The sequence below is a fragment of the Falco rusticolus genome, chromosome 6 (genome assembly GCF_015220075.1).
Source record: "Falco rusticolus isolate bFalRus1 chromosome 6, bFalRus1.pri, whole genome shotgun sequence".
In the NCBI taxonomy this organism is placed as follows: Eukaryota; Metazoa; Chordata; class Aves; order Falconiformes; family Falconidae; genus Falco; species Falco rusticolus.
Window position 1 is genome coordinate 32,023,396 of NC_051192.1, and position 72,089 is coordinate 32,095,484.

General features: G+C 37.2%; 1 protein-coding gene across 1 annotated transcript; it reads right to left on the minus strand.

The window, feature by feature from the left end:
• Positions 1-7,953: 7,953 nt before the first annotated feature.
• TRDN (triadin) lies at positions 7,954-54,340 on the minus strand. Its single transcript, XM_037391775.1, has 4 exons — positions 53,934-54,340; positions 23,065-23,274; positions 9,858-9,995; positions 7,954-8,003 (listed from the first exon to the last, which is right to left on the minus strand). Exons 1-4 carry the CDS (start codon positions 53,953-53,955, stop codon positions 7,954-7,956), a joined length of 420 nt encoding a protein of 139 aa, XP_037247672.1. The 5' UTR covers positions 53,956-54,340.
• Positions 54,341-72,089: the final 17,749 nt, after the last annotated feature.

A 72,089-nucleotide genomic window follows, 5' to 3' on the forward strand; every position in this document is an offset into this window, starting at 1 on the left:
TAGAAATATGCTGACTGGTTTTTTTTCATTCCCAGACTGCAGTTCTGTACCTTTGTTCTGAAATGCAAAAGGAACATTAATTGCACTTTGATTAAAAAAAAATCAAACCAACCAAAACCAAAAAAAAAAAACCACAAAACCCCCTAACTCAAAACAATCAGAGGTAGAGCCATGTGATCAAAACCAATTTTTCCTTCTGTGGAAAGTAAAATTGTCTTGACATGTTTCTTTTTATGGATTCCAGCCTGCAAAGATGTTGTTGGACCAGTTTCAAATGATGTTTTTAATAATCAATTTTATCAAAGTCTGCATTTAATTGAATGTAATTTTATGCAGAAAAAATGCAGATGAAACTTGTAGACCTCTAAGTAGAGCAAAATGATATATACAAGAATACATAAAATTGTTAATCTTGATTAGCATCAAAGGAATCTTTTCCCATATAAATCTATTCAATTGTTTGGATTTTTTTTTATAAAGGAGAAAAAAATAGAAAAAAAATCACAAGACTAACCACAGTTGTTCTACTCAGCTTTAAAAAAACTCAGTTCTGCAGATTCTACCTTAATGTATTAGTCTGCAAATATATATTCCTAGAAATCCAGTCACTTCTACATCAAATTGATTTTTCTTAGGGGTCTGGCATGCAAAAGAGAGATACTGTTTCTGGGGGTCATGAGCATGGAGTTCCTTTCTGCTACGTCCTCTCCCTGGCCGGCAGTAGCTTTGATGGGATCTGAGCTCTCTCAGAAACATGCAGGACCCCTAGTTTTAGTGTTGTGGGTTTAATGGGGTTTCAGAAGAGCAGCCCACTCCCCAGGTCAGGCATTTACTCTGCCTCAGGCACAGCAGGTTCCTAGCCAGGGGGGGCATCTGCCCAGCACTCCCCTCTTCCTTTAGAGTTAGAACCTCCCCAGTGCTCCATTGCAGGGGCACAAATGAAAATTTCCAGGAAGGCAATATGGACAGCTTCATTTAAGGTTTCCCCTGATTTAAAAGAATACCTTAAACAGCTGTAAACCTCTGTGCTGCTGTACTTCTGCTGAGGATTCCTACCAGCCTTGTGGCTCAAAAAGTTCTCTCTGTATCTTTTAAAAAATAGCTGGCAAGTTTGGATTAAAATGTTTGAACTCAAGCTGAAACCCAATCACTAGTCTTCAATATACTATAATTGAACATCTCTGTTGCCTAGTAGTATACAGTTTTGTTTCATCTGTTTCATCTGTTTCATATAGAAAATATTTTCTTTCCATTATAAAATGCTATTTTATAGTGGATATGCTATCACTGTATTGATCAGACTAAGTAAAACAAGATGAGATTGTTAAAAGAACATTAATAACAGAAATGGATACCACAAAAATGCAAAATGCAAAAAATACATATCTGGAAAAGCAGTTTAACATCTGAGAATTGAACCAATCAATGTTTTTCATCTTTAACACAGGGTGTATTTTACACAAAGATATGCAAAATGCTTTGTAGTAAAGTGTAGCCTAGGGAGACAGTGAAAGCCTTTTAGAGAGATCCGTAATAGCAACTCATACACAGAAAAGTGAACATTACCATATGGAACATAAAAGAAACTGAATTTGGAAGGTATTACCAGTACAAATAGATATATACTTCAGGGATGGATGGAACTGCATAATTAATTTCTAAGACACACATATACCAACCACACCAGCAACTGAGTTTTCAGGTTGCATCTATGGTATTCTGAATTTATTTTCTCAAGACCATTTCCAATTTTTTGGTTGAACATCATTTTCTGAACATGAATATTACCTCCAGAAAACCTACTTTATTTTTCCAGGTTTGTTACTGTATAACAAAAGAACTTCTAAATGATAAAAAGATGATGTTCTAATTTCAGTATTCTGCCCAGAAATAAAGTTAGTTGTCATGTTAGCTAGCAATGTAGTTTTTTTCAGGTATTTATGTGGCATAAACTCTAGTAATAACAAATGATTATTTATATATAACTTACAGTTATTTTAAACTTTAGAAGACTTTTTAACTAAAGAACTTTAAGTCTAAGAATCTTAATAAATTACCTGCTGGCATTTTAAACATCCTAATGTACTGTGGTAGTCATCAGCTACCCTATAAGGGTGCACTTGTCTCTTAGGTTCTGTGTCATTTCTGCCAGTCCCATGCTACATCTGAGATACCTTGTGGTATCTCAAATGGCACTAATCAGCTAAGTTAATTAATCTGAATCCTGCTCAATATGTTTCTAGTGTGGGAAAAGGTTGTTGCTTGAAGATTAATTAGTTAAAAGTAAAACTTCCTAACATATACACTACTTCTTCAAGATAACATATGAGTGGGACTAATTGCTATTTAACTAATCATGTGGGAATTTGGGGAAAAAAAGTCTCTTTGTCAAAACCTTGCTAAAAAACTGACCTGGTTCCAGCAATTTACTGCCATGGTGGTTTTGCTTGCTAACATTAATGTACATACTCCGTAGCCTTGGGCTCCTAGAAAGCAGTAGGTGGATTAGAGCCATGCAAGAAATGTGTCCCTGTTCAGTTCATTGACACCATGACTCGGGAAGTCCCTGACTGGGCCAAATGTCTGGAGTGTGGAGAAATGTTTTGGGAAATTATCGCTATATTTTCAAAAGTTCTGGCACCCTTCCTCAGGCATTTGCACGGGTCATTCTTGGGCAGCAATAAGGACTTCTGTCCCACCCACTGGGTTGTCTGGACTTTTAGTCTGATCATACATAACTATTGTTACGTACTTAACAGATAAACACAGTCAGACACATATTATAAATTGCAGATCTAAAACCTTATGTTTTTCCCTACCCTGTCTGAATACCCAAAAGAGTTCTTTTTAGGCTTATATACGCCATAATATCAAAACCACTTTAAATCCAAATTAGCAAATCCCCTACCAGTCTTCTCCAAGCTGGTTGTTCCTACCTCTCCCCTTTCCCAGGCAAAACTGTTGTAGTCATTTGCTTGATCACTATTATAAAGAGATGTAGGAAATTATCTGGTCTGAGAAACTTTCCTTTTGCAAGTATTTTGTTTGTTGTTAGCACAGGTTAATACCCAAGTCTGAACAAACAAATAGTTTGTGCTGTATAAATTTTCTTAACCTTGGTGTGGAGAGGGTGTCAATGGGAGTGTCTGGGGGAACTGCACCTTGGCCAGAGCTACTGAGAGTCAGTCAGTGTAACTGACTGTACCCTTAAAAGTTGCCATATCTTTTAAGAAGGCCATGACGTGTATGTCTTCAGCATATTAATAACCAGCCTAATACTCAGATGGCAATATTCTCATTTGAACCAAAGACAGAAAGATAAGGTGCTTTGCTGAAAAGTTAACGTGTAATTAATAACGTTTTTTGCAACCTTTAACAGAAATTTCTGTTGTTTGTGGCTTTGTGTTTTAATCTACGATTTTTAATGTGATTTTTCTAAAAAAAAAATTTATAGCAAAGTAAGGAGAATAGAATTATTTCATATATTATATACATATCTCTAGCTCATACATAGGCTAACTCACAGAAGTTTAGATCACAGAGATAGATCCCTACTTCAAGGAAATTAAATTCTTTTGATTGTTGATACAGGATAATCCTATGCCAATAAAAACCTACTTGGTAATACAGACATGGTTAACAGTGACATGACTGTTCTTTATTTCTTACTCTGCTTTCTAAGTTAATTGTATTTATTGAAATGAAAATTACTTATGTAGCGACTGACTTGTGTGTGTGTCTGTGTGTGAGAGTGTAAGAGAGAGCAAGCAAAAGAGAAAGAAAGAGAGGATTTAATCTAAGCCCAGATATAAAACCAAGGAAGGATATCTTACAAAAAAATTTCCTAAGCTTCACTTTATAAAGTAAAAAAAAAAAAACAAACAAACCCAAATAATTTTGACCTTGGAATCTTTTTCAAAGGTTTCCAACAACTTACTCCTAACACCACATATCAGATTCATGTTTCCCAGCCAGCATGCATCAATTGTTTTGAAGCAGAAGGTGTTACTTTTAACATACAAAAACCACTGCTACATGTGCACAGCTTGTCAGGTGCACCTTGGCTAGCTAAATGTGTAATCCATGTTCAGATCTTAAATTTTTAGTTACCCATATATAAACTGAAGTTCCTGAACAGTTTAGTAACAACATTTTTAACCATGGGTGACAATGCTGATGTGTCTGCACTTGCTTGTATTATTCAGATCATTATTTACAATTTTGTGAACCAGGTTTCTCAGCTCTTTTCCAGACTCACAAATGATGCCAGTAATGTCCACCAAAAAAACCCACACCAAACCCTACGAAAAAGCTTTTTTTTCTACAACAATAATTTCTAGTAAAAAGGACCAGAATATGAGAAAACATACGGATGTCAAATAATTGAATTTATCTCTAAAGTTTAAACTAACCCTGAAAAAATGAACATGATTATCAGTCATAACCATTGTTCTAGCAAGAAATGAAGCCAAACCCATATTAAATCTGCTTGAAACAGTTATTAGGCTTCTCAATACCTTTTGTGAAAATGGTGTTTTAATGTGTTGAGAACATGCATTGTTAAAGACTGCAAAGTCCTCTACAGAATAATCTTTCACTTCCTCCACTGAAGAACACTTTTTTTCTAGACAATGTCAAATTTTCACTCTTTTCCAATTATTAAAGATAAATATTAGTGATAAGACTTGGACTGGAAAAAAATAATTGCAATAAAAAAGGCACTGAAGGGGCATTTTCATCCTTTCTAAAGGATTCTGAAACTGATATTAGTCCTGTTGCATGTGCAAGTCCACTGTCATTACTTATACTTTTATTATCTTTGCTTTCAATTTACATCTCTAAGAAAGTGATCTTTGCTTTCTTTTCTTTGGATTCATAATTGTCATTACACTTTTCTCTTCTTCCTTCATCACTATACAGTGTCCTCGCCACTGCCCTTGAATTTTTTCCCATATGTAGTTGTATTGTGGTACCGGCTATCTTCTTATTTTGTCAGTTACTACATTACATCTTAAAGTAACCTTTGTGCTAACGTTTTAGCATTCATAAAATCTGCTAGTCAACAAAGCAAAGGAGTGAAGGCTTATCCATACACCCAAAAAAAGTTATGGAGGCTTTTCAAAACTCTCAAGACAATTTGTGAATACCACAATAACTGTGGGTTAGATTCAATACAAATACTTAAAAATCAGGCACAGCAACCATACTGCACATTTCCAGAGTGAAATTTGAGAGAGTTTTCTTGTAAATACGTGCAAAAAGTCAAACTGTTTGCATCCTGGAGACAGCAGTAGTGTTCTGTACAATTTCACTGGGTCATTTTTTCATGTAGGATGTTCAAATGCCACAAGCATAAAAGCCATCTAAGGAAAGATCATTCACAAAGCTGTAGATAACAATGCTGCACAGAGTGGAAGGGACCTTGATGCAGAAATTGTCTTTTATATGAAAACAGAGAATAATCCATAACTTATAACTTTGGTTCTCATTTTGTGGATCTAACTACTGATACTCCGTGTAATAATACTGATATTAATTTGTATAGCTGGTCCTGCTTTGGGTCCAGCCCTAACAGCAGCCACATGGGAAAAATCATGGATGCAATGTCTTGTTTCATTTTAGAAAGCTTTTCTTCTGGAGCTCTTATTTCAAGATGACAGACAGGACAGCACACATTAGTTAGGAAAAGCTGCTTCAAAGAGATCTGCACCGTGTGCTCAGAGGAACATGTTGTTTGCGAGAGTGCTACCTGCACAAGCTCGCCTGAGCCCTTGCCTCACCTCCCAGGGCTTTGCCTTCTGTGGTTATGAGCTTTAGCCCTGGAAGTGAATTTCAGTGTGCCTAAGCAGAGGAGCTGTTGACTAGACTTTGCTCTCAGCAAACTTCTATATAGGCTTAGACCCCGGCAATTCAGCTCCTTGCTGCTTAAACAATTTTAAGTCTACAAAGAGAGACACTAACAGCCCTGAGGAGCTCAGGGCTGCCTGTCACTGAGCAGACATGCACAATGATCTGCATTGGCATTACTAAGAGACTGGTGGCTTCAGACCACATATGTTTTATTTCTGTAGCCCAGAAAAAGAGGTGATAAAATCCGGTTGAATCAAGGCCACATCCTAGCTGCCAGGATGAAATGAAGACCTCCAGTCATCTGGAGATGATAACAAGTTATATGAGGATGTTGCTATGTGAAAGCTTATGGCTATATGCAGAAAGGGCCTTAGACCGTTTTCTTCATCAGTTCTAGTCAAGAAACAGCTTTTTGCAGAGGAACAAGTATGGGACTCCTTAACCTCTGAAAGGTGGAGGGAAAGATCTTGAGCACACATTGCAGAAGTGCAAAAGCCCGCTCAAAATCTATTTTACTGACCAGGCAGTTGAAGCATGTTTGAATTTGGGCTTTTTCACATCTGTGTGGCTGAGTTATCCTATAAGATACCAGCTCCAGAGGAATCACCAGGTCCTTGTCCATTTCCTTCGCACCAAAGATAGAAGACACTCTCAGACATACATCTCCAGAGGGTTGTGAGTTTTGAATAGTGAGGAAAACACTTTAAGCTGGCAGTTAGATACTCCGCTCCTTGGACTTTTAGGTCCCAACAATCACCTCCTCACTTCCAACTCAGTAATTTAAGCAGCTTCCAGCCTATTTTGATGGCCTCCCTGAATTCTATTTCTACAGCCTAGTGTCCCAATGCAAAGTGTAAGGCATGAGGATGTCACTGATTTCCAAAGAAGTAGGCATTGCAGTGCTGAGCATGACATTCATAAAGTTCTTATGGATTAAGCCTTCCCAGCAGTGAAGTATCCCCCCAGTACTCCCATCCCAGTCAGCTACACTGGCCCATGGAGACTAGCCACCTTCCACCCACGTACCTGGCCTCTCTGCCAATAATGCACTACGGTTTCATACTCTTTGCACCCACTGTAAAATTAACAATGTATTACTCTTTTTGGAAGAAGAGACAGAGCAATGCTGAACCTTTTGCGATGTTTCCTGATGGAATAAAGAGATGGAATATTTTCCTACACTGTCTGTAAGTTTTCTTCAGTCCTTATGTGAAGGATCATCCCTTCAAGCCTATTAATCCCTTTGATACCCTATTAAGACTGACAAAATGTGTCATAAAATAGAAGCCTGATCCAGTTCCAATTAAATTCAGAGAAAACTGGATTGTAATCTCAGCACCAACTGGGGTGACATATTCTTCAGTATAGGTGTTTACTTATTGAGACTTTGATGGATACAAAATTTAGATCACACAGGGATGGTTACACATCTTGTTACTATCAAGCTTTGCTCAATTTGGAGAAAAAAACACACCTTAGTTTTGAAAGGTTTATAGCCTATCACCAATACATCAAGACTTCTAATACTTTTCATTTTGATTTAACAGAAGTTGAACTTAAGTTTTATGTTTTGGTATAACAGTTTTAGTGTCTGAAAAGATTTATATTATACATCCTACTTGCTTCTCTTGTCTGCTTTAAAAATTCAATGATAACTAATTTTTTTCAGAAGATTCAGAAGTAGTCTTTCTTTTAGGGTTCTGTGTTGGTACAAAGTAAAATATTTTTACAACACCTCACCATTATTTCTCACTAAATGTTCTTTTCCTATTATTATTTCTAAAGATTATTTCTATCCAGACATACACATAACTCACATTGACATTAATAGGAGTCCCACATGTAGGGAAAGGGTACAGATAATATTTCTATAATTCTATTTGTTTTTTATGAACATTTTCCAGGTTTTGTGCATAATAATGAAACAGTCAAGGATTCTTACAGACCAGCAAACTACTGCAAGTATTATTAATTGAGTTTCTTATTTGACGAGTTTGTTAAAGTGCAGCTTACAAGGTTAGTAAACTGACATGTAGCTAATGACAGAACCTATATCACAGATATACTAGTTATTTCTTAAAATGATTGAAATGTATTTGCCCTTTATAATATGGCAACTGACCAACCTTTTTTCCGGGAAGGTTCCACTTCACCTAAACCAAGAGAAAAGGACAAATATCAGAGAAGAGGTATCATCATTAAAAAAAATAATTTTTTTTGTGTTGGCTCATTTTAGTTCAAAAAAAAGAAAGATATACTTTATATGCTAAGTGGCAAGCACTCTATTCTGAGATCTTGGATTTTTCATAAACTATCTCTCCTACCTCAGAGGTTTTGCTGGGTCTAGGGTAGATAAATTCAATGTGCAGTAGTAACCAAGGAAACATCCAAACCTAGCTTTGTCCTTCTGGATGTTAACTTGTCACTACAATTCACAATTTGCTTGATTTTATACATGTTCACATGTTCTAAGGAAAGGCCCAGTGGTTCTGGTTCAGCTCCAAATGATAAAATGCAAATGCAGATTGCCAAGATTGTAAATCTAACAATGCTTCCAGTGAAATCCAAGGCAAAAAATACTCCGTGGAACTATAAGCACTTAGCTGCTGCAGTGTGTTATTCCACCTCCATGTTGGACACGGAATTTAAGGGAGTTATCCTGGATGACTGTGGTGAGTGCAGAGCCTCAGCTGCACTGACTGCAGTGCACACTGGGAAGGGAGTTCACACGCGCTTACTTTTTATGATACAGTGCAGTAAGTTGCCTACTGCCTTTTCACACTCCTGGGAGATATTGATGAAATTCTACTTGGGCCAAAGGCTGGTAGGACTGAGGTTTTCAAACACTTAGTGAGCATTCAGATCTTGAATTTTTGTATGTCAGGTATTTTACGAGCTTTCCTACTTGCATTAACACTTATCAAGTTGAGTATTTGAAAGCTTGCAGGTGCTTTGGAAGCTACGAAATGACAAGAATGAATGCTGTTCAAATTTTAGCAAGCTCTCCATATTTCACCTTTTCTGTTTCTCAGCCATGTGAGAGACTGGCTTTCTTCTAGTTGTAAATGATATCTCTGAATAGCATGCCCAGTTCACAGGCTTATATGTAGCAGTCTATCTATTAATCATATATGCTGCTAATATAAAAAGCTCATGCACACATTTAAAAGGTAGATATTTAATATCTCAAGTTTATGAACAAACAGGTAGAAGTTAGATCCAGTACATATTGCTTTTTAATTATATTCTGGTATAGCCAAATAGAACATGAAATAAACAACTGTGAAATGAAGATGTCACTCCTACACTTATCACTTGTCAAAATGACCAATAGGAAGTGACATGATGATCTACTACTGCTCTGCTCACACCAGGGAACTACTTATTCTACAACAGAACCAAACTTGAAATGTTAGCAACTTGCTTTCATTTATCAAATTATGTCAGGTGAAGAATTTTACTATGATGGCAGAACCATGACTTTTAGTAAACGGAATTATTTGCAATATGCCATCCAAAATCCCCTTAGTTCAGCCAAAATGCTACTTTTTTGTTGTTGCTGTTGTTTCAATATATTGTCCTGTCATCACGCTATCAAATAAAAAACTTCTAAGTTTCTTGATCTACCCTGTATATTTACCAGAGTTCTTTAGATTCTGGCTGATTAAAAGAAAAGAACTATTGCCGTTCTCTGAAGCAATATTCTGATGCATATTTTGGTTGTGGCTTTGAAGTCTTGTATAATTAGTGCTCTTTACTTCAAGATGTACTAATGGTAATATTTAATTCCGACAGCTTTTCTATAATGGTACATTAAACATGAGATGAAAGCTAACAAAGAGACCAATTTACTGATTGGAATAGCCAGTAGATGCTTTATTAGCAACAATGTTCACTTTTCATTTTGTTTGACCTTCTTGTCTGTGAGGTTAAAAGCTGAGTAAGCCAATGTAATGCACGTAAAACAGCAGTTAGAGCAGTTACAGAAGTCTTTACATTGCAAATACCTTCATCACTGTCATCATCATCACTCCATACGATGTCAGACAGTAAAGAAATAAAGCCATAAAGCCAATCAGTGGATTCTTCCAATGTCTCATGAATGATTCTCAGTGGTTCTGTGCTGAGCTTGTTAACAGATCTTCCTGAGTGCAGAGTTTAAAACAAAAGCAGTTTGAAATTAGAAAAAACAAACAACCCCAAACAAAAACAACACAACAAAAACCAACTCCTTCAGTGATTAAAGTTAATCTTCATTTTATACAGGGCTAATTATACTACCTCCTTTAACAGAAACAAAGATTGTGAATGTTAATTTTTATTATTAAAGTGTTTGAGGACAACTCTCCTTCCTGTGCAAGACTGGTATCAATTGAATCCTACTGTACTTAATGTTCGCAGAGTGATTAAGGACCCATTGGATAATTTGGTCTGAGACTGTGCTCACAGGTTCTGGCTCTTAATCTGAGGCTTGGTTGGGCAAAGGATAAACATAGATTTGATTCTACCTAATATTAATCCTTTTAGATATCTTCCCTTCAGCCCAGGTTTTTTTTCTTTCCTCTGGCTTAGGTCCTCTGCCTCTTAATGCAAGTTTAGAATTCACTGCCACTTGTGTCCCACTCCTCATGTCACATGTCCCCTTGAGCTCCTTCTTCTACACAAGTCCTGGCTGAGGAAATTGCTGAGCCCTGGTTTAACCACAGAGACAGGTCATACTGCTGTCATGGAGTACATGTAAAGGATGGTAAGAAGAAAGCTGTGCATACTTGGGCCAAAATAAACCTAAGTCCTAAGTCCAGAAATAAATCTAAGTCCAGAATGAAGGGAAATGCACGTCCAAATTGTGGCACAGAGACAGCTACGTTCAAACATGTACACCTTTGTACCTAGTTCTTCTCTTATTTCAAGTTTCTTTCACATACACTTGTGCACATCTCCATATTTAACTAGTTCTGGTCTTACTGCTTTTACCGTAGGCAAGTAAGGTGGCAAACGAGGAAGTTGTGCGCTCTAATGTGCTCCACCTTCCTGGGACCTGTAATGGAAATGTGGCCCCTGCTCCCCACTGTATCTGCACCCAGGAAGAGCAACCATCAGTGGGTAACAGAAGTATTCCCTTAAAGGCTTTTCCAATTGTGATTTCACCAAGTTTCTCCCTACCCTGTTTATGCTGACATAGTATTTCAGAGGAAATATCCAGCCTCTGACAGGGTATTTCTTTTGACCTTTCTGTCCAGCAGACTTGTATTTTCTTGAAATCTGTGCCAAACACTGCTTAGGAACAGTGACAACTCTTTCAGGCTGTGTTACTGTCCACTGTGCTTGAAACAGCACACACCTTATCCGTGTGAAGGTTTCCCACAAATGTAGACGACTGAAGGTAAATCACAAATACGATTTGAGTCATTGGCCTAGTCTTGTTCTTAGGAGATTCAATAAAAATATATGTACTGAATTTAACAGTATGAAGATGGGAACCATATCTCTGTTTACCACTATCTTTCTGTTTGCAAATATTTTAGTAGAAAATTAAACACAAGTCTCTTCAGAACTACTTCTGGTTGCAGTGTTCTGACTCACAAGCCAAATCTCAGCAGTAATCAGCAGTAGTCTCACATGGACTTGCAGGTTACACAGACAGGCAAAGTGCAGGCTTGAAGCAACTTCTTTGACAGCAGCAGTATGAACAGTTATTTTCTAAAAGTGCTGTAACGAAATATACAAGTAACTTTATTTGAAATATAAATGTATCACTGAATAATCCCTTTTATTTTTAACTAATCAATCTGAAACAAAAAAGACTGGGCTGATTTTCTATTATTTTGATGTCCTTATTGATAATGTAGACCAGAGAAATATTTCGAAGATTGCATTATATAGAGATATGCTACTGAACAATCAGGCACATCAAATAAATTAATTATGTGCCATGATGAAATGACATCATTGCAAAGATATATGCATGATCTCTTCATTTAGTGTACTATTCTGTGCACTATTGTATTCAGAAAGATCGAGTAGTGTAACAGGGAATATTTGCTTTGCTTATCATAAGGCCCTTATTTATTTGCATTGGCCTCATGCACCAAGATGTAGAGATTTTATTTTTTCAACTGATTTGCCGCAAATGCTCAAGTGATTACCAGGAGAATGAATACCTATATTTAGGTTATTAAAAATTAAATCTGCAATCTGACCCCTGATTGCATTTGTACTTTATTCTAATCTAGAAGTGCTAAGGAGTCTGAGTGGGCTAATGGAATGGACATGGCCAGAGGGGTCTTAGCATAACTGAGGTTTTGGTTCTCAAGCAGGGACGGTTTCACTTTGTACAGCTGCCCTGACTTCCACTCCGGCTGTCCACCTACCCTTTACCCACTGGCTGCTTAGGGATGGCTCAGTTGCTTTTACAGCCACAGGCTTTTACAGCCCCAGGGACTACAGCTGTAAACTAAACAATAACTGGTATAAATTGATTTTAATATACTGGTCTATCAAATAGCAGTTCAAGAACAGCTTCACAGGTAGCAGAGCCATCCCCACCAGGCAGGCAGTGGAAATGCTCAGAGAAGAGCAAGATCAAGAGCAGAGGAAATTATTCCAACCACCCCAAGGTAAGCCATCTTTGCTGGTGACTCAGAGCCCCCAACATCGTATCTTGGTCTTTAATTCATAACATCTTCATCGCAAACTATGAAAAGGGATTAGAAATTCTAAGTGTCCAGAGGCAAAATTCTCCATCATGCCTACACTAACAGGCCCAAGCTGCAAATCCTGTTTAACATAGAAAATTTAGAAAAGTCAGTTTAGGGCTGTGTAGAGAACACTTCAGTGGTATTTGCAAAATTAAATTTTGTATACAAACAGATACCATGAGTTCCACTTGCGGTCTGATGCAAGTGACACAGGCCTGGAAAGTTGTCTCCTTGTGCATAGATTTTCTGTTTAACTTCAGTAGTATTTCCTGCATTTTTAAAAAGTAGTGCTAACAGTAATGATGTGACTCAAAACACTTAAGAACACCGCACCAAGTCATACTGAAGCAAAAATTACTGATCAAATCCATGCTTTTAGCTCTCCCCACAACATTGACAATAGCAGCTTCTTCCCCTAGTAGAACAACACACACAAGAAACAAAGGAAATAAAGCAATTCAGGGGGTAACAAGCAGAGAAAGATGTCATTTACCTCACACACATGCAAAGAAAGATAACCATTTCCAGAGGATTTGCATACTCTTGCTTCAAGGGTGAAGCTGAGAGAATGCAAATTTTCATAAGAAACTTTGACCTTGATATTTTGATGTAATTTAGAATACTTTTAAAAATTATTTTCAGATGTCCAGCAAGGGTACAGTATGTTGATTTTTTTTAAATAGTCTTGGATTCAACACATCAAGTCTGTATTAGGTGTCCTCTGTCCGAGTTTTCATTTCTTGGCAGACCTTAGAACACAAATTTTAAAACCAAGTTCACACTGTACTTATCTTGCTAGCATATATTATATATTATGCAACGTATATTTTTAAACTAATCTATAATTATGAACTATAATTAATATATATATATAATATATTGTGCTGGTTATAGAAGGGGCAGGATCTTGAATTAAATTGTAAAGAGCCTTCATGAATACAGAGTGTTTCTCAGATAGATACAGGCTATGAAATTCTGACTTTCACTGAACTTGTAAACAGGGACTAAGCCAATTGTTCCTCTTAGATAATGTAGTAGAAAAATACGTCTGTCGAAGGAGGAAGGAGAGGAAAGGAAGTGAATGCTTACTCATCAGATTAAGCTCAGGGATTAAACATGCAATTAATATTGAAGAATTTTTAATTACATTTAATCACATCTTAAATTCAGATTATCCTATCTAACCAAAGGTACCTGAAAACCAGGTGTTGAATACCTAGTGGTTTCTAGACTCCCTCAAAAGCCAATGCAGAAAGACATACTGTGCAAGGCAAGCCTCTTGCTTTCCTCTGACATCTTTTTAGGGTTATATTAATTAATTTCCAAATATGACCACTCCTTTCCATTGATTAGGAAGGAAAGGAAGCCTGAAAAATTAGCATGGACATGACACCTTATTTTCATATGACTGAGGTATGTAACATGAATCCTATTAGTGGTGTTGTTTCATATTTAAATCCTTATTGTCATTGTACACTTTGGCTAAGCATTTAGATTTGTAACTTTACATTCATAATTAATTCCAGGTCAATATGACTATTCACCTCAATAAATTACTTGCATTCCAAAATAGCACTTATACTACCAGCAATGCTTTGCTATAATATTCTGTTTTGTCATGGTCTGTTATTCCTTGGTAGCATATGAGAGATGTTTTTCAATTCAGTAAAACTTCAGCTCTACTCATGCTGGCACTTTCACTGCCAAAAGAAAAGAGAATTACAATTTTTCTTTTTTTTTTTTTTAATTTTTCCCTAGTAGGAAGTTCAAAATTTTAATTCCAAAACTCTGGCAAATGCTGAATTTTTAGAGTTAAATCTGACAGAGAAAGAATACCAGTCAAATTGAAGGAATTTTTTATACTGCCTTTCAACAAAAGCTTATTGTAGGAAAACTCAGCTGAATTTGGTTGGAGAATATTTAATGCCTGTTGTAGACATCTGCAAGAAAATTTGAAAGCCTGTTTGGATTTTTTTTTACTAAACATATGAAAATTTGGTTAAAATAATCCTTTAGGAAGTAGTATCAGACGTGTTGTAGGTATTAAATACTTCTGAAAACTCTGTATTTTAAAACTGGCTTTCATGATCATTACATCAAAATAAAACTGCTATAATTCTTTAGAGCTCACCAGCATTATTGGTACAAAAACAGAAATTTGATTCAAAATGTGACAAGAATTCTGACCAATTAATTTCTTCAGTTTTGAACTCTCTTTGGCTCACAATTTTAACTCCAATTGATTTGAAAATAGAATTAATATAATAAATATTATTATATTTAAATAATATATTAATATACAAATGTATAAATATAATAAATATAAAGATAAATATTAAATAATAACACACATTTAACACAGCTCTTTGAAATCAACCAATGACGGGCTTCCAAAGTCCTTCAATCAGCACTGGATATGTTCTTGGGACAGAAGATAATTTTCATAAAGTGACAAAGTCACTTCAACTTCAGTAAAACTACAGTTTTTTGCGAAGAGAAGAAACCTTCTATTCTTCAGGACTGATAATGAGTCCTTTAACAGTGCCTATTGGAAACAGGAATTGAATAATTGCATGGTATAATTTTTTGTAGTGCCTCAAGCAAATTTGCTTATGTTTCATGGTCTGTGTCATTTATTCCTGTGAAGTGCACAACAAAAAGTGACTAATTGATTTATCTGTGCAAATCACTTCAGTCATTATTCCAGTCTTAATAACTCTGCCAGGAATGTAGACTCCTATCAATCTTTTTTGCTTGTCAAATAGTTAAATATATACTCAAAATTCGACCTATTTTAATATTTTTTTGTTTTCTTTTTTTAATGAATTGCAGTGAATTACTTAATAGGTGTTGAATTTTCATCAATTACATATTTTGACTCCGGTGAATTGAATGCAATTAAATTACAAACTATGGTAATTATGGTGTAAAGATTGATCTATGAGATAAAATCTAATTCTTGATACTGACAAGGTACAGCTGATGAAGACAGAATTTCTGTCATGTTTGATAAAATACAAAACTGTAACACTAGTTTGTGATAATAAAACATATCCTGGTTTTAGTAAAATATTGCCTTACTAATATAGAAACCTGTATTTTCAAACAAAATTTTATATATTTTTAAAGTTTGTTAGTAGTAGTAGTAGTTTGTTTAACTCTGTGGTCTTCTGAAGAGTACTATCTAACGTATAAATTTCAATAAACACATAAAGTCTTCTGTTATTAATATTCCAGTTTATCAGCATAGGTGTCCTTAGATCTTGTCTTCCTATTTCATAATCTAACATTTTTGTCATACTTACAGCACTAAGCTTCAGGACAAATTGTGGTGTGTATCACTGGATTATAAGTATAAAAACAATAATTTAATTTTGAATTATAAGTATATTGAATTATAAGTATAAAAACAATGCTAAAAAACCCTCAGACTCAACATTACCCAGTAATTTCCATTTTATAGGTACTTAAACTGTAAATGTGAAGACTACAGTCTGCAGTACAAATCTATTTCTAGTATCAGCCTTAGATAATTATACTGAGGTCAAGTCCATAGAGAAATCCTTGCCTGAAAGTGAACAAAAGGCTTTTTACCCAAATTGAGGACAAAGTAGTTACAACTAGAATCTACTTGCCAAAATTTAAAAATAAATTCACTGAACGTCACAAAATATCAAGTAATTTCAGGTACTTTTGATACAGCCATACACATGGACATGAACGCAGTTTTAAGATGGGCTTTACATGTAATTTGTATGACTTGATTAGATACCAGCTGAAAGCTTCTGATTTGATGGGACAGACCCTAATTAGGCAGTGTTTTCTGCAACAGCCAGACATTTTACCTAAAATAATTTGAAGACTTACTTTTTTCTTATTCTAAGGATTCAGTTCTCTGACTGAGAACACAGATATTAACTTCACATTAAAAAGGCAGTGCTGTTAAATATTTGTACAATGGCATTTTTAAAGGGCATTTGCAAGGGCATAATGAGTATCTCTCAGCTTGCCACCATTTCCTGGGAACCTCCTGACAGGGTGCCTCTTGGCTGACAGATCTCTTTCAAGCACGATGTGAAACTCAGTGGGAGGCTCTTGCAATGCTCTTTGCAGTCCTAGCCAGGCAGCCAGGGTTGGGGTTAGCAGGGAAGCAGTGCTGCTGCACCCGAGCACTCCGCTTGTGCCCATGCATTGTTATAGCTGTCCCGCAGACCGCACGCGCACGCGTGTTCAGAACACTGCAGGCAGAACATCTTTACCAGGCGGTAAACAGGGATCATCGCAATGTTGTGCATAGGTGGCTATAGTGGATGGCAACAGGATGAACCCCAGAAAGGCCAATAAAAGAGAGGAAGAAACACCGTTAGCGATAATGAACATCCTCAGCTGTTGCTTGACTAAAGGAAGCAGTTAAGGAGTGAAGTGAGGAGTTACTAAATCTCTGTGGGGCTGCTGTTATGAAGCAGAAATTGGAGCTCATTAAAAAGAAAAACAATATGCTGTAGGTGTGAGATAATACAGTACGAATCAGAGCAATGTAAAAACACGGTTAAATAAGGCACAGGTATTTTCACAAGTTACAGACATATCCTATTGCTGAAAAGAATATATTACATATAGGTCATTATAGCTGAATTACTTTGATTTCTTCAACAGAAAATAACCAAAGAATTACATTACTGCAGTTGTTACTGAAGTGAATTTCCAGGTTTGTTTGTTTGTTTAAAATGAGAAATTTCACAGATCTCATTATGGGCCAGAAATTTGGTTTGTGTTTTGTATTCCATGAAGCACATTTAAGCATGCAAGACTTACTCCTCTTCTCAGACCCTTCCCTATTCATTGAGTCAGTTTCTGAAATTTCAGGTTTTCAACTTCATGACCTCATGAAGTTTGATCTATCACAATTTGTAATCTTGCATATGCTAGACCATTTGGGATGAGCACAGTACTTGTAGTACTACAGTACTTGTTAGATTGTCATTCTTTCCGGTATAAACTAATTTTCTGGGGGTCTGTAACTCAGCTGTGAAATTTTCTGCAGTGTGAAACATGGGAAATCAGATGTTATCTGGGCAGCTCTTCTTTAAACTGCAGTTGGGTTTAAATCCCTTTTATTGTTTTTATCATTATGGAAGAAAGTGAAAAAACTGTTTTGCAGGTTTTGGGTGTATTAGTGTAAGTCTGATATAATTCAATTAAGAATTTAATTAACTTTGAAATGGGGTAACTGTTTCTCATGCTCTGGATTACACCTGTAAATACAGTAAAAATTGTATTTCAAAAGAGTATAGCACTGTTTTGATAAGTTTCAAGGTGAGCATAGTGACAGCCAACATCTTTTTTTTACATCCTACTCCTTTTTTTCTGTGGGAATTTTGCCTCAGTCTTCCCAGGTATGGACAAGTTTTTACCAGGTATTTTGATTTGGTGACACTGTGAAAATCCTCTTGCACTAAAAGACAAAATTATTTGTTCTATGAAGTTTGCTGGTGCTTTGAACTAAGCCAGAAGTTCATTCCTTTTCCTGAAGAAGTTCAAAGGTGTTAACAGTTTTAATACTGTCGGATCTATTGTCTTAAAATACAAGAGTATACACAGGTACACTCTTCTTTTTGCAGTTCTTAAAAATTTCCAGTGAATATAAGCCCAACAGAATGACTACAGTGTGATGACATCCCAGAACAAAAAAGAAAATAAACCTAGTGGAATAGCCTTATTTTGCTGACTTCCACATCTCCTAATGATGAAACAAACTCTGTGCACTTAACAGGTTACAGTTTCATCATGCAGAAGACTGGGAGAAAAAATATCCATGTGTCAGTTAGACAGTATAAGTTGTTTGGAGTCTGTTCTTTGCCTCTGTGTGCCTTTTTTCTCCAAAATGCAGATATTCATATCAATATATGGTTCCTAATTTTTTTGTGTGTGTTTGGTTTTTTTTATTTTTCTCTGCTGGAGAATATGAATAGTCATCCTGACTACCCAGGGCCGGCCAAAAGCTTTCTGTGGCTACAAGATAGCAATAGGAGTGACTACAAGCTGAGGCTTGGAAACCGTGACTTCAGACTGTGTTAGTCAGAAGCTGATGCAGGAGACCCCACAACAGTTTGGGGAGACATTTTGGCATTAACTTAAAAAGAAAAAAGAAAAAAAAAAAAAGCCTTAAAGAAATCATCTGACTGAAATTCCTCCTGCTTCCTGTGGAGCTGAGAGCTCTGCGCCTCCATGCCCTGTTAGCTCCCCGTTCCTGTCACTGACAGGCGTTACCTCCATAGAGAGCTGCCTTTGTTGCAGGTCTCTAAAAAGCCTCTTTATGGTTGAGCAAAATGAATCATCCACAACAAAGAACCTCCTCTTTTTTCTCTTGTGAAAGCAGTTATGATAGAATGGCAAGCTCATTGTGTTCTGTGTATGTTCTGTATTTTCACTTAGATTATTTTGTGGATAGTTTTGGGTTTCATAGACTTGGTGAGGTTTCATTAGATTTGATTTAGTCTGGCCTTTAGGTGACTAGCTAAATCATTATCAATTTACTCTGAAAACTGAACACTCTGGATCTGAATTTAGGGTGGCGTTAATTAGCTGTAATTGGTCACAGAGATGGCAGGGAATTCTGAACACTTTATTAGCCCATTAGCAAACTTGGATTCCTGGGCAATCAATCTTCAGTATTAAAATAATCTTAAATTATTTAGTTACATTTACCAATTGAAATATATAATCCAGTTATGTGTACAAGAAATACATGAAATACATTCATGAATTATGAAGCCAATTAGCAAGGTATATTTTCTAACACAAAGAATGGTAGTAAAACTTTCTAAGCACACATCAAACCAAAATTAATCTTCTGCATTTCTGAAAATACCGAGAATGTATAAGAGATCTTCCAATGCAGTATGCTACTGATTGCATATTCATAGATGCTATGAGATTTGTAGTTTCTTATCTCAAGCTTTTGTAGTCCATGTCACCTTCATACCACATTAGAAATATTTCAGTCGTGTTCATAGTTGTACAATACAACATGATAGGAATGCAAGCTTTCATTTCTTTCCTCAAAGGAATGAACATAACACACTGAAGTGAAACACTGCAAATTTAATTTCCTTCTTCCGGGTATGTAGAACAGGACTGAATCTTTCAGCACTGATCTAAATCTTGTCTCATGCTTTCCTCAAAATCCACTGCCAAAGCTAACTAGCAGATGCCATCTCTGTTCTAACCTCTGAACAAACACACATAACCACCAAGGATGCACAGTTTTACACATGCAACCCATAACACAGTGTCCTTCTGCAACATTTTATGCTATAACCAGCACTTTCTCAGTACTAAAGAGTACTGTAGAATTTACAGTCATCATGTTCTGGCCGCGTAAATTTACAAAAAATATATCTTAAATCTTTCCATGAGTGGAGCTTGAATTCCTGTAATCTAACTTCAGCTATCCAAGTGTTATCCTCCCTCAGTTCAAATATGTTATAGAGAAGGTCCCCCAAAAAGTAATTTACCACATCTCTTTTTGGATGAAACCAAACACCTCTTTTTAATATAGTTACTTCTAGGACATATTTCATCTTACGTAAATTGTCAAAATTCCCTAACTTGATAGTTTACTTCTAAAAGAACATGAAACCATAGTAGTCAAGAAGCAAAATCTATGGGTTGGCAATCTAATCATAGAGGTAACATGAAGTTCATACAGATAAATTGAAGGAATACAGTTCCCAGCCTGGTTTCCTGTGTCAGCCTGCTCCTGTTTTATGCTGCAGTCAGTCCTGTGCAACACAATCACTGCTAGCAGCTCTGCCACAGAGACAGTAATTTCTGGCACAGAAACATAGTGGTAGTGTTTGGTGGGAGGCTGTAGGTCAGAGTCCTCTGTCATCCTGGTATCTGCCCTTCAAAAAGTTGCAGGCCGCTCCTAGGTTACCCCTCAGTTTCCTGTTCTCTAGACTAAGCAAGTTCAGCTCTTAGCTTGCCTTACTCATATGCTATGCATACTTTCTAAACTTGAACTTCATGAAACTTGAGGTAAAGAAATGGGAAAGGAATTGAATGACTTATGAAGGACAAGTGTTATTTAAGGAAAAATACACAATATCCTGTGTTTTATAAATTTAAAAATATACATATTTATAAGAATATAATTTTTTGGCATCTTTCATATACATTTGAAAACTGGGAAATTAATTTTAATCATGCTTGCAAAACTAAACTCACAGTTCTGAAGATAACAAATCACTTTTTTTATGCATGTCTGGTTGTCTAAAGAACAGTATCAAAGCCAGAGAAAATATCACTGGATTTTAGATTTAAGGAGTCACTTAAAAATATGCTCCAAATTCTACTTTCTCTATGAAAAGATGTCATTACCTCCACTGGAGGCAAAGGGCCAAACTGTCAGAGGGTGAAAATCATGCTAGTATCAATAAAGCCAGCCAGGTGGTCCTATGTGAAAATTTCAGCTATTTCCATGGAATTTTTATAAATCAGTGAGTTTAACCTGGAAAAAACAGACTGGGTAGGAACTCAGGAGCTGAAACCCAAGGGTCATGATAAGAGCTATGTAGCCATTGTTATATTTATTTAAATACAGAGAACAGTCTAATAAATCCTAGTCTGAAAGAGCACAGCAGTTCCTTCTCTTAACCCTTTATCATTGAGACCCAATTTAGATGTTGGCTTAATCCTTAGGAACAGAAATATCTTAGGGAAGTAAAAGAAATGAACTCATGAACTCAAAATACTGAACTGTCATTTCTCAGAGATCTCCACAAAATATGAACTCACCCTGCAGATTAAATTTTATATTATTTTATTTCTACAGCCTGGTCTGAAAATGTCAGTTTCCATCAATGCTTGTGGGATTTAAGCTTATTTAACCAATACAACATGAGCATCATATTTCCATCTGCTTAGAAATTTTCCTTCAGTCTCCAGGACAAACACAGTTTCTCATTGCTCAGCATTACGGTGACTAGTATATAAAGTGTGAGCTGACAGCCAGCTCAGGAATTGCTTAGTTTTAAGAGGTTAGTGTCAGTTATGCCCTGGTTCTTGACTGTTCATTGAAAATATATTCAGAAGTTGACTGATTGATCAAGTTAGTACTGAAAATTAAAAGCAGAATATGGTGGTTTCTTTCTCTGGGTTTATATCTGTGTTGTAGCATTAAGTGTGTGGTGCCCAAATTAAAATCTGATATCTGTTTTGGGAGGATCGCTCAAAAGTAACTTTATGTTACTCATGTGACTTCCTTCTGAAAACAAAACAGATGAGAAGCTCAAAATTTAGGAGAGGTTTGTGATAAGTTTTCTCCACATGTGAAGCTTCTGTGTTATCCATTGGCACAGGATTGGCTCGTTTCTTTCAAGATCTGTCTATGTCACAAAATATTTAAAGTAAATCTTGAGGTCAATATTGATAAATAGCAGGACAAGACTCTATGGATTTATCAGTGAACTAGTAAAGTCCAGGAAATTAACTTTGAAACATCAACTCAATTTGTTTTGAATGAAAGAGCTGAACTCTGAATTTCAATTCCTAGTGAATTATTGACACAGATGTGATAGCTTTAGAGCTGGAGTTCTTACTTCAGAAAGAAAAGAACCCTAAACATGCATTTTCTGTTTCACATACATGCTTCCTAGTTATTGCAGGCTGTTTACTTCACAATTTTTTTCTGCCAAAATGGCTTGCTGAATGCTATGCACCCTTTACAAACATAGGTAATTTATTAATTTTCTTTTTCATTATGTATCATTGCCAGATACAATTCATAAAAATCAAGCAGCAGTGAGGTAATTTCTATTCCCAATTCCTCTCTTCCTATTGCTCAACTATAATCACAGTCCTTGTACCACCCACTTAATTTTCATCTTTGTCCTCATTAACCAAGATGCACCCCAGAACTTGGTCTTATTCAGTCAGTTTGCCAAGTCTTCAATTAGGCTAGAATTATTGCCGTATTGAAGGCAATGGTGTGACTTAGCTAATATTAAGAAACTGTTCCTCTGTGCTTATGTTTTTTGAAGCTGAATTTAGGGTTAGAATGTTTAGAAATGATGTTTTACATTTGTTTTTTTGTCATTGAACTGTCTTAGCAGATGTCAGAATACTCAAGGAAGCTATGAAAGACTTTAAAATATGTTTCAGAAAATGTGCATTAGTAATTAATTTCATTGTTCTTGAAATCATTTTATACAGAAATTGCAAAACAGAAATCTGACCATACATGCTCATATACATATTATATCACTATAAACAAAGGCATTTTCCAGGATGAGGATGGGCTGCAAAATGGAGAGATTTAATTATAAAGATATACTAAGTGTAAACTAATATGTTCTGACATTTCTCACAATATCTCCTCTCTTGGTAATCTCAAAAGAGACACTGTGCTGTCTCCAAGAAGGTGAGACACATGCATATTTACATAATACACACTCCTTAATAAATTTTTAAATTTTAATATAAAAGGTGTCAAACAGAATATGTTGAATTTTACCTGCAAAGGCTTTGTAATCCACCAAGTCAAACATTACAATAGCTACTGCTGACCAGGTAACAATCAGAGCAACAACAAGAAGCCATGCTGCTGGTGAGCTGAACGTCGTCACGAGGTCTTCTGTAATTGATTTCTTGCCCACTTTCATGGATGATGAGGGAACAGATCCGTTCTTACCATCTATTATTGTCGTAGTTGTAGACATATGCCCTAGGCAAACAGTCAAAGCAGAGGAAATAGAATGTTACACTTGGAGCCTAAAGTTCAAGAATATGAATGTTTTGAAATTGCTCTGTAATCAGAATAGTTAAACTCAATGTAAATATTGCAGCATTAAAGTCAGGCTTTTGTCCTTCCTTGGAGGATATTTTCCTGAACCGGGGTCACTTTTAGTAAAGTTAATTTGGCAACAAACATGGTGAAATAACCATGACCAGCCTTTTGATTATAATATGACATTTTTTAGTCTGCCATGAATAGCTACAGACCTAGGAGAGTGATTGATGAAAGCATAAAATATTATTACTCTCCAAAGGACTGTCTTGTTATGGGCTGTAGGCCAGATTCTCAGGTGATGTGATTAAGTGTACTGTACTTCCATTGACCGTAATGGAGCTAATGTGTCTATGCCACTCAAGGTTTGGCTGGAATTCTGCTGTCAAGGACACGTATCGATGGCAATAGGAACATATATACTCCATTTCATCTAACAGAAACACAAATTATTTACATGTCCAGTATCGTTACAAGTTGCGAAGAGGCTTGTAACTGATTTTTAAATATCTTTGTGACATTTTTCGCTTAATAAAATAATCTAAGAAACAAGAGTTACAGTGCCAAAACACACTTAATTCCAGAAAGCATAGGTTTGGTACTAGAAAGATGGTAGCAAGGTAAGCATGTACATTAGCTAAGTAAACAGCTGACACATGTTAACTGTTTAACAGACAGTTAACAGTAGTGACTTCATCTACTTCTTCCTGGGGTATTAAAAAATGTTAATTCTGGACACAAACCAAACCTATAGTAGCTGAAGCCTGACCACATTTGAAAGTTCTCAAATTACTCTTCTTCACAAAAGAAAGTGATAACCTAAACAATCTTGGTTGATATTTGGTTTCCAGTATATACAATAACAATAGTAAAAACATTCATAACTCCACAGTAAAAAAAAACATAGAAGAGCATAGTATGTCCACTTAGCTCAATTAACAATATTTGCTTGTATGATACTGTTAAAACATTCAAAGATATGTTACATATGGTCCTGGTTTGGTCGATGATACTAATTCTCCTAAATTAATGTCAGTGATGTCAGGGATCCTCGCCCACACAGAAGTCTGAAATTTCAAGGAATCAGGTGATGCCTGGTTTGCTCATGCCTTGGCTTCTCACCCTGAGATCACTTATCTTCAGTCATAGCTTATAATATCTATAAAGCTGATAATTTTCTAGGATGATGAAGGTAAGGAAAGTTACAGAGCTGCTTTATAGAAAGATAAACAGATTCAGTTTCACTTTTCACATAGAAAATGGCAAATGTGCATTTGGAAACTATCACTAGAGCTGAAGTACCAGGCTGTTGAAGACTTTCAGATATTTGCTATCACAAATATGCGGCCTGTGTTCGAGAATCACTATACTGATATTCTTAAGGAAATAAATGAAGAAAGGATTAGATCCTTAATATTACCCATAGATAAATATATTTATCCCTCTAAAAAGAGATAGCATAATGTCTTCTAATCCTTATGCTAATGAATGCTGAGTTTGTTCCTTTTTCTGTAGGAAGCGAGAGCAATACTCTAATGTGATACTGAAATGACCTTTACGTATCTCACATGTACCAGTAGAACTGGGAACGGACAGTTTCAGTATCAGAGCTTCCCTAACTTTTAATCTGTCAGATCTGTAGAGTGTTGAAATTTGTACCCCTGAACTATTCTACCTTTCTTTTGTTTATTATGTAGTGCATTGCATTTGTGTGTACTTCCCATAGCTCTATCTTTTAAGCTTGCTTCTGCACAAGCACCCTGACACAGATCAGTGCCTTGCTTCTAGCTTGGAAAGCTGCTGTGCTACAGAGCAGAGTTGTATAAGCAGAACAAGATTGGCATATTACATGGGTTTGTTACTTATTTGAAATTTAGTCTTATTTATAGAATGTTTGTTCTGCTTAAGAATAACGTCTATCTACTAGGATAGAATTTATACACTTTTTTTTATAAAACCATCGCTGCTTCAATTTCTCTAAATATAAATTTTAGATAAAACATTTCACAGCATGAGGAAATATCTGCCAAGTGACAAATAACAATAAAGATGAGGTTCCTAAAGTCAAATTCAAAATCAATAGCATTTTGTTATCCTACAGCATACAAAATGCAAGTAATTTGTGCATGCAACAGGTCATAAATGACACTTTATGCATTTTTTCCCCTCAGGGATATCAGTCAGAGTTTATGATGTGTAAGAGAGAATAGAAAGGTACTGTCTCATCTTGACAAATCTGATTAGTACCACAGCATATCTCCAAGGGCATACTAATGACAGATATTTGCACAGTTATAATACAAGCAATTAAAACTATGTGTGTGTATATATCAAGAGTGACATACATATTGCCATCCAAAGGATCATTCCTCTAGGTCTGTTGCTATGTAGAAATAGTTCCTTCCTATTTAGTATGCCTATCTTTTCAATTTCAGACTGCTATGTGCCGCCTTGGGTGAAGAATAGGTTCCAACAACTTGTCAATCTGAGCACTGCTGCAGAGATAAAGCTCAACTATAGTGGAAGGTTATATATCACATACTTTTGGCTGCTGATGTAGCCAGGTCAGATTTCCCCTTCAAAACTTGGTATGTTATATAATAAAATCACCACTGTTACATTCATTTAAGTGGGAAAGAACACCTATTGATTCAAATCTGACTGGAAGTCATGCTAAGAAAAATGCTGTTATACTGCTAGAGGTTGCCCATGCAGGTCCTTGCAGTATCACTGAGATGCCTAAGAAAGGTCTCCCATGTTGGGGTAGATGCTTTATGATATCAGAGACATCCTCACAGGACTGGCAGGCATCATCTACAGAACAATAACTTCTGAACCACTAGGAAGAACCCAGACAGGATATCATAAACCACTGAAAATAGAAATTAGGTTTTTATGTCCATAGATACCAATATAAACAAAACTGGCTGGAGGAGTTTATCTGAGGATTCATGAGAAAGACATCGTTTGCTACTACAAAATCTCACATGGAGTGGATTGTATATTGATACCATTGTGATGTCATGAATCCAGAAAGAAGAGACAACAACATCAAGACAATTGCCCTCCCCCTTACATCTGTTCTGTTATTGCAGTACCCATGGTGTTATCCTGATGCTTTTCTCTGCTTGTTCCTTGCTTTGCAGTGCCCAGGTATTGTGTGCATTTTAGTCCACTCCTCCCAGTGTTAACCTCCTCCCCAAACCTTCAGTGATGCTATTTACACAGCTAGACCAGTAGAGAAAGAGAGGACCTACACATGAGCAGTGTTTCCATCAGTTCAGCCAGCAACAAATCTCCTTTTTCTCAGAAAAGTGCCAGACTTAAGCAGAGTTCTTGTCCAAGAGGTCAGGGGCTTCAGGTGCCCGGTGGGGGAATGAGAGAGAGGCATTTCTGGTGCTTTGAAATCACCTGATGGACCCTATTGATTTGTACTTTTACAATTGACAGGGGTCATTCAGCAACAGGTTAAAATCAGATTGCTGAACTTCTCCAGACATCCTTGTCACCCATATAATACACATTTTCTCTCCCAAGACAAATTTCACTGTCTGTATTACAGCCATCCAGAATCCAAGTCAGTTTACTTTAGATGAACACTGCAACATATCAGGACATTTATGAGCAGATCTGTTGTCCCTGCTTTGGGGGAGGCAACATCCATCACAAGAGTGGAAGGTGCAGCTGAAGGCTGTTACAATTTCAGCCATCCAATTTTAATCCACCACCACGTCTGCTAGAGCCTCCTGGCACTTTGGGTTGTGATTGCTATTGATTTTCAATGAGGATAGGAACTTAAAAAAAATTATATATATTTCTATAAAAAGATCACTGCAGGGATATATATCTCTGACTCTATATCACAATTTCTCACACACACAGAACTACCCCATCAGGTCACAAATGTCAGCTTTACATCAACAGATTGATTTGCTAAATTCCAAACAGCTAAAACTTTGAGATTCTAACTATTCCTCTGGTTTCAGAGTTGTCATTTAGGATACAATCTGAAGACCCATAAACTCTCATAAGTATAAATAAACCTTGACATTTGGTGACAACTTTGAGGAGAACACCATGTGACTTTTGGAGTCCAGAGTGAGCTTGTAGTCCTGGCAGCTTAGATAAAATACCCTTTGTATTTGTGAGTTGAGCTCTCCTTAAGGCATGATAAACATAAGAGTCCATGGTTAAGGACAGGCATTTGATTTTACAGTTCAGCAGCTATACCTTCCACTGCCCCAGAACAAAAACAGAACAAAAAAACATAAACAGAAACAAAAAATACCCCTAATCCATTCAGACTCATTAAAAATGTAAAAAAAATTTCTGTATTTATGCTATTTCAGTTATTTTATTTGTAAGTCCTCATTCTGGCAATAGCACACAAAGAAATATCAAGCAAAATATTTTGTGTGCAATGCCTTTTTAAGGATGGGTATATTAAAAACAGGGGGCTAGTCATGCTACTAAAAAAAGTGGTTCCCTTTTAAATAATAATATTGCTAGGGCAAATCAGTTGGGATGTGAGAAGGTTCAGTGCAGTCTGGTCTAAATAAGAGAGCTGGTAGATTTTGACTTGCCCGTTTGACTCCCCAGATGAACACTCCAATAAATAGGCTATAGAGTATTCTGGATTCAGGTCATTAATGGCTCCTGTTCGACCTATTCCACTTCACTTGGAATATTTAAATACTAATTAAGGGAGCAGAAAAGAGAAAGAATGACTGCATAAATCCACACTGTGCATTAAGCACTGGCTCGAGCCTTGGGCTTTAACCTGATGACCTTATCAATCCACCACCGTTGTGATTAGGCAGGCAGGAGTCAGCCTATGGTAAGGAGGGTACCACAGGGAGGAGAGGAAAAGGGATTAGAATTCTTCAGCGAAGGACTGGGCAATGGTTATACGATTATCTGCTGATTTTTTTCAAACTGAACACATTGCCCTTAGTGAGTCCACAGACTTCTGCAGCTCTCACAAAATCACCCCTTTCCCATGCAAGGAAAATTATTTCTACCTCAAGAGAAGACTACACCTGTTGTTGTTCAAGTAATACTTATGCCTGGCTGTGATGCCCTCCTGTAGAGGAATGAAGCTGGGTTAATATAGCATTGATAATATACAAATGTGGGTTGTCTTCAGGGGTGGTGGGTTGGCTGTTGTAGATGGGGTGCAGGTGTGGCTGGTTAAGTGGTTGAGAGCCAATGAAGAGAGAGCAGCTGAGGAAAAGAAGGGGAGAGGATGAATAAGCAGAGAGAAGGGAGGGAACATATGTCCTGGCTGAGGAGAAGGCAGCAGAGGGACTGGCATGAAAAGTTTGTTGGTATGAGATGGTAAAAGACCTTGTTGCAGTTGGCTAGTTTGTGCTGTGACACCCTCCTGTTTTTATCTCTCCCTTATGGTTTTTGTGCTGTTTGCTTATACAAATCGAAAGGAAAAGATGGAATTTCTGCTGTGGTTAATAGCTCTTCACTGGACTCATGCTTTTTGTCTCCTTTGTACATCTATGTGGGAACAAAATGCTGAACAGAGAAGAGAGACCCTCAGAACTCACTGTGTGCACCTGAACAGAAAGCCTCCGCTATCTTATTTGGCCAGTACCAGAGGCCAAGAGATGCAGATGCTGGACAATATGTAGCAGAGTGCAGAACAGCTCTGAGGAGGAAGAGCAAGAGGAGTACAGCTGGGCAAAACCTTTTGCTCTCCTCCAAATGCTTTTAAGGCATGGGACTACAGTGGATTTAAAACCACTTACTATGGAGGATTTGTAGCTCTGGTAAACTCAATAGGTTAGAAACCTAGTTAGATGCACAAATATAGATCATGCTTTCTATTGGATGTGCATGGTAACGTAAAGTCAAGACTATTCCTAACACTGATGGCAGATGGAAACAGGGGAAGACAGCTAAACTAGGCAAATTCAGCTTATCTTTGAAAGCTCCTTTCTTTCAACATTATCTGCAGCAGTCTCTGTGAGTAGGACAGTGATCTATTGAGCCCAGAAATGGGCAGCAGGCACCTAGTGTAGGTCATCTGAGTATGAAGCAGCTTCTGCAAACTGTTGAGCAGAAATGTGACAATTTTTAAAAAGGCCAATTTATTTAGAGCTGCAGCATAAATCTTCTCTTGAGGTGGCTGACACTCAGCTATTTCTTTTCTATCATATTACATCCCTGTACATATGAATGAATGCAACTGGAATAACTAAAAGAGAGTAATATATAAAAGAAGTTTCACAACTGATACCAGAATTTACAGACTTCTAAATTCACAGCACAGAGTACTGAAGTGTTGCTCTACAGTTTATGTAATTAAAGTGCAAAGAAAAAAACTTTTCAACATGCATCACGTGTATATTGGCAATTCTCAAAATTGAAAGGTGGTCTTTCTGCAGACTGAAGTCTTAGAAAGCTGGGATGAGCTGTCTGTGAGGGAACATTTGCAGCTTTCTTGGTGACTGATAGCTATAAAAATGTAATATTCTTTATGAAATGTGGAAAATAGGGTTGGAGATTATGCAGGAACCAATTCTACATCACAAAAGAAAAAGAAGAGAGATTATGGAATATAGAGAGGATGGTGCATAAAAATTAACTGAATGATTGAATTTAGAAAAGACACTTATAATTACATATGGTGCTGCGTACCTTTTTAATTTCCTTCTCTGTTATTATATCTGTATTGGTTTTATTTTTGATCAATAGAGAACATCTGATAATTTAAAGAAGTAAATTGTGTTAATCTTTTTCATTCATTCTCCAAGAAATTCTTTACACCAATCTCCTGATCTCATTGATTTCAATAAGAAGTTTATAGAATGAGATACAGCCTATCAAGCCATTTCATTATCTAGTTCAAAGAAAATGTGTACTTCGTAGTGTCAGTAAATAATACTAATAGCAGTACTACTACTAATAAATACTATGAGGTGAAAACTAGGAGTTATTAATGCTGTATTCTAACTTGGTATATACATGATTGCGATAATGGCTGTTTCTCTAGGACATTGTGGTGGGTTGACCCTGGCTGGACCCAAGGTGCCCACCAAAGCCACTCTATTGCTCCCCTCCTCAGCTGGACAGAGGAGAGAAAACATAACAAAAGGCTTGTGGGTTGAGTCAAGGATGGGGAGAGATCACTCACCAGCTACTGTCACAGGCAAAACAGACTCAGGGAAATTAGTTTCATTTGTTACCAATCAAATCAGAGCAGAATAATGAGAAATAAAACCTAATCTTAAGAGCACCCTTCATCCACCCCTCTCTTCTTCCTGGGTGTAACTTCACTCCTGAATTCTCTCCCTTCTACCCTCCAACAGCACAGCTGGAATGGAGAGGAGAACTGGGGAATGGGTGTTGCGGTCAGTTCATCACCCATTGTTCCTGCTGTTCCTTCCTCTATAGGGGAGGGCTCCTCACACTCTTCCCCTGCTCCAGTGTGGGGTCCCTCCCATTTTAGACAGTCCTCCATTAACTTCTCCAACATCCTTCCCATGGGCTACAGTTCTTCATGAACTGATCCTTTCCGTGGGGCACAGTCCTTCAGGCACAGGCTGCTCCAGTGTGGGTGCCCCATGGGGTCTCAAATCCTGCCAGCAAACCTGCTCCAGCCTGGGCTCCTCTATCCGTAGGTCCACAGGTCCTGCCAGGAGCCTGCTCCAGTGTGGGCTTCCCACAGGATCACAGCCTCTTTAGAGCATCCATCTGCCACTGGTGTAGGGTCCTCTATGCACTGCAGGTGGGTATCTGCTCCAGCGTTACCCTCCATGGGCTGCAGGGGCACAGCCTGTCTCACCATGGGCTTCACCAGGGGCTGCAGGGGCATCTCTGCTCTGGCACCTGGAGCACCTCCTGCCCCTGCTTCTGCACTGACCCGGGTGTCTGAAGAGCTGTTGCTGTCGCATACTCTCACTCCTGCCTTCTGCTGCAATTGCTGCTGCACAGGTGTCTGCCCCACCTCCCCTTCTTAAGCACACTATCCCAGAGGTGTCACTGACAGGCTCGGCCTTGGCCAGTGGTGGGTCCGTCTTGGAGCTGGCTGGCATTGGCTCCATTGGGCATATGGGAAGCTTCCAGCAGCTTCTCAGGGAAGCTACTCCTGTAGCCCCCCTGCTACCAAAACCTTGCCACAGAAACCCAATAGAGATACAGTACACTAGGATGTGCTATGTGAAATAAAAGTAAAGGATCTCTAAAGAAAACAGATTAATACTAATTAGAAAACCTCCATAACTATGAATAAAAAAAATACTTTCCAATGGCATATGGCCACATTATGATAGGGACTAGGCAACTGCATGAAAAGAAAAAGGGTTTCTGAAAACAAATACATATCAAGAATTTCCTTTATTTCATATCCCTAAATGCTGAGCAAGTATTCTGGCAGGTCAGGGGTTAAGCATTTAATGCCTGAACTTGTACTTTTTCCTCAGCTGGTGGCTGCTGCTGAAGACAAGATAATGCACCAGCTGGACCAATCATCTAACATGTTGGCTGTTCTCATGTTCTTGCTGACCTTATTTTGATCAAATAATACCAAATAAACATAAAAGTCAAAGAAAGATCCCTTTCAAATAATATTTCATTTCTGTGATTCCTTCTCCTTTGCTCTTTATTTTCAATGCTGCTTGTATGGAAACAGGATCTTTTCACTTTAAGAACTTGCTGCTTATACCTTACTTGCAGTCATAATTCTTCCGTTGTGATATAACAATGATTTCCATGTCAATCTATTATGAGGATTATGATGGTTCTAAATGGGAAGGAGCAACAAGAGAAAATAAAATTTGAAAAGACAAACCTACTATTTTTATGTAAATAAAATTTCTAATTAGGAGAAATATTAAATGTATGGAAGTATTTTTCTTCCACATGGAACAGTTTTTCAAAACCTGCTGTGAATTGCTAGTGACTCTAAACAAAAGAAATATAGAAAACTCAGAAACTAATCTCCAATGTTTTTAAATAAGTTTCTTACTATATTTTTCAATTTCTTACATAATGTATCAGAAACCTGGCATAAATCACTTTTTGAAATAATTAATCAGCTGAAGCACAGCAATTTTTCATTGTACTCCTAAATACCAAATCAAAATACTTCCAAACCCCACATTTTCCATCTAGCTACAATTGTTTGAATGCATGTATCTGATTTTATTTTTTCTGAGGAAAGCTGCAAAGATTGCTTTAAAGATACTTTTGTGTGTATAAAAGATTGGTTGTATCTCATGTAACAAATTCACATATGTGATTAACTCCTTGTCATGTAGATTTAAATGATGGATTTGGACCACTGCTGTATGCAAGGAGTCAGAATCCCCTCAGGGCAACTGGGACTTCACCCCATGGAAGCCCTCCTAATCAAGGGGGGAAATCCAAGCTGTAGAAATTAAAGGTGGTTTGTCTAGAAAAGCTCAGAGCTTGGAATGGGATAGTAGGGAAAAAGTCTTCTATGATCAGGAAATTCAACTTCCTCTAGCAACAACTGTAACTGGGAAAAAAAAATCTTCAGATTCTGAAAAGGAATAAAGATATATAAATGAAAAAAAAAAGCTCTCTCTTCTCCAGACAGTTTTCCCCTGTAGAGAAAAGTGGGAACGAAAACCTAACCAAACACTTCCCCAAAACAACCACAACGCCTTCATGCTTGTGAAACCAATAGCAACAGTTGCATTTTGGGGAATACATCACTAGATCTTTTTGAAGAAACACTAATACTAGCTATCACTTCTTTTTCTGGAATAGGCCAAAATATGAACTGCAGTATTAGATAAACTATATACAAAGAAGAGGAATTTTACCTATTTGCATAGATGTCTTGAAGCAATCTGGGAACTTCAAGGAGGGAAAGTGGAAACCAGTTTCAGTCAGAGCCCAATCACACTGTGTTTTAAAAGACGATCAGCAGTAAAAGAAATTAACTCTCTCTCAGGTGACACATCTAACCTTTAACTTCAGAGGCCCCAGTTAGGTCAGCAGACATCTGCAGTATTTAGTTAAAATTGAAGTATTTAATTGAAAACTCATATGAGTCCTGAATCACTGAAAAGTTGAACTTCAGTGATTTGGAGCCAATTTTCCATCTTTCTTTATATGTTTGAATTTCATAGTCTAGTAGAACATTGGTCTATACTACAAATTAGGCAGAAGAATTTTTTTCTTATATACCTTTGCAAGGAAGTGTAAAAAAAGCCTTTCCTTCATGCAAAAATTCTTGCAAAGAACGTTATGTCAACAACCTTTAACCCTCTGTCTCTGTGTGGTTGTTTCTTTAGTGTCTACGTATTTCAAAGAGCTTTCACATTATTCTGATTGTTCAAGTAAAACATACAGAGAAGGGATTAGTGGTTAGTTAGAAGTTAAAAGATCCTCTGTGTTGCTGAGCCTGCTGAAATAGTCTTATATGACTGATTGCAGTATGAACCTCCCCACAATAATTCATACCCAAAATTACTTTAGAAAGAAAAGTAAGGGAAGCTCTAAGGACCAGGTTTACAAGATAGCAGGTTTTATTGGGAAATTTATAGATCATTTTATGTACAGCTATATAATTTTGTATAGTAATTTCTTGAGAACTTAGCAGACCACAGGGGTTAACAATAATCAACACAGAATAAATTGCTTCTATAAAATAAAAATTGCAGTAGGTACAGTTGATGAGAACAAGAAAAGTGTCATTTTCTGCAGTTTAAACCAGTGACAAAGCATGGCAAAGGGACATTGAGCTTCTCCCTTTCTAAAAGGCAGAAGATTTTACCTTTCTGTCATCTGGAAGACTGACATTTAAATTTTTCTCTTTGAAATAACTCTTCAGTTTAATACATTTTTTACATTTTCTTTCAGAAATGTTGAGATTTGTTCAAAAATCAAATGTTTCATTTCCAGCTTTTCAGTATGCAGATGAGGTAATAATGTAACTGAATTGCAAACACTCAATCCTAAACTATCAGCACCCTGAAAAATCCATCATTTGTTTGGTTCCACACATGGATATTTTTATTCATGGGTAGTAATACCTTCCCTTTTTTGGAAACAAGTTGGTGCTTTAAAACAGTAAAATGTTTTACCTTCCTGTTCATCTTAGAAATCTGACATTTCAGAAAGAGATGCCAAAGGGATATTTAGACATACCTTGTGAGTGGATATAAGCAGAGAGGTACATCTTATGTTTTAAAATGTCAAAATGAAGGTTGGAGGAAAATGATTGTCATTTGTCTTTAAATAGCATGAAACCTTCTGAAGCAAGAGCACTGTATGCATTCTCCTTGTTATTTGTTTTTGGAAACTCAACTCTACACATCCCTGAAAGGGGATTACAGAAAAACAGTGACTATTTTTTTGTTATGGAAAAAGATAAAAAAATATAATCTGTTCCTATCTAAGATAATGATAGTCATAATAAATATTGAAAGTCACTAGGATAAAATAAATAGGTTACAAATACCTCTGTCTTCACTCTGGAAAAGTGTGCCAGTATAAAGAAACTCTGTGAAGGCAATTCGAGATCTGTGCTTTCTCTGGTGGAACCATTATCTCTCAAATAAGTATATCTAGGAATGATTAACAAGATGATTTGCTTGATTTCATTTATTCTAAGTTAACCTTACAGGGAGGTAGAATCTACTCTATATGTCTTAATGGGTTGATATCTCTAGACTCTGTAAATGGAAGTAGTTCTAACAATAATTCAATACACTCTCCATAATTTATGGTGCAAGCACTGTCTCACATTGCAATGCTGCCAAGTCTTCCATATGGAGCTACTCAGTCACTACAGCACTCAAATACAGTCATCAGTACATGCACAGTTTGAATGTATATATGCATAAGTGATATTGAAGAGACTTGGTCCCAAAAAGGACATTTTTAGCCAACGAGAATACAGAACTTGCTATAGTAAGAGTTATGCAGTATATATAAATATGCGTGTATATATATATATATATATATATATACATAAGACTGCTAAGAAGTGGAGACACAAAATTCCTCATACAACAAAAGGGGAAAAATAAAATGAGGGCTCACGGCAAGTCAGTCATCTACGTCACTGATATATCTCATCTGTAAATAACAATTTACTATGACGCTGTACTACAGTCATGCTGTCTGGGAGAAAGAAAACCAAAAGAGATCTCCTGAAGAAAACTGTTTTGTGGCTTGCTAAATAGTACAACCAATTTCATGAGAGACAGTAGTTAGCTATAGTAAACAGGAACAAATGAACCAAGGTCTATTTTCTGTCAGGGAGTTATTTTCTAATAAATATGAAAGTACTCCATCTGTATACATAGCAGAAAAAGGCAAGTCCATTTCACAGGCACCTGAAATACTTAAGGAAACAAAGTTTTCTGAAGCATGCTTTGAAACTTATGGAGAGATCCAAATATACCCCCCAAATTCTTTCTGATTGTCCTGGTTTCAGCTGGGATAGAGTTAATTTTCTTCTCAGTAGCTGGTGCAGCGCTGTGCCTTGGATTTGGTGTGAGAATAATGTTGATAGAACACCGATGGTTTCAGTTGTTGTAAGGTAACTTTTATACCAAGTCAAGGACTTTTTAGTTTTTCAGGCCCTGCGAGTGAGAAGGCTGGAGGGGCACAAGAAACTGGGAGGGGGACACAGCCAGGACAGCTGACCCAAACTAGCCAAAGAGGTATTCCATACCATGGGATGTCATGTTTGGTATATAAACTGGGGAGGGTTGGCCGGGGCCTGCTAATCACTGCTTGGGGTCTGGCTGGGCATCGTTCACCAGGTGGTGAGCAATTGTATTGTGCATCCCTTGTTTTCTCTCCTCCGTTCCCTTTGGATTTTGTTGCTCTCCCCCTCTCCTTCCTCTTCATTATAACTGTTATTGTTATTATTGCTCTTTCATTTTTATTTCAATTATTAAATTGCTCTTATCTCAAACCTGGAGGTTTACATTCCTTTCCGATTCTCCTCCCCATCCCTCTGGCTGAGGGGGAGTAAGCAAGCGGCTGGGTGGCACTTAACTATCAGCAGAGGTTAAACCATGACACTGATATATTATTTGTATTCTGTGTGTGTTCCCATTAGAAAAGAATTCTAGGAAGCAGTGGCAGTCATGACAGAGATGGTTCCTCTGAAGGCTTTGGACTCTTTTTCTTTTCTTCTTTTTTGGTCTCAGAGAATACTTTGGAAAATATCCCTTCAGTTTTAGGGCAGGAGAGAGCTCTTGAATTGACACAGAGGAATAGAATTCATTGATTAGGTAAAAATTAATAGTGTGTTTTATCATCTTGTTTTTGCAGCCCTGAGTCCAAAAATAGTAATCTGAAGTTGAAGTTTAACCTTGATAGACTGAATTAATATTATCATTAATCTTTGATCTTTATTTGGTGATAGGCATGATCTCTACAGGCAGCTGAGACACACAGAATATGCTGTCACAGAGAAAACAGTTGATCTTTGTTGAAGATACGTATTCACAATACATCTGTTATCTAAAATTTGTTCTGAGATTCTCAAGAGCTGAGAAATCTTTATGCTATCTTACAAAGGTTTCTTTAATAGAAGCTTACACCAGATACTCACATCTTAGATGAAAATTGTTATTCAAATGAGTATTAAGTAATCTGGAGAAAACGGGATGCTTTTGAGACTATTGAGACCCGTTCTAAGTAGCAAAATCCTTGACAAAGTAGGAAAAAGTCACTGTGCCCTCCCTTACTCACAGTCATTCCTGAACCAGCTACTGTTACTTTGCCATGTCTTAAGCAATTTTATTTCGGATTATTCCCTGGCCGAGTCCTGGAATGTGTGAAAGACTGGTCAATTCAAGTTTGATGAGAAAAGGTTGCTACATAGTATTCGTGTACAGGCACGGAGTCTTAGGTATCTTGTTTTCTTTTCTCTTTTTCTCCTTATGCAGGTATTTTTATGGCACCTTAACTACAAACTGAAAAGACGAAAAAAAAAAAAAGAAGGAAAACCAAGCAGATTTAGGATCCCTTGAAGGTTACCTGAGGAAAAAACAAAATCACTTCAGTAATTGTGTCTAGTCACTGCATCCTTCCTCCTGCCAGCCCACATTAATCAACACCTGTCAGCAGAACAAGGTCGTGACCAGGTTTTAGAAATTGTTAGCAATACCTGACTTTTATCCAAAAGTAAATTAACAACAAATGAGACAGTGAGTCTGTCTTGTACCCATGCCTAAGTCTGGAGGACTTCTAATATTGCTCATTTTCACACTATCACATTCTGCACAAACAAACCCAGAGGAGCTGCTCAACAACACAATGGATAGCCTACAGACTGGTATAGGGACTCTTGATTCTGTGATCAGGCCCCAAACTCTCCTCATCTGTTATCTAGGACTGGAGATTAACCTATACTTTAAAACTTCCTATCACACTTCAGATCTCTGCAGAATAGGTGGGTTAAAATAATAAAGATCTCAACTGACCACACAGATATGAGGTTCAGAGTGGCCTCTAATTTATCCTGGTGATAAATGCCAAGTGGTTACCTGGCTACATTATTTAGCTCCAGAAATTTAGTTCCAGAAAAGGGAGCCATTCTCCATAATAATTCCTAGAAATATCCGTCACTAGGCAGTGAGATATCCAGGTGGCATATAAAATAAAACTTGAAATTATGGGCAAGTTTGGATTAAAATCTATGCACAAGTAAGTACAGTTTTGTATCTCTCCACTACTACTTGTCTGAAGAAACTATGGAATTCAAATTCAGCTTTTGGAGGTCAGTTATGACTTTTTCTTCCAAAAATGAGTGCATGAAAAGCAGTACTTTGATGTGTGCACTTGAAAATTCTATTTATTTTATTTCCAAACCATAAGTGAAGTTCAATTTCTACATCAACTCTAACTTGAATGTCATGTAAGTTGTATGACAGCCATGAAAATATGCATGGAAGACAACAAGAAGTGCAAGGTTATTAAAGAAAATATTTTTTTGTGGGTATTATATTAGTGTTATTGTATGGGCAGGATATTTTCTTTGCTTAGTCTTTTCTGGTGTATAATAATGGTATTATAAATTTTTTGTAACTTACAGAAAAATAATTGGCAGAATTGTCAGCTGATGAATGTAGTTCAAGATTTTCCTTTCATACAAAAGATGCTAACTTGCTTTCCCACCTGACAAAGTAAATCCAAATGCCAAATGAATGTTTTTTTAAGTATATATGCCACAACATTCTGTATTACTGGTTTCCACATAAAGCCGTAATGACATAATTGTAAAAAAAAAAAAAAATTCACTAAGCACAAAATTGCTAACACTAGCACAGAACAAGTTCCTAATGTTGTAAATAATTTTTTCATTATTAATCATAAAAGTAAAAATGGCTTTTTACCTACCTCCTTGAAAATGTAAATATGTATCCATATAAAAGCTATAATACCCAAGAAGGATGTTTTTGGTATAGGATTCAGGCCTTAGAGAGGAAAAAAGAATTTTTATCCATGGTTTAATTGTTGAATGTCTCAGAGAACTGACATCTTAATCTTGAAAATGATGCATATGAAAGGTTTACTTGTAGGCTAACAGTTCTTTAAACTTATTCAGTGACAGATAAGATAAAAATCTCTGAATTCAAAGATATCTAAATCAGAAGATTATTTGTTTTTATTACCGATCTCTATATAGAGTATGTCTAAAATATCTCTTTATCCTACTTACATTAAACTTCTAAGCATATAACCCAAAACAGGAAGAATACATTAATGATAAACCTATGTATTTGTAATATACCTGAAATAAAAATAAGCTCTACTGAAACACATATATGTGGAAGTATTTTAACAATATAAGATTTCAAATTCTAGAAAACAAATTCAAACCACATGCTTGTGCAGAGCACAGAATGTTGCAAAATTGTCATTGATTTTAATTCACTCTGCATTTTTTCTAATCAGCACTAGCATAGAAATGGAACAAAACTGTTGAAACATCTCTGAGTTGCCCTTTCTATGACCCTTTCTGCCCTATGCATGGATGGGTCATCCATTTACTTACATTTTTGGAATGTGAATCTTTCTGAAGCTCATAGCCCTTCTCAGTTCCTTTGTCTGCATTAAAACAGACACTGAGGCAAGATAGCATTGCATCTTATTTGGTCATGGAAGACTAATTAACACCTAGGTAGACTTCAACAGAGGAGTCCTCAAATCTCGATGGTATATTTTGGAACAGAAGAAAACTTTTCCACTTTTTTAATGGCATAATCAGTCCAAAAAGCATTCGTAACATTGAAGTATGGTCTCAGTGCAGTTGAAAAGATTTTATTCTGAGTTTAAAAAAGCATCCATTTCAAGGTGGCCCCTCCATGTTTTTATTGCTAACTGGAACAGTGAGCGAGCTGCACCAGAGATAAATTTTTACCTCGTTGGAATAATAGTTTTCTTATTTCCTCCCATGTACTCTAAATCAAATGATCTTTAGCATCTGCTGTAAACAAGCACAAAGTCATTGCAAAACCATTCAGCTCTCATTCACAAGCTGTAACACCTCCACACATTCTCTGTAATAGCAGATCCATATAGTAGGAGCTCCAGTATTCCTAGCCCACAGTAACAGCAGGTGCTGCAAAGTTTCCACCCAGCCTGTGCCTTGCATGCATGGCAGACACTTGCAGGACTTCTATAATTTTCCTGGCATTTTGCCCCAACCTTAGTTCTTTTGTGCTTCACTCCCTGACTTTCATGGTGGTAGGAAAAGAGTAGAACAAAGTTGCATACCTATGCCTGAAGATCAACCTCAATGCCTGAAAATTATATTTATGCATATTAGTCCTGATTTCATCTCACACACTTTCATCCAACAGAAAAACCCTTTTGTTGCATATCAATGAAACAGAGACAGCAGCTGAAAAGACATTCTTCAACCTGGCATTTCTTCCCAAACTGCCTGTGTTGTGTTCACAAATCTTCTAGTGATGCTCAAACATGTCCATATAAACCTGATGTTTTCCTATTTACTAAACCTTCACATAGTCTCAGCTCACATTAAAAATGTTTCGTTCTGTTCTGGGTATTTTTATGGATCTTCAAATCTGGATCTATTTGTCCCTAGTCTTTTAACATCTATCTTCCCTCCAGCTCACACTCTGATGCAAAGCCATGCTATTTTCATTCAAAAGAAAGGAAGTGATGGAGCAACTAAGTGAAGAGCGAAGGCCGTACTGCAAGTCTAGCAGGAGACAGAGCTGAGCCCGTCTCCTGTTCTGACTTCTGGCTCATTGCTTCTCTACATTGTGTAATGTATCACAGGCTTCCTCTGAGTGTAGCTGTTTGTCTTATTTGCCCATCTTCTCAAGTCATTTATACACATTCAGGATGGGTATAAAGCTTCTTGAAATCTTTCCATCTTGGATTTTAGGAACACCAAAGCTACTGCTACTTTCTCATTTCAGAAAACTTTCAAGCAATCCTCAGAAGTTTCTTTAATATTAATACAGCCATCTAAACTCATAACTTTGTCAGTATAATGAAAAGAGAGATGTCCTCTGCAGATGTAGCAGCTGATAGTCCTTTCTAAATTTTTAAGAAAGCTTTTGAGAGCTACTTAGTTATTCTGTATATATCTTTGCAAGATTTTGCTGGCTGTTACATTCTGGTCAAAGGCCTATTCATCATCTAAACTTTCTTTATTAATTTCCTTTTCTATTATATCAATAGATTGCAGCTTCAGCTGTAATTAGATAAGTGCTAATAAATAAAAAACGCATACTTTCACATTTATTGAAAATGAACATTTACATTACAGTCAATATTTCAGCCTTACAACTTACATTGACTACATTCTTATGGTTGTGTAACTGATAATCTTTCACTCACTAACACAATTCATCCCCCAAAAGGTACAATACATTCAGAATGTTATTAAAGTATTATGCTGGAATGCAAGAATAGACACAAAATGCATCTAAAAAAATTGAATTACTAATAATATAATTCACAATATGAAATAGAAGTAGGCCATAAGACATTGTACTACACTTGATACAACTTTGCTTGGCTTTTTATTTTGGGTAGTGCTTTATTTAGACCTTAAGTCGGATGCCACATAGGAAATGGGAAAATAAACTGTATAGGATGATGTTCTTAAAGGTCTGTCTGCATACTGCACAACATCCCATTCACTCCTCAGTTCCTGTGCAGGCAGGAAACTTTTGACAGATAAGTGGAAAAAAGCTGAAGTGTCTTCAGGGTTCTTCCACCCCTGGGAATGGTGACAAAAGATTCTCACCACCTAACCAAATAAGACTTAAATAAGCCATCAGTCTTATTTACAGCGGAGCCTGATTCCAAGTTCAGATTAACAGTCCCTTCCTGCTCATCCTGGTGATCAGAGCAGGAGTGGTATTGTTAGCTTTCAAGGGACATTAATGAGATATGTGTTGTGAGAGAGCACTGTAATGTTTTCCTTGTCACCAAATGGGCAAGCGCAGGTTAGATTTTCTTCCCTCCATTTCCAGAAACACTCAGACCTGGTGGACTATAACCTGACAGAGTACCTTCGGTAGTCATCCCTCAGAGGGTGCTATTCCCTAGCAAAGCACTACACAAACAGATTTGGAAGACCAGTAAACATCAGGGGCTCATTAAAGTTAACATTCTGGTCATCAAGTGCTGAAAATGTTGATAACAAGTGTGCCTGTATAAGAAAGTATAAGAACTACTTGTTATGGACAAATAGTCAGGATTTGTATTATGTGCAGTAAGTTCTGTCCCAGCTGATACTTAACTCACATCACCTTTAGTCAGGAGCTACTTCTCTGGAGAAAGAAGTATAGATTAAAAAGACTTAGAGTGCTGAAGCACTTGCAGATTCCTATAGTGGAGATTAGAGCAGGTAACTTTTACACAGAAAAAATTCAGATGATACTATTGGAAGTGCACAAGCCATGAAAATGGTATTTGTACAAGAGATGCATGGAAAATTAATAGTCTGTGTGTTGGGAAGCTCACATTATTCATATCTATGTTGAAAAAAAATGTTCATGACATTCTGGTTGTAAAATCAATGAAGAATAAAATAATTTATGATTTCCTTATCTTCCCACATCATTGCCCTAGCATTTAAGCAAGTTGGAAACACAGAACAACTTCTGGTTTCTGCAACCAGGAGTAAATAAGCAATTTACTAACTGATAATAAAGAACTAAAAATATACGTCCTTTCACATAGAACATGTGCTGTTCTTTTTTCAGCTGATGAGACACTACTGTAGTTCTAGTTTTATTCAAAACCATTAAAAATATTCTCTCTAATCACTGTAGAGAAGAAAAGGTAATATTTCTCTATTTAATGTAGCAGAAAAGTTCGATCCTTCTAATTGAAAGAATGAAAGGCATAAAAGAAGAGGAAAGATTGAAAGCAAACATAACTTTTTGGCTGGTTGATTGGTTGGGTTTTTTTCATATTAGAGATTGATCTCCATGTTACATAGTGAAATACAGGCTATTCACCAGGTGTCTGAGAAAATAAGTAGTGCAACGTGGAAAGAAGATCTAGGAAATTTTCTAGGGAGATACTAATACAAGCCATTCTTTCACCATTCTTTTCTAAATTCTTAACGCAAGTACCTGATATTAATCTTAACCATTTGTTATGTCCTGTGTGCCTACATGACCAGGAATTCAGACTTTTGCATAATTTTTTACAGACATTCTACAGGACAAGGGGAAAGGTCTTACTTCCTGCTTATTCACATAGACAAAGAAAAACATGGAGAGATGGAATTGGTTGAAAATGAGATTGCTGGGTTAGAAAACAGGCACATAATAGCATTATGAGGTGTGGTTTGTTGCTAATTAAATACTCACACCTGGAAAACATCTGCCTCCTTCAGTGGGCTATAGTTGACACCAGAATTGCTCCAGTGCAACTGATGTACATCAGTTTTCAAGAAAAGATGCAATCCATATCTGTCTACCTGGACATTGTCAGGGAAAGAAGGAACATCTGGAAGTTAAAATTGTGTTCACATTTGAGAAATGCCAAGAAAATATAAACAGCTTAATGAAAGAATGAAGGGGAAAGTGGCTGAGTCTGCAGGTACAGGGAATCAATAGTTATAACTTGGTAGTGTTTGTAAATAAACATTATGTTGCATTCAACATCTCTTAGAGTGGTTCAGGGCCACAGAGAGAAAATGGGCATGGCTTAGTTGAAATTTTACATAATATTTGCAATATTTAAGGAAAGGTCACATTACAAAAGAAATCTTTAAGGCACCTATATTGCAGGGTCTGAAGCCTTATTGTTAACGCTCATTAAAGTGGAATGTTTCTTTAAAAGACCAATTTCTGCTATGGTGAAAAAGTATTTTGGAACATGAAGATTTCTGAGACTTAAGTACAAGAACTGAGAGGTACTATTGCTGCCTGTCCTACTTGGAGTAGCACTGATTTGAGGCAGCAGAATGAAGAATTTAGTAGATGGGATGATTAGGGGAAGGACCAAAGGTGGGGAAAAGGGAGGAATGCAGGTGGGTTGGAGAGGTGTGTGACTATGGGGAGCACTGCCTCAGCCACCCTCCCTGCACCTGGGGATGTGAAACCACTACAGCCACTGAGCACTGGGAGGAGAGGCATCCCACTGCCAATAGCTCTGGCGGGGGCAGTGAGGAAGCTTGTGGGTCCTGAAGCCTACCAGATCTGGCCATCTCTAGCAGAGTGGAGAGCAGTGATCTCTTTTCTTCTTGTTTGGGTTACTCGTGTAAAACAAACCTAGTGAAGAAGCAGAAGACTACACATGATTTATATACTGAAATAGCACAGGTAAGCACTAAAAATATTCTCAAGAATTTCACTGTTAACTTTTGGAGAGCTGCATAGTTTAATATTTACTTGACTAGAACATTAAAGCTTAAAATTATTACCAAGAGGACCTTATTCTCTAAAATATTAAGGAAATCAAAGAATCTTTACAAGTTGAAATTATTGTAAGATTCTAGTGTGGTGACCGTCTCGGTACATGAAGTGATTAGTCCAGTGCAGTCCTGACCTCTAGGCACCACCACAGTAAACAAACCAAAACAAAACAAAAAACCCAGAACCAGTGCCACTTTATTGTTCTGGCAGCCTCTGCAGATGCGGTATTATTTCTTGTTTTCTACGCTTAGCATGACACACTGAAGGGTGGATAGCAACCATTTTGTAATTTAGTCATTTGCATCTCTTTTGTGAAACTGCCTTTAGCACTTCACAGTGTGAAATGCATCAGCCTATACTGGGCAACAAATGAAATGATGGCAAATATATTCTTAAAAGAAACTTCCTGCTAATTATTTTTTAAGACAAAAACCTAACCCTCATCATTGTTTTGCCTGTATAGTTGAAATTATCTTAATTCATTAACTCAGGCAAAATTGCATGTTTCCCACCCACCCTGATGCACTGATATCTGCATGTGCACATTTAATTCACATTTAATTTTAATTGTGTGTGCTGAAGCCTCATCAACATCTGTAGCTAACCTTGCAAAGCAAAAAGGCTTTCCTCAAATTGCATTCTCACATATTTGTAGCTGTTTTCTCCATAATTTCCAAAGTTACTAAGTTCCCTTCTCTCCAGAATAACAGCCACCTAGTGAAGTTTCCCTGATGATCTTTCTTACATGACCTCTTTGTAAATCAGTAAAAGAAAATAACAAATCACTGAAAACCTTTGGCTCAATACCAACTTGCAGGCAAAATATAATAAAGTTGTATTACAAAACCTATGGATTTCTCACGTATGATAAATGAAGGGAATGGGCGAGGAGGTGAGTCTCTGGGCTGAGGGCCCTGCTGCACTTATTTCTGCAAGGGGAGGGAAGGCAGAGAGTAGGTTGGAAAAGAAGAATTTTGGCCTTTACCAATCTGGAAATTCATCATGTCATCTGGTTTACTAACAGCAGAGCACAGCATCACATTCTCCAGAGCCTTTCAGGTGGCTTTTATGTAATCAATACAAAATTACAATGTCTAGAACAAGAGATGCATTTTAGGATAAATGTATCTCCCATAGATTAATTCTGCTTGGGCAGCTGATAACAGGGCTATGCTTCCTGTGAAAAAAATGCTTGTATTTAGTTCTGAGTTGGCACGCCTCTTACTAAAGTGGTAACTTTATCAAATATATTTTCAAATTTAAAAAAAATGAAAAGACAAAAATAGCTTTTTGAGCCCTTCCTCTTTTGAAGGAGGAAAAACCTTGTATGCTTGGAATTACTCTCTACTACCAAAATAACATCTTTATCGACTTTACTGCTTGTGATACAAATTCAGAGCAGAATATGTGGTGGCTCTGCTTCAAGTGATAGAATGTAGTCAGCCATCTAGTAGCTGTCCCAGGCAGACAGGATCAACTTCTGTCATGGATCTTTTGCTATAACTGGTGTTATAAATATCTTCCTGGTAAAAAAAAACCAACCCTAACCAAAATAACAGTAAATATTTAAAAGGGTGAGTTTAACTTTGGATATCTCCTTATGAAACGCTCACATTTTTTTAACCCTATCATGAGTGGTGATACAACAAAATCTGTAGGAAGAAGGGGGTTTGAAGCTTTCCCTTAAAATAAAGAAAAGCAATTGAGTTATACTAAATTCATGTTACACTTTAATTATTGGGATTGTAAAACTATGAAATATATGTAGCCTGAACTGTATCACATACATGTGATATTGCCTTTTTGGGATGTTAAATTGTATCCTGTAACATATATGCTCATGATTCAGTTGACTTTAGCAGGAGTTACACAGAAAGACCTGAAGCCAAAATTAAGGTTCTACCTGTTATAGGAGGAAAAGGTCAAAGCAAAATGAGGATCTTAACGTTTGAATGGATGTATTAAATTATGCCTCTAAAAACAGTCAAATAGTTACCAGAAAACTATATTTATGGTAATTGTGTCAATTGTGAATAACCTCTTAGCGAAGATTGAAACAAGATTTAGCCTTCCTGACATGCATAGAGAACCACAACTTAAATCTACATAATGGAATATAGGAAAAAAATTGAGTTAATTTACATACCAAAGGAGGCTACAAAGGATTAGACTCATTGTGCCTTTGACAATTTGACTCCAGGCAAAGGTACAGAGATACTTTTGAAGTTGTGAGAACATAAGCATGTACAGGGAGTAGCAGGTCTTTACTCATTACATATTTGTAAAGGATTTTTTAAAACTATTTTAGAAGATAGAAAGAGGAGACTTCTCCAGTGGAAAGTTTTTCTGTGCCTGGCATTTTATATTTTCCTTTCTTATGATAAATGCCTTTGCATAGTACCAAGCAGAACTTTTAGGCCAGAGACAAGCTCACACTGTGCTGTAGAACTAATTCTAAAAAAAGCCCAAATCAGCCACAAGACTCAAGTGAGGCTTATTCAGGAGTTAAAGCCACAGGTTTTTTTTCATTCTGATTTCTAAGGGCAAATCCAGCACTGACCACGGTTTTGAGCAACTGAATTGATTTGACTGAACATAGATAAGTTTTAGCATATGAGGGTGTTTGGGAAGAAAACCAAAAAGTCAGTATTTTCTACAACTTTTTTGTTTAGCCTCCTGTGCATCACATGATCTTTGTTAGCTCAGGTCTTTTCCTCAAAATCTAATGAGTCTGAAGAATAATGTAGCTGCTTACTGTGTGCTTTAGCATGTTCTGATTATGTTTTGCATTTATAGAAGGGACCAGCATTACACCTCCTGCATATTACCTGCAGTATTATCTATCAGATTTGGAAGAGAAAGGAAAAAGAGAAAGGTAAAAAAGAAAGCTTTACAGAGGAAAAAAAAGTATCGGAGGTTATGAAGAAAAGGACAGAACGTGGGACAGGACAAGATGCACTGGCAGTGTCGTCTGGTATCTCTGCTACCTATTGCTGTCACTACCTCCACCCTTAGTCAAATATTTGATAGCCAGGTACTTGCTTCTTAATTCCTGAAATAGACTTATTTACATAAATCAGCTGTGCTGTGTTTTATTGGGAAAAAAACTAGAAGCTAAATCTTCCTGGTCCCTTCTGACCACATATTGTTTAAACACATTTCCACTCAGGAATATAAAGTCTGAGTGGTCATGTTCCAATGCACCAGAGCAAGGTTTGTATAAAGACACAGGGCTAAGACTAAAATATGAAATAAAATAATCATAGTTTCCAATAAAAATGTTTAAAGCTGACAAGAGAACATGACAGTGGGATCATATGGATAAGAAGTATAGCTAGCTGTCCAGAGCTTCAAGTTAAGTCTTTACATGCAGTGACTTTAAAGTTCAGATCTGCTTATCTACTTTATGTTCCCTGTTACCAGTCTGATCTGCCAACGTTAAGCATTAAGGGTGCTAAGCCTGCATGTCTCTGTAAAGTTCTTTTTGACCATAACTTTGAACTGGTTCTAAATTGGTGTGAAAGCACTGCATAAAAAAACATTGTTACATTTAAAGCTACTGAAGACATTTCAATATTAATCTTTAATAATTCTCCTTTTTAAGCCCCACTCAAATGATGCTGCAGTGGGGGAAGGCAGGGACTGTAATTGTTGATGTTTTTTGAATAACAAACTGAAGTTTTCTTTAAATACGTTTAAAAATACACCTTTTAAAAATTAAATACGAAATTATGAAAACCTGTGCTAAGGACTACATTTTTACATTACTATATACTTCTACACTTCTATCTATAGAAATCACTTACATTTAAACATGAAGCTATGATCAAGTCACTACATTTGTGAAGAAAGGTGGAGAAATCACCAAGGTATTAGAAATCACTGGCTAGGCAGAGTTAAATTAAGCTAGCCCTTTTCTGAGAGTATAGTCTGTTTGCAGCTACAAAGAATATGTTCTTGATTTCAATTTTTTTTTTACTATTGGAACTCGATGAAATCTTATGCTATGTCAACAAGTAATTAGGATTTGTTTAAAAGAGGTAGAAAACATGTTTCCTTTCTCTAACCTTTGAAAAAACATTACATGAAAGAAAATGAGCTCTATCACTTATATATTCTTGTAGAATGCAGTGGCCAGAAACTAAATTACAAATAGTATTATATTTGTTTAATAAATGACTTAGATTACTTGTTCTATTTAAAATTGACTTTTCCTGTATATCCAGTACATATACAGTACACAAATAAACAATTTAAAAAATGCTGGGCTTGTACCATTTTAATTGAATTCCAATTTCCATCCTAATGAAGCTTGACATAAATCACACGTGAAAATGAAAACATTATTTAGTAAAAAAGAAATGCACCATTTACCATTCTCTATCATAAAAATACCAATGTAAAGACTAAGAATCTCAATAAATGGCTCCAGAACTATGGAATTGTTTAATAGATATTTAGATTATTTTCTAAGAGTAAAAGGCAGAGATTTAGTGAGAAAGGCTGTATTCAGTCACTATATTAGTAATCAGCCAACAGGAAGGCATATGCAAAAATTATTAAAGTTGCTGTTTGAAATCCAAATTTCTTTTTTTTCTATTTAAATCGTGATTAAAATTGGTGATGTAAAAGTTTTTATCAATCATTTTAATTTAAAGTAATCCACCCTCTACTAATTTAAATATGGTTTAAGCTGGTAAAATGAGCACAGTCCACTAGTTCAATCTGCTTAAACAGAGCAGAAGCCAGGGAATATTAGCAACAGAATGAAGAGAAAAGCTTCTCCACTTCTGTAAACAGTTGACCTGCCTCAAAACAGGCAAGTCTGGTTTCTCTGTCCTTAGTGTGCCCTGGACTGAAGCCAGACCTATATTATGAAATGTATTTTAAACCAAACCATTTTCTGCTTTCCAGAGCAGTAAAAGCAGCATGAATCCACCTCTTACTTGGTGTTCACATTGTAGGCAATGGGTAGAAGTACTCAAAATATTTATAGACCAGAATTTTTTCAAGGATGAGGTACCTGGAGGCGTAGATTGGGACTTTTGACTAAGTGGTTGCACAGATTTTCTTTTTAAATTGGGGTGATCAGTTCCCACTGATAACTTGAAAATGCTACCAGGCTTTTAAACATATTTCGCATTATATAAGTAACCTTAAAATATGTTCCAAACACTTATGCATACAAGGCTCTTTAAAAAAAAAAGTGAATAAGTGATCAGCCCTACAGTCCGGCTGTTTGCACACAAGAAAACATGAGTTAACTGCACACACACACTTTTAGCCTGTCTTGGGCTAGCAACACCGTGCATTAGCTTAAACATCTGGTTTAGCTGCAGAGCTAGCTGACTTTCTAGGGGGCTACACAGGGTGACAATATGTTACAGTTTCTCTGTAACAACTGAACATGCATAGATACTGTACCAGCTGTGAATAACTGTCCACAAATCCTTAAACCTAAAAAGTAAGCTAACAAATTTGGCCTCATGTTTGCTTGCCTCAATAGGCTATGGGAGAGCACCCAGCCTGCAGCCAGACTAACCAGCTCAGTTGTCCAGACCCAAAGACACAGCAGAATCTAAGCTTTAAGAAATTTCAGTGAGAATTTGGAGCTTCTTTTTCCCCCAAAGACTTACTATTTTACAGGCAGTCCTGGGTTTTCTGATTTTTTTTGTCTCTGAGTAATTAAACTGTTGACTTACCTGGTACTTTTGAACAAGAGCAGACTGATTCTTTCAAAAAATAATTGCCAAAATTGTTGTATTTCCCTTACTCTGCTGCAAAAGGTATACTATCTCCTTCCTCATCAACATCAGAAAGCAAAGACATCTTTTAATTTTGCACGTTTGCCAATTACAAATAAATTTTGTAGAAACCTCCTATCTCAATGCTTAAACAGCAGTCCGGCTGAGGGCTAGGAAACACCTCACACACCTTTAGCCATCACAATGAATCATCTAATCTAGTTTATTTATCTTGGCCCCTTTTGCAGTCAGTACAACTAGCACCTCTAGCAGCAACTCATGAATTACCATGGGAAGTAGCTACGTCCCCCTTGCTGTAGTGTGATGTTGCTAAACTTTATGCCAACTGGAGACTGCTGTTAGCTTCTGGCCATCACTCTCGTGCAGTCATCATGATTTTACCCTCTGGCTCTTGTCTGTTATTTCTCATACCTTATCAGTTTCATGTCTATTAATCTTCAAACATACAGATCTTGTTAAATCTGCCTTTTGAAATGGTTTACATCTTAAAACTTTTCGTAGTTATCAAATAGCCTGCGAAAAGGACTGAAATCCAGAAGCTAATTTTGATTTTGTCACTGACGAGCTGTGTGTGGCCTCAGGGCTAGCCTGTCTCCTTGCAGCCCGCCTCAAGACAGAGGGAACGTGTCGTTGCACAGCTCTCAGCAGCAAAATAAGGACCAAACTGCAACTCATTGTCACATTTCTGTTTGACTCCTGCTTATCTCTTGCTCCCCCGGGGAAACAAGTTGTGGCAGACAAACAGCTGGCATAGAATCCTTGACTTTCTCCTCTCCTCATGTCCCCGGATTAGATCAGTGCATAGTCTCCAGGGCACTGCAGCAGGCAGAGCTGGGTCTCTGTTCATTCTTCGCTACGTGGGAGGATAAAGTGCCAGGGGACAGCCATCAGCCTTGCACTGTGACCTGCAGTAGATTGGACTAGAAAGGACCAACTATAGGGCTGCTGCTGGAGCTATTGTGCACATACAGAATAAGCTGTACGTTGGTAGAAGCCATTTCTCAGAGGTGCCAGGTGTTTTGTACTTGTATTTCAGCAGTGGCCTCTCTAACTACATCTGCCATTGATTCCAGTCCAATCCTCGTATTCATAAACACAGCAGAGTAGCATAGTTAGATAACAGTGGCTTTCCAGGCAAGCTCTTAAACAGATCACAGTAAAGTCCCTGGACATTACAGAATACGCAGTAACAGCTGAAATGTAATAACAACAACAACAATAGATCCTGAGAGTATTGCAAAGACAGAGTACCTAGTCTTTGTACTGAGATTTTTTTTTTTTTATACATTCTTAAGTACTTCCACTATTTAACAGTATGTTTCTGTGATTGCAATTACATGTAATATGAGGATGCTGAAGATAATCCTTTGGAACCTTCTTCTAAATATTTGCCAGCAGGAGATCTAGGTTCTGCCAACTTTCTAAGGACATTTACAAATTGCTGTCTTTTTGTCTTCCCCTGGGTACACTTCACCAGTATTTCCACAACTAACAATTTGTACCTGTGGAAATGAACAGGCAGCGCATGTGCCTTGCAATGCAAGTAGACAAGCCAGTGTCATTGCTTGGTGGCTACATTTTTAAGCTGCTTAGTTTCATTGCCATTACTGTGATGTCAACCTGAAAGAGTACCCCATCGGTCCCAGGCACCTGTGTCTGGATTTGACATGGTATTGACATGGGTTGTCAGGAGAAGATACCTTGGAATATGTACAAACAGCATCACTCTGCCAGGGCTGGACAATCTCTACACACCAGCAGCCATACTGGCTATGGCAGCATTGAAGCCAGCATCTCTGTTGTGCTGTGCTCCCTGACGTGCCACCATGGTACCACAAAAGGCAAGGAGTTTGACAGTCTAGTTGATGTGTGGCTGATAGTGTAAAACAGAGTTAAGAATACCTGCCACAAGGAGCAAGTACTTTAATTCTAATATAGTCATGAAGACCCCAGTAAATCATGGGCTGAGACGTAATACGAAACAAGCAAAAAAAAAAATCAAAAAGGAATTGTGTGTAGCAAGAGGCATTTTAATTGCTTTCTGTTTATCCGAAATATATGTTGCTGAAGTTTAGATCTGAACTTTCAGACTGCCTTGTGAGTGCCAGCAGTAGCCCAGAGGAAAACGAACTGCAGTGAGACATTAGCCCCAGGCTGAATTTTTAGTTTGCTGCCATAAGTAAAATTTCCATCTCATGGACCCAGAATTTAAAAATCAGCCAATCGACACGAGTCTATTCCAAATATAAAAAAACTAAACAAAACAAAACTGAACTACTTATATGGCTTATTTACCTGTCATGCTGAAGGTCAGCTTATTGTAGAGCTGATGGCCCTTATCACCTGAAGTCTATTGCTTTGCACAGAAAAAACACTGAAGAAAGGCACACAATATTACAGCTAAGGAACACTTGTAAAACCACTACAAAAGCTCTATAAAAACATTTTCAGATTTCTTGTTTTATTTGTATTTTATTTTAGGGACTTTTATTTTCTTTCTTTAATAAGCTAAATGTCTGAAAAGTCATTTCCAGACTGATTGAAAAGTCTTCTATTTTTGCTGTTAATTTTGAAGTAAAAATCTCGCTAATTTGGGAGATTTTTTTGTTTGGAGAACCTTGCAAGAGGTATTTCCATACTGCTCCTGTTACATTGATGGTATTAATGCATTCATTCTGGAAGGCTAATATAATTTCACACACTTCCCTGGCAGCAGCTGCAAAATAACCAATGCTTCCAACATACCTGGTCAAGAATATCCAGATAAAGTAGTGCTAGCATTTGGGTTATGGCTGTCAGGCTGAGCCGCCTGGTTTGGCAGTATTTGCTGCCAGAAGCAAATTGTACATCCTTCCAATTCCTGATTAAAAATCATATACACATTGCCTCCTTGCTGTGGCTAATCAGGCATCAGGCAAGGATTGTACTATTTGACATAGTACTAACATCAGTCCTTTTGAAAACAATGGGCTCACTCTCTAATAATGCTTAACACAGATCCTCTTACAAATATTAACAATGAAAAATGGAAGATGCAAAGTACAACTGTCATACACTGAAACTCCACATAACCTTGATGTGTACATAAAAATATCTTTCAGAAGACTATTTTAAAACACTTTGTTTTGTAGTGTCATTATTAAATTTGGATAAACAGTGGAGTGATCCACACTGGGGAAAAAAAAAAAAGGTTAGAATGAAATTCAACTAAAATATTCAGTATTAAATTTAAGAAGGTTGCATTTTAAATATATCCCCTGTCTGACTGTGGTTGATAAAATATTGTTATGCATCTAAAATGTTATTTAAATATGAATGGTCAGGAAATATTAAAGTACATGAAATATTCATAGTTTAGAATATGTATTTATTGGTTAATACAATTGCCTTTCATTCTTGCAGGCCTGGCTATGGTGTACTTATTTCAGCACAACTTTCACTGACTCCTTTAGAAATTTACCTGAATAAGGATTGCAGAGTTGATAGCTTTTACCCTTCGGTAACTTTGTGTACAGGTCACAAATACTCTGTCCCCCTTATGGAAAAATCAGGGCCACCAAACTAAGCTATTCGGACTCTGGCAAACCTCCTATTATACGGCACAACCAAAGCTTTACCTGAGCAAAGGCTTGAGGCTAGAACCACCTGACATTCAAACGTTCCCCTTGTATCACTCTAATGGAGCTGCCTAAGGAGTGTCATTCTGCAAATGAAACTAATGCTATTTTTAGAGGTGTACAGAGATCTAGCTTCAGTAACTGGTAGAAACTCAGGCTACAGGAGTGAAAAAGAAAGAAAAAACAGGAAAGAAAAGTAGAAAGCAATCCAACAAACAGAGTTAATTGATCCTGGAGTGAAAGCATTATTTGCCGAAAGCAACAAATTATATTGACATGTTAGCTCAATTACACTGTCAAAGTACATATCATTTTTGGTTAATTATACTTGAAAATAGTTACCGTACCTTCTGCTGTGATCTCGGCCATGATGATGATGGTAAGAGATACTCTGTTATAAAGGTCAAGATCTACCGTGGCAGCTTAGATAATACTTTTAGGTTGCTGGCTCTTGCAGGAGCTGCAGAATGAGAAGGAGGGATGACCTCTGCTTTTTCTAATTCTGTTCCTTCTTCTTTTGCACCCCTCTGAACTTTCTGTTTCCTCTGAGACTCCTACCCTCCCAAAGCAACGTAAGACCTTCCAAAGAAAACACAAAGCTCAATCTAAAGTATCAGTCTCTAACAAAAATAGACATGCCTCACAGTGAATCTTCAGCGTGGTTTTTTTTAATATCCTAAGAACCACGCGTACTGCAAATAAAAAGTAATAAGGCCCAGTTCTAAACAGGACAGGGACACATGGAAAGGCAGCAAAAAGCAAAAGAACTGGGAAAGACCGCTTTAACGCTCCTGCAGCCTTGCTAGCATAATTGCAGTTCTTTGGGGGGTATGTCAGGAAACATGAAATATAGAGTTCAGAGTAACCTTATCCATCCCAGCTCAACTTTATTCTTAGCACACTTAGTGCTTAGCACATTCTTCCCGTCCTTATTTGGTTTGGGGAGGGTCCTAGGAAGCTTACCGCTGACTAAGGGGGAGGGTAAATTTAGGTGATTTTCTCCACTTTGATTCTTAGTCACAGTTCAGAGTCAATTAAGACACCACTTCAAACCTATGAAATCGATAACTTCTTCAGTTTAGATCTTTTGGGTACTCTTCTGACCTGCTGCGATTATCGCACACACCTGTGAAGTTAACCTAAGTATTAAAGATCATTGTTTAAAATTTCAATATTAATAGTTTATATAGTCTAAATGCATGAAGGTAATATACAGAAATATTAAGCAGATCAGATTTTTTTCTAGGGTCTGATTCATGAAAATAATTGAACAGCTCAAAAAGTCTGTGATTTTAAACAAGATTTTAGAAAACTGAAAACAAGTAGAGTTTTAAAACAATTTAGAGGAACACAGATATTAACAATTTAAATAAGAATAAGGATTTAAAAACCTGAGAAATCTTTTCATTGCATTGCCTGCAATTTCTCAGCTGTGGAATTATGTATGGGGCAAGAGCCTGAAAATTAAATTAGCAAAAAAAGTACCCTTGAGCCAGCATACCTCTACATAAATGTCATCGTCACATGAAATCAGAAACCATCTTAAACAGTTCTTACTAGGAAACTTATAGTCAGCTCTTCCCCACTACACAGGCTGGCATTTGCACTTCTCAACTTCTCCCCAGGAGATACAAGCACCTGGCTCTGTGGCAAAGTGTATTGAAAGAAATCTATTTATACAGTGCACAAGATGGAGAAGTGAAGGTTCAGTGAACAGTTTACAGTCACGGCCAGGATATTTCTCTTCCCTCTGCTCTAACACACTTCAAACCTGCCACGTGTCATGTAGCTGTTTGTAGCCAAAGCTTACAGTCAATGCTCCATCCCTTTTCTTCTTCAGCTCTACTGACCAAATCTTTTGCACTGTTTTGATCACCCGATGCTCAGTAGTCAATGCTCTTCTCATTCTCCTCCTAGCCCTCTATTTGCTCCTTTAGCCTGTCCTTCAGAAGATCCTCCTCACTAAGGCTGATGAAAAGATTTTAGACAAAACCCTATTCCTTAAAAAATACTCTTTCACAAATACTGAAATATTCTGTGGAATCACACTCACATCAACAAAACGGGTGCCCACAACAGCTCAGTAGTTAGTAAAGGGTGCTAGGCTGTGCGATACTAAGGCAAAGCCCTTGTCCTTCTGAATAACTTCTTTTCTGCTGGAGCAGTTCCATATTACATGAACAGTTAATTCTGGGTCATCTGTATTTTGACAGCTATGCTACTGCTGTTGCCTGAGATGTGAGAGGTACCATCTCAGCTGAATACCTGAAGCACAGAGCTAATCAATATTGCGAAGACAGGATTGCTTTCACTTGTATTACTATTCAAATTGAAATAAAATAGTAAAGGCTCAGTTTGGGTATATAAGAAGAGGGAACTGGGGAAAATATTCATATCTGAATTTTGTTCTAGTTTCATGTAGCAAGATAGTGAGATTGTGGACTATGCCCAGACATATCTGTTTATATAACTGTAAGTGTATGGCTGGCTGTCCCTCGCTGTTTCCATTTCAGTTCCTACCACCTGCCCTCTTGCCTCCATGCCTTACTTCATTTGCTGCTATTTATGCTCACCCTCATTTATGGGCTGATATTCTGAAATGAAAATATAAGAGTAGAGGAAGTGAGAGAATCCAGCTGGAAATCAATTTTTCACAACATCAGCCCAAGTGGCCAGAAAGAGAACTGCTTGGTGGTCTCTGCATCCCTTATATATGGAAAACATTAATTCTGGGAAGCAGGCTAAAGCTGTCATATGCACAAATATCTTACAAGTATAACTCTAGGCAATTGTATTGGAAGTTACATAGTTGCTCCCTTTAAAGGGGGCAAAGTCAAGGGACCTGCTTGCCATATTTACTGGAGATAATCACAGCTTTTGTAAAAATACACAGCACTACTGTAAACCAAGTTCTGCCTCTGTGTATCTGCATGTACATATATTTTGAAAATCAAACATTACGATCTGAAAATTACACAGAATATCATATTTCTTCTTTAGGAGTCTAAGCAAGGGAAATTCTTAAAATTCTGTTTAGGGCTGGTTAGAAGTTTTGTTAAAATCTGAAGTTTAGTACCTGGCTCAAGTTTAGGAGTATCTTCTACAATAATCTGTAAAATTCACATTGTGCAGAAGGCCAGCACAAAATCTATATGCCTCTTCATCTGACAAAGTAAACATATAGTTCCTGACCTAGCTTATACATTGAACCTACCCCAGAATGCATTTTGGTGCGAGCCTTCTCTGTCTAACCTCATAGGAAATCTTTTGTAAAAAGTCCTTTCTCTCTCCTTGCTCATATTTCAAACAATAACAACACTGGAAAATGTAAAACTACTTTGGTCCTTACAAGTGGTATCCATGCTTGGACACACACAGTTTCTCCTCATTTGATTCCCATCAGCTCTCAGGCACAATGTGAAAATTCTCTTGGCTGGAGTTAGCAATATTTACTCCCTTCCCACACACAGGGGCTACATGGTAAACGAACTGTCCCAGGATCAGATCTCACACTCAGTAGTGACAAAGGGAGTTGTAGCAGCAGGTTAAGTGTCCCCCCTCAGACCAGATTTCAATGATATACAAGTCTGTGTTAAATCAAGTGAAATTAAGGTTTTCTTTGCTCCATAGTTGCCTGGATAAGGATAAAGTAATCTTATGAAGAGGGGAGAAGGACATACTGTGTGCTGCTACAGCTGTCTGCATGTAACCATGTGCCTTGATCTTAGGTTATGTGTATTTCAGTGAGAGTCCTAACTGATGAATCAAAGAAAAGCAATTATTTGAACACTTTATTTTAGGAAAATGTCAATGGCCTACTATTTGACAAACTCTAATACAAACTCCTGCTTTTAGATGAAAAGTTGTGTTGTTCATATAATTGAAGTAAGAGTATACAAATACTTCATGAACTGATTTCTGGGTTGCATTGATGATATTATTAAAAAGGGAATAGGGAGAGAGAATAGATCACATTGAATCACTAGGTAATGAGAGGAGAGACTTTCATAATGATACAAGGAAACATTTGAGGAATTGAGTAAAACCATCAGTCAACAAGAAAATGCAGAACAATATTTGAGCCTGTCTGCTAACACATTACCAAGGAATTCTCAGAGTTCAGTCCTACAAAATCAAACTAAGCAAAAGAAAAGGGCTTTGTATCTCAGTGCATGCTCAGCAGCCAAGCAGGGTCAAGGAAAAGAAACTTAATCTTAACTCTGATATATCTGATGAATCCTGGGAGTATGTTGTTATCAGAAACAGCCAGTAATCAACTGATAAGAACTAAATATAGGATAGAAGTATAATGTTAGGGAGAGGGTGGATGGTACTGAACCCAGTGAATAGTAAAGACACACGCAGAAGCAAATACAAGATTAAAGTGATGTCTGTCACTGAGCTTTGATGTGCATATGAAGAAAAATACTAATATTTGTTTGAGGCATCAGCTTTTTTTTCTACTGAAACAGACATTTCCACTCCTTTTTTTTTTTTTTGTCTGATTTTTGTTTAGGAATACTGTTACTTATAGATGAGATTCATTCAGTCCCAGTGGTAACACTCTGTGTTCTCCAGTATGACTAGGAGCACATATTCATATCTTGATGATCTTGAAGTCCTGATCAGCCAAAGATGTAGTTAAGACCTTCTATGGATCATTACACAACTCTAAAGCAAATGTTTTTTGTTTGTGAATGATATTTCAGGAATAACAGTTGCAAGATTTTGGAATCAACATCACCAAAGTAGGGACTTATTTTTGATATACCAAAGTACATCCAAAGAAGAGATCTAAGCTAGATCTAGGTATCGTATCTGACCTAGGTTAAATCATGGTATATGTTTAAACATTCTCATTAAATCAGTCTGCATCATTTTTCACTTAAAGTGTTGCATACATAGTACCTTTAAACAATTTCTTCCTTAATATGTAGGAGACAGTTAGATGAACTCTGTAGTAGATCTGTCCTACATTTAATGCAAACAACTGTCAGACAGTCAAGAAGCCCTGTCCCTGCAGGCAGACTGGTCTGAATGCAAATCAGCCTCTGCCTGGGGACAGCTGACAAGCACATCAGGGTCACATCACCTTGGCACTCTGAGCTCATTATGGGGCATTTACTAGGTCAGGTTTTGCAAAATGAAACTGTTCCAAAGCTACCTGATAGAAACTCAGCAGGTACAGAAGAAAATATCTGTGATACTGAGTATTCCACTTTACCATAGACAATGCTCCCGATCAGACATCATACTGCAAAACCACTTGCGTAACCTCCGTCTGGCTGTGCGACTGAATAATGACCCATATCTAACATCCCAAAAGGTCCACTGATTATAAAACTACTTCCAGAAAACAATGATGTTACAAGATATCCTACCTGGTCCTCTTGCCAACAGACTGAGTAGATGGTTGGTGGAGAGAAATCAGGCTAAAGCAGGCCTCTTTTTTAGGAAAGCAGGTTTTTTTGAGTTCTTTGTTCTAACTGTACCAAAGTAGTACTATGAGCTAGGTTCAGGGAGGGCATCTTTTGCAGCATGTTAAGGCGTCCTGCATTTGCATGAGCTTTAGCAGTTTGATATTATATGCTTTTTCTTTTCTTTGATCTACTTTATTCTTGCTGTTCTTAATGAGTATTGTTTTATTAGCACCCTTGTAACTTTAGTTTCACATCGGGAAAATGTCTCAGAAGCTGTCTCAGATAAGACAGCCTCCATGATAAAGAAGGGATACCTCAAACTGAGCCTTTTTTAAGAAGCAATGAGGAAAAGTCCACTTTAATTGTCCTTTTCTTCAGGGCAAGCTGCATCCAAGGTTGATGGAGTACAGAACATAAAAAGTAGCCAACCAATTATTAGTGATGGGGGTTGGCTCTGTCATAACATGAATTGTCCCCATCAGAAATACTGGTTGAGAACTGTTCTATTATCCTAATGAGCTTGGTGTGCTGGGTGGTCAAAACCATTCTTTCAAAGCAAGATGACTTCACTTCTGATAACTTTTTCCTTGACAACAGGAAATTATTTTTCAAAAATGACTGCTTTTTCAAAATTTTATTTTAAATCAAGTTTCTATGCTGAAAAAATAAGACACAGAAATATATCACACAAACATAGGCAGCAGCAGAACTAAATTGTTCCTGAACTTCAAAATTCAGATTTCCACTGATACATTTCAAGTTTGTCTTCAGACCTTACTCTTAAAAAAAGTTTCAATAGAAATCAGCATATATATATATATTTCTTTATTCAGATATGCTCATAGTTAAGCACACTGCCAAAAACAGATGAAAAGAAAGACAATTTTGGACAAAAGTCTGGAATGAAAAGACAGAAACAAATATGTTTTCATGCCTAGTACTTGGGAAAAAGTAAGGGGTGAAAGTAACACTCAAGTATCTTCACTAATGTGAACCCTTTTTGGGATACTCGAAATGTCTCAGCCTGACCTTCACAACCAAGGGGAAACCTCACCTTTTCCATTTAATGGCTTAATCTTTTGCTTGGTATGTTACCTTATACGCCACATGTTCTTAGACCCTCAGACTTGACTAGACTTCCCATGGTCACATTAGCAAAGGATTTCCCTTGTAAATAACTCCATTCAAAACCTCAGGAGGCCCATCCAGATTTTGACGCTTTTCTGAGAGCTGGCCCTCAGCATCTAGGCACAGTGAATTAAAAGCCAAGCTAAGCACTGTTTGTTTGGAAATGCAACATCAGTGTGGAAATAGGTTTGGGCAATAGAAAAATATATATCCTAGTACTTTCTTACAAGTTTAAGCAGACCTTTTTGTCCTGGACATCCCTATGCATATGACACAGATGGATCTCTAAGAGTGGTCCTGCCGACAATGTGTGTCTCCTGTTGTTTTTTTTTAACAGCAGGTTTTTCAGTTATTCCCAGGTCCCTGTTTGCCCTGGGATATTAGGACTTGCTTGAGTTAGGTACTTCCACAGATGGGGTAGATACCAGCTCCTGGCAGCGGATAAATCATTCTTTGACTCCTGAAATGCAAAAGTCTGCAGCGGGAATTAACCCTTTTTGTGCCACAAAGTCAGTCACCGACCCAGCAATGCACAAACCTATGATGCAAAATACTCAGGAAAAACTGGGGTCTGTTATTTGTTGCAAGTATGCAGAGAGACAGATAGAAAAGAAAGGAGAAAAAAACCTAAAGCAGGCAAAATATTTCAGCAATTATCAGCTATATGAAAGACATTACATGTCAGAAGCCAGATTTATAAAAAACTATTTTTGTTTCAACAACAGTTATCTTTTTTCTTTGTGTTTCCTCTTTCTCCCTCATTCTAGCCACAGTCTTGGACAGATCAAAGTTAGAATTGCAGATGAAGAACCCACTTTATTATTATTATTACCTTTTAAAAAGAAAATCTAAATGGGGAGCTTTTTATTAGGCAATTTAACTTCTTTACAGAGTGCAAGTGGAAGGTATGAATTAGTAAATTCAACCTTGTCAGGGATGACAGCTGCAACTGCACTGAACAAAGTATGTCTAAAAAATAAAGGATCTTTTAAAAGGAGAAATAAGTTTGAGCATTAATGTCTTTACCACTCATGCTAGAGGATATATACCAATTTTCCTTGAATAGTACATCACCATTTGTCACTGTCAATCACACAGGATTCCTGTCCAAGCTGCCACATATGTCCAAAGTCAGCTTCCTAATGAAAACCATAAAGAATATTTGTCCGCAAAGCATTTACTGAAAAAAATTGCTACGTCTTCCTTACTCCTCCCCAGTCTCCCCAAAAGAGCAGAACACAGACAGACCAAATGCAGAAGACTGCAATGATCCTTAAGAGACAGTTAAACCATTTCTTTTTCCATATTCACAGTTTAAATGAAAATGAAAGTATTACCCTGGAGACACAGAGTAGAAGATCCTCAGCTGCGTCCCCGGAGCTCGGAAGGCAAGACAAGGACATTGGGGACTTTTGGAAGCTCCCGGCTGCATTCCCAGGGCCTGAGGGAAGCGTGCAGCTCTGGTACAAGTGGCACAAACCACAGCTGCCAAGGAGCTGTTGGCAGCCGTTCCCTGTGGGGTGAAGGGGCTGTGCAGCCAGACCCAACAGTGCAGCACATCGAGCCGTTGTGCTACCGTAAAACAATCCAGACTGAGACACAAGTATTTTCTGCATCAGAGGGATTTGGCCTCCAATATAAAGGGTTGTGCTTGGGATCATTTTGTGGGCGTTGGAAATAATTATAACTGTACTTGCATGTTTTAAATTCATAGACACTTTCTGAAGTGGGTATTTGGCTGTAAAATCCCATTTTATACCCCTGGTGCCTTAAAGATTTTCCTCTCTGATCGCTTGTGGTTCTTCCCCTTTCCTGAGCTACCTGGACAGCTCAGGCTTTTGCTCAAATTCATGCCCAGTGAAAGGTTTTGTGAAGTAAACATAACCTGGATATTTGGATTCTCCTTCACTTAACAATGCTACCTTATGAAGAACAAGGAAAAGCCATGTTTCTTGTTACTTAGGTAACAGACAATTGAGAGGAGAGGTTGGGGTTTTTTTGTTGATTTTTTTTTTCTTGAGAGAGGGAAGGTAGCTAGGGTTTTACTTAATCTCTGTGGAAGACAGATATAACAATATTCTCATTCCCCACATTTTTCAGAGCAGCAACAAAAAATGTTATCTGTTCTACAAATACGAAGCAGAGCTTGACAATTGGGTACAGCAGCCCTTTAGCTTAGCTGCAGTAATAACAAAGGCCAGACAGCATCGAAACAGCAAAAACGCAGGACTGGAAGTACAACCAACCAGAATATGCATTTTACAAACATCACCAATTTTGAGCTAATGTTCATGATTGTGTTTATGTGCCATATACTGCAAAGAGGTGCTTAAACAGAAATCTGGGTGCTGTGCAGTCCTGGTGAAGTTTATGCACAGAGGAAGATAGACTGAAAGCAGTGAGAGGTGTGTTCTACAAGTAGGGTTATGGTCCAATCTCCCTCCTTTGCTACCTGACTTGACAGACCTGCTCTGAAAACAGCACCATCCCATTTCCTTTACAATATTTGTAAAATGAGCCCTTCTAACTCCACTCTCCCCATCAGTACATTTCTTTTCTTAGTTAAAAACAACTCTTCATTTGTCACAGTAGTGCCCTGCCAGTGACCAGCAAATGCTACTGAGAGACTAAATCCTAATGGTCTTTTTAAACCACTCAGAGTAACGTTACCAGTTCTTCCACTCCATACTAACACAGGTGGGCTCCTTGTGTATGATCCTGCTCTTTTCCTCCTAAAAGACTGCTATCAATGCATATTAGGACGAGAACAAAAGCTCTTTTCTCTTGTCCAGGCATGCAGGGTCTGTCAACCCTTTCACTGGAGTCAAAATGAGTGGAGGATCAGGCACTTGAAGCTGGTGGTCTCGGAGTAAATTCATGTCTTGAATAGTCTGGATGTTTTTTGAGAGGAATTTTAACACACCTGTCACTCTTAAGCACAAGGCAGTTGAAAGATATTAATATTCTCTTGAATTATTTAAAAGATATGACTAATGCTTCATGTACCATGAGACTGTTATCTGTGAAAATCATGTCTGTGTCAGTCATTGCTGGGCAGTTAGGATTTCGTCACTAGCATTTATCAGCATTTATGAGCCTTGAGTGAGAAAAATGCTGCCAGGTTACCAGCTCTCCTTCACCTTGAGGTGTAAAGCCCAACCTGCAGACTCCTTCACATTGTTCCTTTTGATCAGGGATGAATCAGACAAAGGTATGGAGTCTCCTTCCTAAGCAGAATCTCATATGAAAAGATCAAAAATATTTCAGAAAGATTTCTGATAAACTATTTATTTTAACCACCAAAGACTGTGGCGTAGATTGATTAGACAGTCCTGTGTGATAGAAGTCTTCTTTCAAGAAAGTAGAAATTGATCCTACAAATTTTTTGCCTGAGTCCTGAAGAAGAGCAGTAGTATCTAATGCAATAGTTCAGGGAACTGAACTGAATACAGCCTACTAACTAAAAAGAATTTCTCACAGTTTATGCTAATAAATCCCTTCTGTGGCAGTGGTAATGTGGCCGGATTATGTATAAAACACAGTCTTTGCCTGCACACCAGCAATGAAGCATCACTGGGAGGAAAAATGAAAGGGCATTAAAAAGTATGAAAAGAAAATTTTAGTTCCTTTATTTATGGCACAGCGTACCTGTCTTCCATGATATGTGTCTGATGCGAGATGAAGGACATTTGGCTATGGAAGGGGTTTTTTTATAATTATCTGATTCTGTTTGAAGGAGTTCACAAAGGACACTGTATCTGCATTCTGCCACTTCTAAATGGAACAGCACCAACCACAGCAAACTGTGCACCCCTTTAAAAGTGTAGTTGTATCAGTAGTTCATCAGACAGAAGTCACGCATGAAGTACAAGAACAGAAGAAAGTTCCTTTCCTGCTACAGCATGGATGGAAGGAGCTTTTGATCACCTGCTACTCATGCATTACAGCAGAGGTCCTGGCACTAAAGAACCTCTTCCTCACCCAGCTCTACCTGTTAGAGCCCAATTTTCAGTGTCAAAGATGTCAGTTAAAGAAAGTGAGAACTATAGGAAATTTCAAAACCAAAATGTGGGATATGTACTTGCATTGCTTGTATATTTTCACTGCATATGCAATCAATAATTGTAAACCTAGGTATTTCACTAAAGTATGTATATGCAATGATCATACTGAAAGACAAACATTTTATTAAGTTATTCAGAATTTTGCAGTCACTTCACCAAATGTATGTCGCATTAAATGTACAACATAGCAGAGCATTTGAGTCAGGTTATGGAAGGAATGTGTAAATGAATGAATGAATAAATAGTAGCCACATGTTTTAAAGGTCTAGTCTATTATTTGGTATTATCAGTGTAAAAGGACATGTAATATCTGTTACATTTCTTCGCAAACCTTGTGGTCTTCTTTTATTTACTTCTAAAATAATCTTGTAGTACACTTCACAGAATTGAAACTATTTCTGTAAATGAGAGTATCAAAGACATTGGCTCTCAAATTTCAGTTTAATTTTGTAAACTTTGTAGGTAGTTTGTTTTGCACTTCCTTGGACAGTTACAGATATACTGTACAAAATCCTATAGTTCATCAATATAGCTAGGAGCCTCACACAGTGGCAGCAGCTTACCTCATCACACTCATTGATAGGAAAAAAATTAACTGCAGTGTGGAAAATATATTTCCCACACATACACATCAAATAAATTTCTGGAGAATTTCTAAGGATTCAATTTTCACAATAATATTACACTAATAATTTTCACTAAGGTCTTGGCTATATCCTGATGTGCTGCATGTAGCCAATGCATAAGCCTTGTGTTACTGTGGGGATAGGAATTGTTACGTTGCTCCAAATCTGCCTAAACGTGTCTCTAGTCAGGGCTTTTCATTGGGCCTGCTGTTAAAGTCTGGGATGAGAGGATGCCTAAAAGTTTCTGCTGGCAGTTTCTGGATGTGTTCTGGGAGAGTCTGTGATGGCTGGATAGTTGTGTTGGATTCTGGTTCTGTAAATCCCAAGTCAAAATGCTGGAAAATTTTGGGACGTGGGTTCAAGCAGGGGCCCAGATGTAGAAGTATATCTGGCTCCAGCTTGAACAATAGCAGTGTTGTAGTTCCTAGCTTTAGAAGGGCTTGAAAGCACAGGGTCTACTGCTGCAGCAGAGCTGGAGGAAGCACAGCGGGGATCAGGAGCTGGTATCTCACTTTCTAGATTTGTGCTAACCTTCACCAGAAAAGGTATTTGAAATCACTACCCTTTTAGGACAGTAAACATATATGGTTATATTTAATAATTTATGTACGAAAAGTCCTGATGCAAATGTGTTCCCATGCCCTGGTCTGGAGAACTTTCTTCTACCATATTTTCAGATTAGACAGCAATTTATGTCCACAAGTCTAAGCAAGAGGTCAAGTGCCTTGTCTGAATGTGTCTCACTTAGTTGATATACATTTTACATTTCCATGATTTCTCTTGTGCTATAGGCATCTAAAATAAAACTTTAAGATGTAAAACCTAAATGATTATTTTACAAACCTTTGCAAGAATCTGGAACCCTGTGTAAGAAGGTTATACCTGTGATCACCTACTGTGTCTGTTGCTCAACACCAAAATAACATATGGAGTATTCATCTGTCACTATTAAAAAGAAATAAAACAGAACTATTAAAATGTAAGCTCACCATGAGAATTTTAAATACTTTGACATATTTTTATATTTAAAAAAACACTTAAAAGCTATTTTTCAAGTGATTAACATTGATTAATTCACCACTAAAAAGATTATTTGCATAATTTTTAGGATATATAATTAACGCAGTGATTTGTATGAACACTTTAGTCTTGAAAGAGTTTTTAAAGGTTCTTTCAAATGAAGCTGCTATTTTTGCATTCACAACCAGTAGGGCAAAATTAAATACATATGTCTTGCTCTTTATACTGTTCATATTTATGTTACACAGAGAATAAAAGAGTGTATTTTGAGGTTGTTCAGAAGGAGCTGCTGGTGATGGAAACACTGTGCCTGGGTCTTCCTGACAGCCTCAAAAATATAGGGTCATCAAGGTAGAGGAATTCCAGTGGCAATTGCACTTTTACTGGTTGCTGCAGCAGGTGACTGCAGCTCACACCTGAGCACTGCTGAGAAAAAGCCCAACATTTTGTACTGGTTAGATACAGAATGAAAGAACCAGACCTGGTTGTATGAGAAAGTATGTTTAGAAAGCATGAATGCCAAATGCAAAACCAAAAGGACATGATATACCAGTATATGCAAGGTGAGGGTGGAGCACTTACTTTTTCCTATTCTTTCTGACTTGGAAACAAATAACATACCAACTTTGAAGTTTCCTGTGTTATCCACCCACCCTTTTAAGATAATCTATCATTAGAGTCTTTGCAATCCCAATGGGCCAAGGCAAGCTGGTAACATAAAAACACATCTCGTTTGCTTACTGAGTCTTTGTCTGCTGTGAAGCTCATACACTAATTGTGCAAAGACAATATATTCTCTAGAATAGCCTAAAAAAAGAGAAGCAAATTTTCCACATGAATTCAGCACAGTATATAAACAAATTGGCCATATCCACGAAGGAAATACTAAAATAATGGCACAAAAAAGATTCTTGATGTGAGCAGACTGGTGTTTTTCTACTAATGCTAGAAAAATCCTTCTGTAGCCAAAATGTCAGTTCATTGGTCGGATTGCATCAATAAACCCCAGCTAATTCACAAATCAATCCCTAATCGACATTTCTTTCCTGGCAAATTTTAAAGCCTTCACCATATTTTGAGGATCAGAAAGTCTACTATCACTACACTTGATAACTTGTCAGCAAAAGGATTTTCCTTCTTATTGCAAAAACAAGCACGCACATACTTGATCGCAAAGATTTCCTTTAAAAGTTATTTATAAAATGACAGCCCCTTTTCTCTCTCATTTCCCTCTGGAAAACCTAGCATTCACAAATTTGATCTTTTGTCTTCGAGATTTTCACACATCTCCTGAATCTTTACAATGTCAGATTGATTCTGTCATTGAGTTTGAGATGAATTTAGTCTCTTCTTGATATCGTTATTTCACTATTCTATCTCAAGGTCTTTATTAAAAATCCCTTGAACTTATCACTTATTTCTTTAGCTTTAGAAATCATCCAACTCAAAAGAAATACTGGAACAAAATATTCCCCTGGTATTTCTACACTGCTACCCCTGTCCTCTGGCAGCTTGAGTATGCAGCAAGGACATACAGACCAGAAGAGACTGGCTAGTCATTCTGCCTGATTCTATAGACCTGCTTAGTTTGGTCCTGCCACAATTTGCCCTTACTTACTTGGAAGCACCAGTACTGATGGCAGTTGATACCTGTGAAGACTGCTACCATTTTGAGCCCTGTTGCTCCAGTGAAAGCCCTCCACTACCCAAACAAATCTCTTCCTTAGCTGTATGGAAACGTGGTGTGTTCCCATATACACAGACCGGTGAATAGCAATGGATTGCTTTGTCTTGCAAGGGCCATCAGAAATAAGATGTGCAATTACCCTTGGCACAGTTGCTTAGACAGAAGATGATCAGCACAACACAAAATATCTCCATGCCCATGAATAGTTAGACTAAGCTAATTTTTTCTTGGTGGCATAAGAAATGAATTAATTTCATGCAGTTCTTTCAGTCTCTATCAGCAAAATTCCTGCTACAGACGTTCACCAGATACAGGCAGCACTAGCCACAGGCCTTTTCTCCCCTTGTGCATCTCCAGGTACTGTTTCTTACCACATAGAGCTTCCACCCATCACCTGAGGCAGGCCTTTTTCGTTACCTGCATACATGGTATCAGGGAATATAGAGCCAATTACCAACAAACAGTGTCTCTCTGGATGACCACAGCACCAGTACAGTGACTGCACTGCAATGTCTTTATGGTTACAGTGTTCTCATTTAAAGCCCAGAGTTTCTTTAGTGACTGCAGAATCTCCAGTAGCAGTTGGAGATGTAAGGCTGAATATAAGCAACAGCCAAAATCAGAGGTCACAAAATACCAGTTCCCCCAATTTCCAGGTTTATTTCTTTTTGAAAAAGAAAATTATGGAGCTAGAAATCCCATCCATCCTTTGAGACCTTTGCTATCTTTTCACACCTACCTGATTGCAGCTGATTTGACAGCTTGCCTAATTTATGAGACAGTTGCATCAGTGTTTCTACTTTTTCCATTTTAACAATTCAGCGTGCTCACCTCAGTGCTCCCTGTCAGATCTCCTTAAGGATCAAAACCCAGAATGCAAGATATGGACATCTCTGTATTTCAAATCTGAACCTAAAGTGGAGACTAAAAATTAAATAAAAGACAAAGTAAAAAATAAAATTAAAATTTACATCAGAAGGAAAGATTTATCATTCTGAACCAAGTGTTGGGGCACTGATGGTCAGTGGTGGGGACTAGCAAAAAATTCCATGGAAAACTTTTGCTACACACCAAGAGTTGGCTGTAAAAAGCTATGCTGGTTTTTCATTGCAAAGACTTAAATAGAGTCTAGTAACAAAACATATAATGCTGCATATCAGGACCAAAGGGACCATAAATCTATCCCTGCTATTACTATAAGGAGCTGAAATGTACCAGGTTTTAACTTCAAGATGGATAAGTAATGCTATTAATGTACCCATGTCACACTTCATTCCAACATAACAGTTGTTTGGAAAGAGACAAAAAAGCTTTAATGACAATTGTGATAAATAGAAATACTCCCCTCAAAAACAGTCCTGTGCCTTTGTCCTTTGTTAAGGCTTCTCTCAGGACTCCAGATTCTTACATGTAGCTTACCCTTGACTCAAATTATCATTACAACTCAGAGCATACTGAAGATGCCTCTGGTATTGATAAGGTTTCTTTTTTAATTTTTATTCATTATTTTGGTAGTTTTCCTATTGCTGAAATCACTGAAGATTTCAACTTGACAAGCATTTCCTTGCACCAAGATAGAACAATTTCATGAATTGATTCACTTCTGCTGTATTTCTTGCTAAAATAAAAATATGTAAGCTGTCTCTCTTTCTCTGCTTTTAATACATGCAGACCACTTGGCTGAAACTGTCTTGAGATATCTGAGAACTGAATATAAATAATTCTATTAATTTTCACTGACTAAAGACTAAATCATAGGGTTCTTCTCCTATCCACTATCTACATTAGTCTTCGGTGGTTTCACCACCCTGCAATAGAGCCCTCATTTCTGTACCTGACTTCTTAGAGAATACGAAGGAAGCACAGAGGGAACAGACAGTGGAAGCTTTTATCCCCAGCAAAGAAAATAGAGAAAATAATATACACCTGCAAAAGGTACTCAGAAAAAAAACCAAACAAAAAAAAGAAAAGTAACTTTAAGATGTGTTTCATTGAAGCAATATCCAGGGTTAGATTTCTGTTTTAGGGGGGAATTTCTAAACTTGCCTAAGGACATGGATAGTGTAAAAGAAGTAAGCTGAAAGATCTGAGCAAGGAGGCATTGCAAGGTACTAGGCTAGAGCTAAAGCACTGTCCTTCCACATGCCCACATTTTCTTGAAGAGTCTGATATTCTTGTATTTGAAGGCTAGTTTTCATGATCATTCACTAGTGAAAGAAAACACATTTGTATTCATATTCAAATGGCTTACCAGAAACTGTGAATCCCAACTGTTTCTCCCTAGTAAGGGATGATGTGGCTCTGTTAACTAGTGGCTGATCAATTAATTTTAAATGGCACACACCAGTTTTCACTTTACCTTAAAAGAATTTAGTTACAGATCAAGAATAGGCTTTCTCTGACCTCATTAAAATTGTACAGCACATCATCCTGCTCCACAACTAGACTTCCGTGGGTTTAAAGAAAGACTTCAAAGAGGTTAGAAACCATTTACTCCAATGTGTCTGGACTGGCATCATACTTTCGAATTATTACAGAAAATAAAGCAACAGCACCATCACACACACTTCATGGCATTTTTTGTTGGGAAATGCACCAAGAAAGGAGCAAATAAATACAATTTTTTTTAGAAGTTATTAAAGTCATATTGTAGTAAAGTGCAGTTTTAGAAAACAGTAGCAGTTATCAACAGGAAATGTGATAGCAGGGAGCCATGGGAATTCATTTTGGAGGTAAGTTGCTCTATCTTCCATCTGCACTGCCATTAGAGAAAACCAACTTAAAAGTTTTCTACTACAGGCACCCCACACCCAGAACTTCAGTGAACACTGTCTAGGAAAGATGGGTTAGAACTTGTTAGGGTTGGTAAGGGGTGAAGGGTTTACAGTGCCTGAAATACAGTAAGAGTATCCAAATGTTGTTTCTAAAGTCAAACCTTTTGCAACCTGAATTAGACTGTAATTTCTTTTTTCCGTTGGGCATTTCTTATGATACTTTTCAGCTTTTCTAGTAACAGAAGATAACAGCTTGAGTAATAAGAAATTCATTTCTCATGTGTGACAACCAGATGTTCAGTTCAAGGCAGCTAGAAGAAAGAAAAGCAATGGCAGACATGAAAAAAAATCTTCTTAGAACTTCAAGCACCCTCATTCCTCTTGTTCTGCATGAGTGTCACTATTCCATGTAGAGACTTTTACGATATATTACTTAGACAGCAAAGAATAGGAAATACCTTATGTCACATTCACTGAAATATATTAGAAATTTATTTGAGCCTGGCAACTTTGAAAGAGTAATTGCTTTTTGAGTGTGCAAGCACAACAGATATAAAATAAAGAATTTTTGTTATCTCCCCCCCCCAGTATTAAATAACCATATCAGAAGTACATTCTTTTGCTATTTATTGCACAGATCATGGTTGATCTATCATTTTTCATTAATAACTATGGCTTCAAGTCTATAAGAACCTTGTCCTTACATCCCAAAGGAACAGAATCAGTCTAAAGACAAGGTAAAACATGAAAAAGGATGAAAATTTTGCCATGGGTAAGGCAAATATCTCTACTAGGTGTTTTCAGGGTTTCAAACTCATATTTCATATGAGAATATTTCAGTATTGAACATTTCTTCCATGTTAGATCAAAGTTGTACGCATTTTCCATTTGCTGCTTAAGACAAGAGTACTTAAGATACATTAACCTTAAGTAAGTGACTGTATTTATTCACCCACACTGGATCACAGGTTATATCACTCACTATGTCTTCTCCCTGCCAACTCATTTTAAAGTGTGCTGGTATGAGTTTGTTGGTGGAGATGGGGTTTTGCCAAAATGGTCATTACTGGCCATCAGTATCTGCTCACTGTCCTGCACACAGGCTAGAGAAAACAAGGGAGGGATTTCCAACTCCCTATCACAGATGTGCAGTACAACTTGTGACTGAGCACTTCTCAAAAAGATCAGCCTATATTAGACATGTTAAACCATCCTTGCTGAATGGGAAATCTATGAAAAAACAGGCTTAGGTCACCTTATTTCTCTGTTTTGAGCCAAGGGTAGGACAAAGTGTACCTTAAAGTGGTAATTCTCAAGCAGAAGGGTCGGTACTCTGGAACTATTTCCTGTATATTCATGTATTAACCATTCTCATGATCAATTAACATTAACGCAAACCTAGTAAAATACAAGATAAAATAGATATAAATCTCAAAAAAGTATACAGAAATGTCTGAATAAGAATGCAAGAAAAGAAAATGAAAAATAACTTCTAGACTTCCTTATATTTAAATATCAAAAAAGGAAAAAAAAATTAATCAATGACACACAACAGGAAGTTTGATTATCCCATGATAATTCTCCCAGGCCCTCCCAGCAGTTTTCAATCCAAGATAGAAATAGCATCACAGTAAATGCTAGCGGCTGAGTTTAGCATTCATTTTCCATGATATCATTGTGCAGATCTTAAGGGACGAATTCCTGACAGTGTCCATCACAACCTCCTGCAAAATGAGCAGAATCTCAGGCGGGGATCTGAACAATAGGTTTTAAAGAGAAAAACA

Excerpts from the sequence above, each read along its gene's own strand:
- TRDN (XM_037391775.1), bottom strand. The coding sequence starts at position 53,955 with ATGGCCGAGATCACAGCAGAAG. Across the intron at positions 9,996-23,064 it reads GGATTACAAAGCCTTTGCAG|GAAGATCTGTTAACAAGCTC; the intron begins GTAAAATTCAAC and ends CTCTGCACTCAG. Across the intron at positions 8,004-9,857 it reads TGATGATGACAGTGATGAAG|GTGAAGTGGAACCTTCCCGG; the intron begins GTATTTGCAATG and ends CTCTTGGTTTAG.